General features: G+C 43.9%; 1 protein-coding gene across 5 annotated transcripts; it reads left to right on the forward strand.

Moving 5' to 3' along the window:
• Nucleotides 1–28112: 28112 nt before the first annotated feature.
• VGLL2 (vestigial like family member 2) lies at nucleotides 28113–45319 on the forward strand. Of its 5 annotated transcripts, none has more exons than XR_004426222.1 (5): nucleotides 28113–28302; nucleotides 33404–33713; nucleotides 42096–42602; nucleotides 43457–43550; nucleotides 44144–45319. XR_004426222.1 is itself a non-coding variant. In XM_033143670.1 (5 exons), the coding sequence occupies exons 1-4, from the start codon at nucleotides 28222–28224 to the stop codon at nucleotides 43489–43491; spliced, it is 933 nt and encodes a 310-aa protein (XP_032999561.1). In that variant the 5' UTR covers nucleotides 28113–28221; the 3' UTR covers nucleotides 43492–43493; nucleotides 44144–45319. The 5 variants fall into 5 exon arrangements, 4 of the variants coding, with proteins under 4 accessions (XP_032999561.1, XP_032999562.1, XP_032999558.1 ...); XM_033143670.1 differs by having other exon boundaries at nucleotides 43457–43493; XM_033143671.1 differs by having other exon boundaries at nucleotides 43457–43493; nucleotides 44303–45319.
• Nucleotides 45320–60948: the final 15629 nt, after the last annotated feature.

The raw sequence follows: 60948 nt of genomic DNA on the forward strand, positions 1-60948 counted from the left end.
TTCCTTCCTTGCAGGTTTTTAAGCAGAGGTTGGATGGCCACCTGTCATGTATGATCTGGTTGAGATTTCTGTGTTGCAAGGGGTTGGACTAGATGATCGTAGGGGTCCCTTCCAGCTCTACAACTTTATTTCTCTAGGCATGCATTTGTGGTCCAGGATCCACCTTTCCAATTCTTCTGTTATGGATTAGTTTCTGCAGATAGTTTTGTATAGCTGTTGAATGTGTTGATTGAATAATTTAAAAAAAAAAATTACATATTTTTTTTCCCAAAAACATAAAGTGGGGTCTGGTTGGGTCTGATTTACTGTTCCAAAGAAGAATCAGTACTACAAATCTCTGTTCAGACATTCTCTACATAGTAAAGTGAAGCACTTTAAATGGAAATGGCAAAGCAGACGTATTTATCCTTACTGAACAGGAGATATTGTTATGTCCATTTAAAGACACAGTCCAATGCATGCTGACCTCAGGCTGTGAGTACTTCCATTGAACTCAGTGGAGCTGATACATGAGTAAACAAGTTTAGAATTCTGCAAGTCCAAAATGCTGCGGCAATGTATCTGTTTTACACATTTTTCTTTGAGAAACTATTTCCAGCTACTGGACCAGCTCCTTTTCACCCATCTGGGTGGCCAAGAAAACAATAAATTTGATCCTTGCCGAGTGGCGGCTTTGGAATCTCATTACTGGGAGTAAAACACAGAATCAAATTGACTAAATCCTTTAGGAATTCAACAAGGCAGCAATTTTCCTTAATCGCTGCTCCATAACATTTTCAGTCCTTTGTTGTTACATTAATGTATAATACTCACCCCACCTCAAAATGTTTTCATATCGCTTCACATGGACAAGGAATATATTTCCCACTCATCACTGAATTAAATTTCTTCTAGGGGAAATAAGATATGAAGAACATGTATTTTAGCTATGTTACAACATAATTCGGTAGGGATTCTAGTCTGCCTCCCCACATGCTTACACACCAGGAAGCTTGAGTGAGAGAAAGAAATTAACATCAGTCTTGATCAAATCCTGAAATATAAATATTACAAAATAATATAGTTGATGGAAAGCCACACAGAAACAAAAACGGTGATGATTGCGAGTCAAGCAGTCCTGCACTCAGTATTAAGAGTCTTCAATAAGGATATAATGGGGCTTGGGTTCCTATAAAAATTGTGAGTCCGTGCTGGATTTTGGGCATAAAACTCAATAGTCTTCACTGTAAAACTTGATTGTACCTTGAAACCCATAAGGAGGGTACAAAGTTTAAGCTAGATATCATATTTTACGAAAAAATTTGAATTTCAACATGCATAGTCTATGGTTTGCTTTTATGTGGCGGGGGGGTTGTTGTTTTTTGCATATTTGTATTTAGATTTGGAAAGATTATTGTTATTACATTAAAGGTAAAGGTATCCCTGACCATTAGGTCCAGTCGCGGACGATTCTGGGGTTGCGGCGCTCATCTCACTCTATAGGCCGAGGGAGCCAGCATTTGTCTGCAGACAGCTTCTCGGTCATGTGGCCAGCATGACAAAGACGCTTCTGGTGAACCAGAGCAGCGCACGGAAACGCCGTTTACCTTCCCGCCAGAGTGGTACCTATTTATCTTCTTGCACTTGACGTGCTTTTGAACTGCTAGGTGGGCAGGAGCTGGGACCGAACAACAGGAGCTCACCCTGTCGTGGGGATTCCCACCAACCTTCCGGTTGGCAAACCCTAGGTTCTGTAGTTTAGACCCATTTAAATGACAAGTAACTCATAGCTGGTGCTTTCTATAGGTCAGCCTGGTGTGGATTCAGTTCCTGGAATAGCCAGGCGAGGTAGTGACCCTCTAAGTATGGGCCATTGAGATAACAAAGCAAGGGCCCTGTGCCAGGTGGCAAATGGGTGGGTCCCCCTCCCTGAACTCTCTGGTAGTTAGAGAGAAATGCCAGAGCTGAAAGTGGATCAAACTTGACTTTCAACTGAGATGCTTGGAAAGTAAAGTGTGAGAGAACCGAATAGAACTGATACCTCTCTGTGGAGACCTTTGTAAGGGTCGTATTTCAGATCCCTGTCTGCCCCCCATTAGATCCAGTTGCTAGAATTACACTGCACTGTCTCTCGACCTTCCAGATACACAGCTCCCACCTGTATGCAGCCATGCTCCCATTTGAACAAGGTGTGAGTCAGTGATCTACATGCATCCGAGGAAAATCCTATATATTACTGCAGATTTATTGGTTGGATCATTAGGTAGCCAAAACAGCACTATCTGTCCACATGAAGAAAGTAACTACATGTCTGGGGGATGATCAAAGCTGGCAGAAGTGTGAAAAATCTGTAGTGGGAGCTTAAGGGAGAGGGAAACCCCAGAACAGCGCAGTAAGGACTGAGTATGCTCAGTGGCCATGGAATGCTGACTCGCGGCTGGAGGTGGGGTTGGGAATGCAAAACCAGGGTGAGATAAAATGCAATGAAAAGGGAATGGCTGGCTGGAACTCTGAGCAGCAGCATTCCATTCTGCAATATTTTGTTGCAAATCCCACTTTTATTTATTAATTCTTAAGGCTCTAATTATGGTTTCAGCTGGCTTGACAAAATTAGTGACTCGTAAAAACAAAACGCACACACAAAATTCATAGAGTTTCCCAAAATTCACCCATCAATTCCTAAGACAAATGTGATTTAACATATTGGTTAGATGATGGTGATTTTTTTTTTTTTAAGAACAAATGTTATGTTCCAATGAACATAGCATGCAGTTAATAAAAATGATCTAGTTCTCCATTGCTTTTGAAATACAGAGTAGAATATAATGGCCCTCCGTTCTCCCTCTGATCTTTGACATCTAATGATCACTGACAGGGGATTGTGAGAATTTAAGCACCTCATTGATTCACATAGCTGTGAGTCCTTTTACCATACTTGAGCACAAGGACTCCTGATTAGTAGCAGCTAGCATTTAATTCACCTAATAAAAAAGTTATGTGAAGCTGTGAGTGAAATTTATAATGTTTGGCAGGGAACAAGCAGTTCGGGAGACTGGTAATTGAATACAAAACCTTTTGCCTATGTCACTGGCTGAAATGAGCCCCAGGTCAGCAGTTGCCAAAAGCCACTGCCCTTGAAGGCTGTTCCCTAGCTGAGATTAAATAGCTTGGTGGTCTCGTTTTAGGCATAGAAATAAGGAGAAGTTTCCATAATGCAATGGCAGTCATAGCAGTGATTCCAAAATTTAAGTAGGCACAAAGGATCCAAGCCCTGGCCATGCAGTTACTCACATGTAGGCAAGGAGAATAAAATCAATTCAATAAGTGCACCTACTGTACCTAATTCACACTTTCTGAAACAACACAACAACCAAAACAAAGGCATAATAGAATCATAAAATAGCAGAATTGGAAGGGACCACACAGGAATCTGGTTCAACCCCCTGCAATGCCAGGTTCTTTTGCCTAAGTTGGCACTCAAAACCACAACCCTGAGATTAAGAGTCTCATGCTCTACTCACTAAACTATCCCAGCTTCAAAACTCATACAGAAAGAGGAATTGTGCATACGCATTTACCATATGTGAAGAGATTCACACCAGGACAACAAGGGACAAAAGTGCCATAAAATGAAACTCTGGTCAGCATGTTGCTGGATCCACAAAAGAGAATCTAATGGATCTGAAGGTTTGTTAAAGAAGGAGAATAGTACAATGCACTTTCCTCCCAAAAGATGTGGGGAGGGGAGTCTGGATGGGAAAGGGTGTTGGAGTTTGAGACTGATTCTATGGTGTCAAGATCCATATCCATCAAGGAATGGCTGCCTGCCTGTTTCGAATGCCAAGATTCATGTTGCCAAATCATCTTGTACACATTTGCAGCCCCCAGTAATTGGGTACATGCAAACATTCTGCTTTTTCCTTAAAATGGCAGATGTTAGTATTGGAAGAAATAATTAATCCTCCCCTCCTCACTCCACACCCCCCCAACCCAGCCTCCAACTGGCCCATTTTCCTGGCTCAAAGGCATGGTGAGCTAAATTCCCAAGATTCCCCACAACATAACAGCAATGCTTTAGAGAGTTTCTGCAGCTTGTTATGAGGGATGCCGTGCGTGGTTAGCGGAGGGTATATTTTCATTTAGTCTGGTGGCTTGGCACACTTGTTTGATAAACGGAAGCCTAAATACAAAAGAGTGGTGGTTTGTTGTTGTTTTTTTATCATGCTCAGAATGATGAAAACCACCAATCAATTAATATCACTGATGCCCACCCTCTTGTTAAAAAGGAGGATCCCAAGAAGCAATGCCAAACTCTGGCCCATCCCACCCTAAGCGCTTGGAATTGTTTGCTGGTAAAACATGACAAGTATGCAAATCATGAGGTTTCGCCTTTTATGTTTACATTTGTGCATTTTTTCCCTCCCCCTCTGGCTATTTCTGATGAGAGGCAGATTAGTGGAGCTGTCTATAATTTGATCTCATTGACAGAAGCGCTTTTCAGCCCTAGTCCCAAGATCCAATCGACACAGCAGGCCCTGTAGTATATACCTATATGGTATTTTAAGTGCTGGTAAATATTTTCAAGAGGAAAATTGCTGCTAAAAATAAGCATGAGGGCATTACAGTGATCACAGTAATAATGCCCGAATGAAAGGGTTAGCTTCTAACATGTGACATGTTCAATTACTTATTTGGATCCCATAAGCAGTTCAGTTAGGCTATTCTAAACAGCTACAGATTCCATTACATAACTTTAAAACAATGTCCCTCCATTTGTGTATGACTTGTGTTGAGCTCAAGTTTTCTGACTCTCTTTTCCGACTACTTGTTTAGCTCTCTCCCATTCTTTTCTTTTAAAAAAAACAACTCATTTTCTCATGTTTCCTTTACAGTGGTTTCCAGTCTGAATTTTGATCCATGCGAGCAAATTCTTCCACCTGTGCGGAGCCGATCTTTCCAGACAGTGGATCAAAAGTTAAAATGGTCTCACTGAGTTGCTAAAGGGCTGGTGCTTAAGAAGACAGGGGTCTGTGACCTGTAGCTTGCAAGGCGAAAGGGGAGGGGGCTTAGAATTACATGATTCTAAGAATGCAAGGCGAAACTCTTATAAAGAAAGCTTATGAATCCTTCTCTTGAAAACTGCTTGAAGTTCTGAACCTGCATTGGTCGACTATTAGACAGAAGCAGGCTTTCACATGAAATACTTGAATGCCATTTCCCACACCTTGGTCTGCATGATGACGACACACAGAAGTACACTATATGTTCATAAGCTAATGTTTACATGCTCTTGGTAATGCCACATTAACTCTTGTGGAAAGGGCTATAGGAGACCCTGTAGGTAAAATCTCTAGTGAGAAAGCCTAGGTGACTTCCTCTCTATAGCTAAAAGGTAAATGTGGTTGACAATGCTATCTCCAGTACCATGTGCATGCTCTAAAACAGTGGAATTTGTGGCCTTCAGGTCATTGCAATTGAATAAATAGATGCCTAGAAAAAGCACACCCTTATTTTTAAGTCCATGTAGTAGAACTTCATAAATGATAATTTCAGATTATCCCTTTCATAAAAATGTAAGAAGAGTCCAATCTGTTCTCACAACTCCAAAACCAGGTGATTGGTGCTGTCAGAGCTGACAACACCAATCATCTATTATTTGGTATTTTAAATGTGGTCCTAATCCAATAAAAGGAGCCACTGGCACTGCCCCAGGTGCTAAATTCAGAAGAGCAGCAAGGAAAAGCTTGTAAAATCCCAGTACAGAAATTACTTTCCACACTAGTTGGGTGTAGCTGGGTTCTGTACTAGATTGGGAAACTGTGGCCATCAGCATAATTTCATGTGAGTGGGGAGGAGAGGAGAGATTGTGGAAATGGGATTGGAGAGAGAGGGAGAGAAAGAGAAAGAAAGAGAGATGGGATTGCCAGATTTGGTTCTGGCTGAAGGTCATCACTAGCTTCAGCCTAGCCCATGGCCAGCATTTGGTCCTCAGCACATTCCATGGGGTAATGTAGTTCCCCATCTCTGTACTGGAATCTGGTGGAACTTTTTCCAGGCTTCCTTTGGTACACTGCTCCCTATGAACTTCATCCCTGGAGCATTAGAAGAGAAATCAAACCATCTCTCCTGGACTTGAGCCTACTAAAATTCAATCCCAGTTGACCCTCTTCCAGTTTAGAGATTAATGGAGAAATTTGGTTAGGTTTACATGAAGTATTATCACTTCCAAAAATAATGCATGTGAATTCAAACACCACCACCTTTCAAAATTCGCACTTCTTTTTGATGCAGTTCCTCAGCCAAGTGAAGTGTGCAAAAATGCATATACTGGGGTAATGTGTGCATAGAAATGCATATATTGATGAAAATAACATACAAAAATCCATTATATTAGGGGAAACTTCTTTGCAAAAATGAGTATATTAGGGGGAATGTACACTGAAATGCTGGTGAATTTTCATGAGGGCTTCTTAAAAATGTACACAAGCTAATGTGAAAAAATGAGAAACCAAAATGTACAATTCATTCATCCCCAGCTCCTGGCAAGATTACCTACACCCCAGCCATTTCAGAATTGTCATCGAATCTGTAGTACCTGCTACACTATTGCTTCAAAACTAATGAATAATAGCCCTAGTTATGTGCCAGTAAACATTGCATACTTTAGGTTTGAGGTTTTTGGTTTTTTTAATGTTCTAACAATTGTAAGATCTTAAGATTTTAGCCTTCTATAAAGGTATTTAAAATTCAGCTATATAGCTCTGCAATTTGCTTGCACTTTATCTCATTGATCAGCATACTGGATACACAATGGAAAGCCTTACATAGCACTCAAGAACTGAAAATGTATACCAAGGATGTTATTCCTATTTCAAACGATTCCGATAATTAAAGGAACAGGACAATTCAAAGAATGGCAGAAAATATTAACAAGATTTATCTGGCAAGGGAAGAAACCAAGGATAAAATTTAAATTATTGATTGATAAGAAAGAAAGAGGGGGCTTCTCCTTACCGGACTTGAAGCTGTACTACGAGGCGTCCTGTCTGTGTTGGCTAAAGGAATGGATAACATTGCAAAATACGGACTTGCTGGACTTAGAAGGATATGACAATAGATTTGGATGGCACTCCTATCTTTGGTATGATAAAGTAAAGGCACATAGAGGTTTTTTGAACCATGTGATAAGGAGGGCCATCTTTGAAGTATGGGAAAGAAACAAGAGACTTCTAGAGAGCAAAACCCCGTGGTGGATCTCACCGATTGATGTACTTACACTAAAGAAAGTTAATATGGAAGGTAAAAGATCCACATATGGGGATTTGCTGATGAGAACAGAAAGAGGTTGGAAGATAAAACCATATCACCAGATTGAAGATGCTTTTACAGGATGGTTACAGTATCATCAGAAGGTAGAAGCAAACTGTTGACAAAAATGTATGATTTTTTACTAGAATGGTATACAAAAGATGAGTTAACGAAAGAAGTGATGATAAAATGGGCAATGGATTTTGGGCATAATATTGAGTATGATGCATGGACAAAATTGTGGAATGAGAGTTTGAATTTTACTGCATGTGTAACTCTGAAAGAAAATGTATACAAGATGATGTATAGATGGTATTTGACTCCAGTTAAATTGTCAAAAATGTATAGAATGCATGATAAATTGTGTTGGAACTGTAGACAAGAGGAAGGTGACTTTTATCACATGTGGTGGACATGCGATAAGGTTAAGGCGTTTTGGGAGTTAATATATAGAACTAAAGAAGATGTATAAATACACTTTACCCAAAAAGCCTGAGGCCTTTTTGCTGGGTTTGATGGGAGAAGAGATAGCTAAGAAGGATCAAAGACTGTTCATGTATGCAACAACTGCTGCAAGAATACTTCTCGCCCAAAAGTGGAAATTACAAGAATTACCAACGATTGATGAGTGGCAGCCGAAGATGGTGGAATATGCTGAACTTGCAAAACTGACCGGCAGGGTCAGAAACCAGGACGACTCAAGGTTTCAAAGAGATTAGAGTAAATTTGTGGATTATTTAAGATTGAATCGAGGAAGTTTGAAAACACTAGTAGGATTGGAATAAACCTTTGACATAGTTCAATAGATGGAAGTGGTAAAAACTGCGTGATGAGAATGGACTAGAAAACCTGCTGACGAGAGGGAGGCGAGTCGTAGCTCGGCAGAGCACAGATTTATGTAGTTTGTGTGTAGATGTTTAATTGGCTGTAATTTGATTTAATTGAAAAATAAAAAAATTATTTTAAAAAAAAGAACTGAAAATGTAAAGAGCAGGAGATGAAAGCAGCACAAGTTTTTATTCTTTACATAACACAACAATGTACTTATACCCCACCTTTCCTCTAAGGAGCTTCAGGTGGAGTGCATGTTTCTCTCCTTTCTCATTTTAGCCTTACAACAACCCTAAGGTAGGTTAGGTTGACAGACAGTGGCTGGCCCAAGGACACCCAGTGAGCTTCTTGGCTGAGCAGAGTTTTGAACCCTGGTCTCCCAGGTGTCCTAGTCTGACAGTCTAATCACTGTACCACACTTTTTTCAAAAAGACAACTCACAGGCCAATGCCAAGCCAATTTAAATGTTTAATCCCATCAACACCTATGAGACCGCAATGGCAGTCTAATTTTGCAGTCTAACTGACTGGGTGAATGTAAAAAATTGCATCCATGCTAGTTCAGTGACTCCTATGCACTGAGTCATAGGAAAGGCACACTCATGTTTAGAAGTCCCTAGATTTTTGCAAAACCTTTGGCACTTCCCTAGTATTGGTGTCCTGTCCTGGAAAGCTCTGCTTTGGCTCTTCAGTAATCATTTTGCTATGGAGAGGAACTGGTCATGGGAGAAGCAAGAATGGGGCAAAATATAACAGTACTACAAAAATGTAGCAGGAGAAAGTGGAGAGCAAAGGAACTACGCTAGAGTACGGGGAGCCTTTGGCAAGCTAGCACCCTTCTGATGAGTTCACACTTGGGGGAGTCATCACTTGATGACTGCAATGGCACCACAGATTAAATTGCATGAAAGAGATTTTTAATATCACTTGATACACAATGAGTTTCAAAAGAGGGACTTCACACAATCACGCAATTGTGAGTCACTGAATTATGTCCATGAGGAATAAAATTATGTCCATCAAGACTGACCCACCTGTTCCAGTCGCTGCATGGAAACCACAGGGCAGCTGTTATGATGGGGCAACCCCTTTGTGTAAAGGCAACTCACCAAATAGATTGGACATTTTTCTCCATCATTGTTTTTTGAATGCTTATAAGAGCAGGGTAAAATACACTGCTTTAATACCAATGGTTTGCTCCATAATAACTACTAACATAACAATCCAGCCTTTACCAACCTGGTGCCCTTCTGGCATTCTGGACGACAAGCGCTGACAGGGACTGATGCAAGTTGCAGTTCCCCACATCTAGAGGGCAGCAGGTTGGCAAAGGCTGGATCAATGGATCAAATTTGTATTCCCACCCTTCCTCCACTGAGCACCTAGAAGTGGATATTGGTTGTACAATAGTCCTCATAAGAAGCATGCTCACCAAGCCTGTAATGTGTGTGTGTGTCCCCCACCCACCCATAGTCCTAACTGAGTGATATGATAAATCTACCCAGGGAAGTGTCCAAGAAAGCTGGATGAAGATCCATTTTCAATTATATCAGTAGGCTTGTAAGGATGATTCCTGATTTGAAAAGGGGTAGTTAGACAGAAGTGTGACCACTTGGAAGACATTGTTTGATGGTCTGATCTTCAGTGTACATCCCGTCAGACCAATTTAAAAAATAATTTTATTTATACTAGACATGCTTCATTGACCTAAGGTAAGAGCTTGTGCATTGAAGTGTGATTCTGATCCCCTAGTCTGAATTTAAAGTTACTAAGATGTCATATGCCCTTAAGGCATCTGTGGAATGTCTACAAGCTACTGCCAACCACCATGCCTTTTCCAAGAGCACTAGCATGTGATCAAATTGTCATAAATTGTCCAGTAGTTGTTTCTCCCATTGGTTTTTTTGCCATAAAAATGAAGTATATTCTGTTGGTGTGTTTGCCTGCCTCCCTGCCTGATATTGCAGGGAGTGGGAGAGAAATCATAGTCCATATACCAATTCAGCATAAACTTATCACCCCTATGTAGATTACCAACGTGACTATGTGGAGGGAATGCCAGGATCATGTCAACTGTCCCTACCACAGGTATCCATCACCAGATAGTTTGTGCAATCATCTGATCTTCTGAACAGAGGCTGCACAAGCACATACACAGAGATACTCATTCCATTTGATCTGTACCTTACCTCAGCCTACTCCAATGAAATGGTCCCCCTACTCAAATTTCACTGTAAATTTTTAGGGCATGACCAAGCTTAAATTAAGCATTCTTAGGTTCTATTGATTTCAAAAGGAGCACATGCTCAGATACTCCCGTTGAAATGAATTGGATTTCCAAGTGCTTAACATTGAGTGGATCTTGCTTATTGTTGTATTTTATATATATTTTACATAAACTGCATAGAAATAGCTTTAAATGTGGTTATTTGTTTTTTCCAAGCAGAGTGGCTGCTAAGCAACAGATCAATAGAATACGTTTTATGAAGTGGATGTAAGAAAACAAGAAAAGTCCTGCTGAAACAAACCAAAGCTTCATCTGCCACAACACTGGACTGAGTGTTGCCAGCATCTGGCACTCAGAGTTTTTAAAGAAAACATGGTCCTCTGGATGTTGCTGGTTCTATGGCTCCCATAATCTCTCGCCATTCCCTGTTCTTGCTGAGACTGATGGGAGCTGAAGTCCAACACACCTGGGAGACCACATGTTTCTCACCCCTCATTTAATAGCCATCACCTAGTGGCCATTTCCACACACTGTGGTAGCATGTTCCCTAAGGAAAGGATCCCCTAATGAAGCATGTTTCCTGTAGACATCTTGGACAGGGATACAGAATCATAGAACTGTAGAGTTCGACGGGACCCTGAGGACCATCTAGTTCAACCCCCTGCAATGCAGGATTATGCAGCTGTCTCATGCAGGGATCAAACCTGCAACCTTGGGGTTATCAGCACCACACTCTAACCAACTGAGCTATCCAGATACTTCATGCATTTATTTGTGTGTTCGTGGATGCATATGTTTAATGTGTAGTTCCTAGTATGCTTTGGGGGGACTTTGGGTGCATGTAGAATGGATGTGTCCCAAGCTCACATTTGTCAAATTGCAACCTTCCTTGTCAATGGCAGCCCACTCACCTCTCCTCCTTTTCCAACAGCTGTTGCTCCAGATGCATTGGCTTGTTTTTGGCTCGTGGCACGCATGCAAAAAGTATTCCTGAATACCAAAAGGAATCCTTAATGCTGGAATCAGCACTTTGGGAGGGTCCCACTGCCACCTCCTCCTAGCACTAATGGTTCCCCCAGTGCCAGCTTCACTATCTTTCTTCCTTTCTGCAAAAGACTTCAAGGTCCATTGATTAATCTTGCTTGCCTCCCTGCCATACACCTTGTTTCCAAGTATGGTCACTATGAGGGAGCTGTCACTTGGAGACTTTGTAGGAAATTGATGGCAGACAGGGAAGGGCAAAAAGACGGGACAGATGGCTCTGTCACCACCACCGGCTCGACGCTATGAAAGAAGTCCTGTGTCTCTGCAAATGCCACTCTGTTCCATATACTCACTCTCTCCTCAGTCCAATTGCCTCACCGACAGCTGCCTATTTTTAAAGAAGGCTCCTTTTATTGTGTTCTTTTTTTAAAGGCAAAGTTAAGAGATCAATTTTTAAGCTGGCAATTAATCCCTTCTCTAGACTCAGCCCATACAAGTAGGGCGTTAACACAACCAGGCTAAAGAAAGCAATTCCCAGTAGACTCCAAAGGCTCTCTACCCTTGACCTCCCCAAACACCCGCCTCAGATCTTTGAAACATGTTTCTCCCAGCTGAACTGTGGTGCAATATCCCTCCTCTGCAAGCTGATCTATGAGCTGCTTCGTAAACATCTGAAGGTGCCTCCTTTTTGCCAGTCAGGCCAGGGAGGCAGGCCCAGAAGTAAGTTGTGTTCTCATCAGCTCCAAAATCCAGTGTTTTGACATTCCATTTAATTGGTGGAGTTATGCCAGGGGAGAATTGACATAAGGCTGCAAGCTTTGGTCAATCAATTGTTTAGATCCATCAGTTAAGGATGACTAAAAATGGGTCACCAATTGACTGAGTAATCATTATAGTCTGAACATTGGTTGGTTGGTTGATTGGTTGGTTGGATGGATGGTTGGATGGATGGATGGTTGGTTATCTGATTGTCCTGCATTTATATTCTGCCTTTCTTCCATCATGAAACCCAAGGAGGCCTACATATGGTTCCCAAGCAGGGTCTCACCTCCAAGTGCTGACCAGAGACTGATCTACTTAAAACCTATCAGGTAGCAAGGTACCATATGGTAGGACTCTAGAACAGGGTTTGCCAACCTTTCTGGACCAGTGAGCACATTTTGAATTTTGATAGAGTGTGGACACAAAATGACTGCCATGGCAGTATGACATAACATAATGGGGTGCTGTGGGGGGCATGGAATAACATAAAAATAGAGAGTCCCATCATTCTTGCTTCTCCCCCACCCATCCTTGGACAACTTCATGTTTGCCATCAGTTTCCTACAAAGTCTCCAAGTGACAGTTCCTTCATAGTGACCATACTTCTATAGGAAGGAGGATAGCTGGTGCTTCTGGGAGTTGCAGTCCCCAAACATCTGGAGGACCCCAAACTGGCAAGACTGCTCTACGTCAATTTTAGAAGTAGGTTGTGTTCTTTTTCCCATACATTTTCAGTGAGGAATCATGTGAAGAGGGATTATACATCAGCATCTGTGAATTAGCATATTTCCAGAAGTGGATGTCACCATAATTCTTACCCATGCTACTCTAATGGGAACCACAAGAGAAATGCAGATATTGAAAACTGTTTCCTGTGCTTAACAGTGATATGGATCTACTCAGAAGTAAACCTCACTGAGTTTGATGGGAGTTACTGCTTGGTAAGAGTGCATAGGACTGCAGCCTGGATTTTGATTTCACCCACACTTAATTATCAATAGCAATGTAATTCTGCCAGAGAAAAGCCATGCTGAATTAAGATCCTGTGCTCCTTGATTATTTTCTGGTCTTCATCCAGATCAAAACAGCTGAAGTCTAAAGAGGCACCAGTAGCAGCACTTCAATGAGACAAATGGTGCACAGTGACAGCATCTCACTTTATTCTTTTAGTAGCGTCACATCTGCTTTCGCTTTCCCAGTGAAAAGCCGAGTGCTAAGTACTGGTTGTAAGCAGAAGCGATTTAGCTTATCGCTCGAATTAAGCTGTGTGAAATTACATGTGTTCCATTTATGCTCAAAAAGCAGGTGGAAAGAGGTCGTTAAAGAGCCACCCTTTAACTTTACGACAAGATGAAACCTAAAGCAGTGAGCAAAACATGTTGAGGTGATATACAATGGGGACAGTTAACAGTGAGCTCACATAGCTACTGTGCGCAAGGCACTGCCTAATTTTGTTTGTTTATGTGGCCTGGTCTGAACAATGCCAATTTCTTACCTGACACCTGAAGCGTTCCTCGTCAGCATATCTGGCAGTCTAGCAGGCCATGGCAGACATTTTCTCACAATGAGCACTGCACTGAAATGTATGTCTCAGACGACCAGAGGGTGTAACCAGGTACGTTTGTGTCAGCAAAAACAATGGCAAGACTCATGGACTAGAATGGACTCCAGTCTGTGAACAATCATGCCGTTAAAAAAATGTTATAAGCTGGGCTTCTTTTCAGCCAGAACTCACCAGAAATCAGTTCCGGCACCTCTCAGATGGACACAATTTCCATTATAAGGGAATCAAATTCATGGTGAGTTCTGGCACCTCTTTTTCTATAAAAAGATTCTTTGTTGTTTCAGACAATGAATTATCCATGAGCACCAGTGGTAGCTGGTCCTTTAAGATGGAGGGGGCACTGCCCACAAAGCCCAGCTAGCCCGCAGCCAGCTCTCATCTGGCTGCCTCCTTCCTTACCGCAACCAGGGGGTGGCTTGGACTGTCGGCCTCCACCTCCTTTGTAGGACTCATCAGCAGGGAGGAGGGTGGAGACAAGACCACATGCATTCTGGGAAAATAAATTGGCAGCTATTACGAGATGCCGAAGAAATCTACATTATCATTCCTGCCACTGCTGAGGTGGTACAGTTGGATAGAAACATAGGAAGCTGCCTTATACCGAGTCAGACCATTGGCCCATCTAGTCAGCACTGACAGGCAGAAGCTCTTTGACATTTCAGGAGGGAATATTTCCAAGCAGTAACTGGAGGTGCTTGGGGTTGAACCTGGGGCATTCTGCATAGAAAGCAAATACTCTGTCACAGTGCTATAGTCCTCACCTTATATCCAGTAGGTTTGACTGGATTTCTACTCATTCGATCTTCTCAAAATCACTGCATTCCTACACTTTCCCCTCCCTCAGTCTGGATTTTTTCATTCCCTCTCCTTTTCAGAGCACCCTGGTATGACACAATCTGAACTGAAGGAAGGGAAAGTGTTGGGGGGCAGCAATTTGGAAGAGAACCTCAAATGGACAGAGAGGAGAAATGATGGAGATGCTGGAAGCTTATTACCCATGTTATATGACAGTATGGCTGAACCCAGTGTCTCTTGTTGCATGCAATAGGGTTAGTGCAGCTACATTTTGGGGACAGCCATTTGGGGTTTTTTTATAGGTAGCACATCTTTTAGACATTGATGTTTACACGAGACAGACAGAAAAAAAATAAGGCAAATTTATTTATGGCAACAAGAGGAAAAACTGAAACATACTTTCCTAGAAATCCTTTAAACGGCTGGTGAAAGTGAGGCAGGAGAAAATGTGGACCGAATCCAAAGTCATTTTAGAATGCTTTCTCTCTTCTTAGTTTCTACAGTTCTTATTATGAAGTTGCTGGAAGATGATAGCTATGACCATTAATTATTTGCCTTGCATTTTTGAACATTGCTGTGGAATGTACATGAAGAGAAGGGTGGATGGATAGATGGTACTTTATAATGAACTCCGGACACAGCTCTAACTCCCCAAAACAAGCTCCTGCATTCTTCTTCCCTATTCTGATTCTATCCCCATCATAAGTGCACTTTCCCCCTGATTCTCTACAATGGCAGCTTCCACAAAGGTGTAAAAATCCCTTCACGTGTCAGAAAGAAAGATTGTCCTCAGCATGCAAGTTCAAGGCCAAGTTCAATATCCCCAAGAGACCTATTTAACAATCCCAGCTAATAGAAAGTAAATGCGTGAGACTACAAACAAGAGCAAAGGAATGACAGGTGAGGGAGAGATGTTCACCCATCCACCACAGGCTATGATTCCTCTCAAAATCACCTTCCTGTGAGGAGTGTTTTTAAAGGACAGACATTCATCAGGGAAAGTATGGTGCTTTAACATATGCCAGGGGATGCTGTTGGTCAGTCTTTGCTGCTCTTTTGAGCTCCTGCTGCAGTGAGTCATAGGTGGAGTTTGGTATGTTTTGAGATGTATGACAGAGGTGTATATAATTATTCAAGGTGCCCAACGTACTGCTTTGCTTTCCCTTGGAAAACATTGTCTGGGTAGCCCAGGACCTCCATGCATACTGCCCAGGCTTGTGCCCCAGGGAAGTCACTTCGGTGCTGCTAATGCAGCAAAAACAACACAAGGGGAAGCATTGATGAGTTGCCGGTCCCTGCAGCCACAGCAAAATCTGTGATTCTCCAGCAGTCTGATTTCACCCCTGGAGGCACACTACATTGTCTTTCAATATATTTGGATGTCAACAGTGCCTCGGGAGAAGGTGGACAGAGAGAAGCTTGTCTCCCTCATAATACTAGAACTCTGAGTCATCCACTGAAATGGGAATTTGGAAGATTTGGGGCAGAGAAAAGGATGTGCTTCTTCACAGAGTGCATCAATGATTGAATTTGCTACAAGATGTAGCAAAGGCCACAAACTCAGGTAGCTATGAAAGGGCTTTAAAGAAACGCATGGAAGAAAAGGCTATTGATGACTAGAGATGTGAAGGCCTGGGAAAAAACCTGGAAAATTTCAAAAACAAACAAACCGTTTCCCCCCCGTTTTTTTCCTGAAGCCGCCCCCCCCCCCCCGAAACATTGAAGAGAATGTTTCAATCCGAGCAAACATTCAGTTTTTAGAAGTCCATAATAACTGTGATAATGACAGGCACAACAGAGTAGATGCAGAAGCAGAGACTGAAACTGATACTGATCATGACAACTCAGAAAATGATTCTGATTAAATTTCATGCCCATTCATTGAAATTTAGTCCCACTTCCTCCTTCAGTTCTTTTTATGAGAATTTTTTTTTAATACTGTGGAGAGGAAATATGAATAATTGTTCTGGATTTTTAAAAATTGTTTTGTGGAGTTTGTTTGTTCCACATAAACTAGTAAACAGTTCAGGAGATTGTTGCTCCATTTGTTACAAATACAAATAAATATTATTTTAAAAGTAAATTCTGTTTGTAATAATTGTTTGGATACACTATATTTTTAATATACTAGTTGTGATAATTTTGTGCCCATTAAAATTGCCCATAGTTATATTTTATGTTTCTAAAGTAACAGAATGACTTTCAATCTGGAAAAGAAAAAAGAAGTGCTAATGTAGCATTTTTTCCAATTTTTCCAAAAATTTCCTTTTTTTTTTTAAAGAACCGGGTTTTTTTCTGAGCTTCAAAATTTCTGGAAATTTTACATCTCTATTGACGACTACTAGCTCTGGTGACTGTGCACTGCATCCAGTACCCCAGGCGATATGCCCCAGAATAACACTTGTTTGGGAAGCACAAGTGGCAAAATGTTATTGCACCCTTGTCATGCTTCCGGCCTTTCATGGGCATCTGGCCCTGTGAGTTCGGGATGCTGGACCAGATGAGCCTTTGCTCTCATACAGCATGACTCTTTGTATGAATATGAAACCTCAGTAGAACCATCAACCAAAAACAAATGCTTGCTAGATCTGGGATGCCTTCTTAGGTTTTCTGCTCTGGCAACCATCCATCCAACTACAGCAGACATCAAGTTCCAGAGCAAAGAACAGTTAGCTGTGCTCTATACCCACAATTGCAGAGGGACCAGGCTCAGTCCCAGCATAGTCTTGAACTAGGGAGATAAAAAAGACTCTCTTTTTTCTTCTGATAATATAACATGGTCAGAGTTAAAATACATTGACTACAAAGGAAGACACTATGCTCTTTTCTTGCCAGTCCTGCAGGGATTTCACACCACTGCAGATTTCTTCTATAAACACAACCATAGTCTTTCCTTCTTTATATGTCTGACTTAAAGGTAAAGGTAAAGGGGCCCCTGACCATCAGGTCCAGTCGTGTCCGACTCTTGGGTTGCGGCGCTCATCTCGCTCTATAGGCCGAGGGAGCCGGCGTTTGTCCGCAGACAGCTTCCGGGTCATGTGGCCAGCATGACAAAGCCACTTCTGGCGAACCAGAGCAGCGCACGGAAAAGCCGTTTACCTTCCCGCTGGAGCGGTCCCTATTTATCTACTTGCACTTTGACGTGCTTTCGAATTGCTAGGTGGGCAGGAGCTGGGACCGAGCAACGGGAGCTCACCCCGTCGCAGGGATTCGAACCGCCGACCTTCTGATCAGCAAGCCCTAGGCTCTGTGGTTTAACCCACAGCGCCACCTGGGTCCCTGGGTCTGACTTAATTGGATGCTAAATAGGATATGGAACTGACTCTGATCCTCTTTTACAGAATTTAAATTTATCTTGTGACTTGTGCACCTTTTGAATAGAGTAATGAAATATGCTAGGATGTATGGGCAGAAAAGGGGAATCGAGTGTCATTTTGTAGTACCTGGTGTACTCCATTGCACTTGAGTAAAGGTGAAGGTAAAGGGACCCCTGACCGTTAGGTCCAGTCGTGGACGACTCTGGGGTTGTGGTGCTCATCTCTCTTTACTGGCCGAGGGAGCTGGCGTACAGCTTCCAGGTCATGTGGCCAGCATGACTAAGCCACTTCTGGTGAACCAGAGCAGTGCACGGAAATGCCGTTTACCTTCCTGCTGCAGTGGTACCTATCTATCTACTTGCACTTTGACGTGCTTTCAAACTGCTAGGTTGGCAGGAGCAGGGACTGAGCAACGGGAGCTCACCCTGTCGTGGGGATTCAAACTGCGACCTTCTGATCGCCAAGCCCTAGGCTCAGTGGTTTAGACCACAGCTCCACCTGGTGTGCTCCATTGCACTTGAGTAGCATGTGTTAAATAATTCTCATGAAGTAAGGGGAAATAATGTCACACACAACCTTCCCAGGATCACTGGGTGTCATGCTTGCTCTCTGTTACACTCTGGAGGTACTTACATGTCTGTAAATTTCATCTGCATAGGTCAAAGCTACAGAATTATAGCCATTTTTAGATTCTCCATTAGAATGAATGGGAAACATTCATTTTATACAGAGTGAATTGGGATCCAGAGCACACATCCAATCAAGGAGAACTCAGGGCAACTCAGAAACATATACGGTAAGAAGGAGGAGGAGGAGCAGGAGCAGGAGCAGGAGCAGGAGGAGATACAGATAAATGCTCATCCCAAGATTGATTTGCCAGCTTCACTGCCCCTTCGCATCAACAGAGCTTCAATTTTACCTTCACCTGCTGTTCCATGGCAATGGGAATACATTGGAAAGGAAAATGTCTCTCTGATCTCTTGCTGCAGCAAAGGTTCTGTACTCCACAAAGCCTGCAGCTGCCTAGTGGTAAAGCCAGCTCTGGCTGCAGTCCTCTGTGATTTGTTTTCAGAGCCATAGCAGTAGCTATTAGCCAACACTCAGGACCAGTTATAAGAAACATCAATAATGTCAGCCAAAAGAGATACGTGAGTAGCTGCTGTATATAGATGACATTTGTGTCTCTAACATACAGTCAAAGGTGCACGGTCATGTCAAACTGAATGAGCTCATTTGGTTTTGACAAGGATTCCACGCAGGGGAGATTTATGTGATAATGGGCAAATCATCACTAAAATGTATGTTTTTATTAATTGCTGCACAGATTTCCATAATGGCTTAATAATAAGAATTTCACCTGGAAAATAATCAAAGCTGTAAACACCAACATGCATATAAAGTGTGATTGTGCATAGATCTCTGCTAGTTGAAAAAAAAATATAGGTGGCTCAAGTGCAGCCTTATGGATTTGAATGATTGGAAGCCACTGTTAGTATTTTCTGAATTTTCTGTTAGCCAATGCAGACTGGCTCTTTCCCAACTTGAATTCTCCCATCAGTCCAAGCCATCATGACCAATGGTCTGGACTGATGGTGTAGACAACCCTGAGCTAAACTAGACTGGCTAAATGACTTTGTGTAAGGCAGCTTCTGCTGTACCTGTCATCACCCCTGGAAGTTAGTCACCCTTGTCACAGTCTTCATTGCCTTGGGCTCCTTTGGGAAGCACGGCAGGATATAAATTGAATAGTGAGTTTTTAAAAACTAGACATCGAAACAAAAGGGAGGCCAGGTAGTTTTTCTTACGCTGCTGAGCAAACAGAAAAACTGCACACAGGGCTGACATTCAATCTCAAAGCCCCTTGTCCTTTTTCTGGGTTTTCCAAATGGGCCTTCCCTTTGTTGGAGAGAAGTGTGTGGTGTTGCAGTTTGGGCTGCCTAATTTTAACCTCCAACATGGCTCGCTCAGCCACCAAGTTCTAAATCCAGGCCAGAAATAGGAGGCAAAGCAATGGTCATGTGCTTGACAAGGAGCTGGGCTGCATGCCAAAACACATTTGAGATGGATGGAATTTCTTGCCCCTGTGAAAATGCAGTGCTAAATCTTCCTCCGTCTCTCCTCCTCTTTATACACAAGTGGATCTCTCTAGTGCACTGAACTGTCATCCGAAACTAACAAGGAGGATGTGTCTCCCCCCAGCAATCTGAGCTTCGGTCGAAAGTTCATGACTTATCCAGCCCTATGACAACTTGGACCAAGATTGCTGGAATGGTTAGAAAAATATCTCAGTGTAATTCACCTTGCTGTGTTATTTCACTAATAATGTCTGAAAATGCAAGGAATGCATCCTTAACATTCCCTTACATCCTCAGTGTATGAAGATGATACTTTTTCACAGTATGGATAGTCTGTTAAGCCTAATGGTTCATGGATTTTCCTTTTTTTAATGTATGTTTGTGCCTCCAGATTTATCAATTACCAACTCTTATTTGACTACTCCTTTGTGAAACTAGAACCTTCCTCTTTCTCCTAAATATTTCCTTTTGGATTTTTGTGTCAGAAAGCTATTTCTAGACCTCAACCAGAAGTCAAATGCTTCACATTTTGACTCTCCACTTTATGCTGTCATTAGTCTATCAGTATTTTATTTGCCACAGTGGTTTTTTTTTAGTCTGGCACCAAATCCAGAGCCCTGAAGCACACATGGAGCACCAGAGTAAATGGGCTTCCACAGTTTCTTCAATGAAGAAAAATGGTGAGCATCATGTGTACATTGGAGCCTCTCATACACACAGTAAACCACTGTTATCAGGGCACTGCTATTGCTGCTATTGCTGCTGTTACACTTCATTGTTGCTGAAGCACTTCTGCCATGTTAGGCAACACTGTCTTTTCAGCAAACTTTGAAAGATTCTGTGGCATCTCTGTCCTACCAGACTCCTCCATATATTGTGTCCTGGAATATTATTGAGGTGTGTCTATTTTCCAGTCTGCAAGAGTGACTGACACCCATCTGAACACTGATGCCCACCTATCATTATGGCTCCATATGTATCCCTAACTGCTGTGGAGCATGTGGGAATGTCATGCTAAGTCTGCTTGTATGGGGGCCATTTCCACTGCAGTCCATTCCAGTCCAAGTGAAGCACCCGTTAAGTTATGTGCTGATGTTTTAGGTGGGTGGGAGCAGGGGAGTAGCGGGGGGGGGGGGAAGACATCAAGTAAAACAATAGAAATACTTAACTAACTGACCAATCACTTCAGTTCTGCCCCTCCCAACAAAAGGCCTGCCCCCCACAAACAAAAATCCTGGCTACGCCCATGGGTGGGAGTGTTCAGCTGGTGCCTGACTTGCATCCCACCCACACTGACTGCAGCACAGAGTGAACACAAAAGATAGCACCCAGCTGTAAGCAGAGCACAGAACTTTCTGAATTTGCTTATTTCTAAGAATGTCATAGAACAGAAACAAAAGTAGCACCGAATGTAGGAAATGTGGGTGGGGAAGAAGAAACCTTTTAATGTGGAATCTACTGTATGCTGTTGGACATCGTTCCCAGTGATGTTGGAGCACCATTATAATGTGTTTACGGGACATGTTTTTCTTCTCCTATACAAAGAGGGAAATCAGAGTTTTCAGCTGTGACATCAGACTCGCTTCCTGCAACAGTAATCTATGCTTCTTGTTGAAAGAAACGCGAAAGCTTGCTACTGGCCCGCAGGAATGTGTGGACCGTGTGGTGTTTGCAAGGAGCGGGAATGCGAGAGGCTGGAGAGGCTGGAGTATGGCTTGGCAAGAGCATCCTGGAAACAGGCTGGGGAAATACTGAAAGACATGCATGTGTCTCTGTGTATGGGGGAGCCAGAGATTCACAAAGAGCAGTGGGAAGAGGAAGGAACAGGAAAATGCTTCCACAGCTAGCAACCTTCTCTAGAACAGACTGCACAACCTGAAACCAACACCTGTTGTGCTGTTCCACCACCATGCCTCCCCTCGAGAAGGCTCCCTATGACAGAACCTGCCCTTTGGGCTTAAAAGACTTCCCCCCATCCCTGACTTAAAGTTAGGGAATCCTTATGATTCAGATATCTCTGTCTGTTTATGAAGCACCAAACAAATTAAAGAGATCCTTTTCTCACTAATAAACTAGAGAGGGAGCACAAAGTCTTTGTCATTAAAGACACAAGTTTGACTATATGTGAATGTGGCACAGGATGGGAGCGGGGAGAGAACCCTGCTGTAAACTGGCCGTGGAATAGTTTATCATAGTTTTAAAATATATTTCCTAATGGCAGTCCTCACTTTCTCCTCCAAGGCCACCTCATTTGCGGCAATCAACAGAAATGGGACTGGTGATACCTACATCTCACTTATAGGGAGAACTCATCTCGGGACTGGATGAGAAAAGTGACTGACGTGGAGCAGATGCCATATTTCAGTCTCTCAGCCAACACACACACCCCATAAATAAGAGCCGCAGCAGACTTTCAAGCAGTTTTATACTGAAGTACAGAACAGATGTATTGTAGCATATGTGCTTGTAATAAATATTATCTGTGTGCATTAATATGAACCAGTTAACTATTCAATGCATAGTTCCTATTAAAAGCACATAATCACTTGGTGCAAAGAGCAAATTTAATTTCACACCTTTTTTCTCCCATTGACAAACTGAATAAATTAATTATCTAGAATACTGCAGGGATATTAAAGCCCTCAACATTCTTCTCCATGGCACCTTAAATGCGTATTCAATTTCAAGCCATGTAGTGGTCTCAGTTAATAATAGGGAATAGTCATAAGCCCTGTTCATTCAACCACCCAGCTGCCAGTTCCCTTCCTTTGTGATGGAGGATTGAGATTCACCTCTCTTTCTTCTCCCTAGCAACTCAAGGAACAAGGAATGTGAGGGCTTCACTCTTACATCCCTGAAAGCCTGGTCTGCATATTCTCTTTCTCTTTTCAAAGAAGGAACCTGAATCAGGATGTCTGCATGTAGTTCTCATGTCATGCATGGTACTACATGCTAGAAGGCAGACCATGTGACTGTGTCTCCACACCTGGAAGTGAGTCAGTAGCCAAGCAATTGGTATTATTGGTATTATTGGTTGGTTGGTTGGTTGGTTGGTTGGTTGGTTGGTTGGTTGGTTGTCCCACTTCTCCCTCAAGGAGTTCCAGGTTCTCTTCCACCCTTTGTTTTATTCTTATAACCCTGTGAGATTGGTAAGGTGAAGGGATAGTGACTGGTCTAAGGTCACCCAGTGAGTGTTGCTAGCTCACTGGGGATTTGAACCTAGATCTCAGTGCTGACTCCAGGTTTTGGGAGGGAGACTTTGGAAAGATGCTCTCAGTGACTCTCCTCCCTGCATGCGTTTACTTCCTCTTCCTTTATTTCCTTCCTTCCTTCCCATTCATTGGACCTGTGGGTCAGACCTGTGCAACCACAGGAAAGTGAGAGGCAAACAAAGAAAGCTACTTTGCTTCCTCACTCTTGCCGTTTCTTGCATGCCCAGGTGACATGAAATCTCCATCTGTGGTGTTAGGTATGTCTGTGGTGGCTCAGTTACACAGTCACGGCTTGGAGTTGCACTCAGTTCTATGAATCTTAGGAATCAAAGCCTTCAACTGCTATTGTTTTGCTTTGATTGAAGGTGGGAGCATTCAAACATTCAACCTAGGAAAGCTTTACTATCGGTACTTGATGCTGGTGATAACATAGGCCTGGTCTTCCTTATTCTCATCTAAACGGGACTTACTTCTGAGTAGATATAAAGCATTGTGCTGTACAAGTCTGCAGTATCTATCTTGCATTTTTTCAACCAATTCCATTGGTTACTTACCTTTCCCATTGTATTCTCCATGCAAGATGTTATTTTATTTCCCTTGTGCGCATCCATTCTCTGGTTAAGATTATATTTCTTTCTGCTTCACATGTTCATGCTGTTTCTCTTATTTCTCCTTAGTCAAAACAAAATAAAAAATAAAAAAATCCTTCCAGTAGCATCTTAGAGACCAACTAAGTTTGTTGTTGGTATGAGCTTTCGTGTGCATGCACACTTCTTCAGATATTTTTTTTCAGAAGGATTTTTTTTATTTTGTTTTGACTATGGCAGACCAACACGGCTACCTACCTGCAACTTATTTCTCCTTAGTTATGGAATTCATTGCCAGCTGATTCAGTTAATTGATTCTCTTTCCTTGGTTAAAAATGTTTCAAATGATTACCCAGCGGTGGGTCAGGATGTTTTGCCACTCTATCTCAATGAATAGTTTGCTTCAAAATCTTACCCATTAAGCTGCAGTCCTTTGCACATTTACTTGGGAGTAAACCCATTGAACTCAGTAGGAATTCCATTATTGTAAATAAAAATGTGTTGGGCTGAGCTGTGACAACACTGATGCACACATTCTGTTGCTTATGGCTACTAACAAGTGCATTTCAATTACTCAAAATTTCTGTGAGCAAATGTGTTTCTCTTACAGGTGCTTGAGGCTATTTTAATGCTTCTGCAGTCTTAGCCCAAGAAAGTCACAAGCAGAAGTTAAATAGCTGCCCCTTCTGAGGCTGCTTTGTCTTTGCCTCATTTGTCAGCTAACCGAGGAGGATTCCCCTAGCATGGAGGAAATCCTGGGTGTTTTAGAAATGGCATACTCAGTTTACATTGCATTCTGTCAACATAGCTGGTGTGGCTGCAGGACAGAGGAACATGGCTGGGGTAATATTGCATTCTGGCAATCTGTGTCTGTGAGAAATGCAATCTCTGTGTCACCCAGTAAGCCTTCTCTGTTTTGTGCAAAGATCCAAATGGCTCCTATTTATTTATTTATTTATTTATTTAAAGACTCCGTGGTCAAAACTGACACCTTTAATTGTGCCCAAGAAAGCAAAAGGAATCCAGTGCAGTATTGGTGCAGTGTGCTCTTGAAAATCCCAACCATTAGGAGTCAGATCAACACATTGTGCACTTTCTGAAGCTTCTAGCTGGTCATCAAGGGCATGCCCACATACACCACATTACAGTAGTCTAGCCTTAAGGTTGCCCAAAGTGTTGAGTGGTGCGCCAGCTTCTGCTCACAGAAAAGTCCACAGTTTTCTCACAATGAGCAGCTTGTGAAAGAGGAAATCTTTTTCTTCAGATCCCCACATGCACACATGTGAGTGGTATATTTGTTGGAAATGTACATTCATTTATGGGCTATAAACAACTTATGTATAAGTAGCTTAACATTCTGGAAGAAGAAAAATGCATGCCTATTTTTCATGTGATTATTAAGCAGTACAAAGGGCAGGATAAAAATTTAATATATAATAACAATAAGATGCATAAATACAAGTCTTGGCTTAAATGCTAAAATGACTTGTAAGTAAATTCTGATAATCAATTTCAGTTAAGGCTGGGCAGAAATAAATTCATGCGTAAATGAGTTGGAAGAGTTGGATGCTGTTTTGAGGTAGTATTTATTCTTCATTTTTTAACTTTTGCACTACAGCCAACCACCAAACTCTAGAGTAGTATTTATTTTAAAGGATCAAGTGAAGACTATAACTAATTTATTTTGTGAAGCCACTTTGACACTTTTGTACAAAGCAACTAACCAATCTATTTTATGTATTTTTTACAAAATTTGAATAAAAACATTTTCTCTAGATTGCCAGAATGAGGGATTTAGTTGTGTGGGAATGAAATACCACATGCATTTGAAAGCCCATTAATTCACACTTAGGAATCTTTCCCTGCTTCACTAATGTCCACAAGTCATGTTAAGCCATTTTGAATGTCATCATCACACTGCCCATTGTGTTTTGGAGAAGCAGGCCACAGGGGTTGGCTGCAGTGTCAGTCGGGGGTATCCTTGGCAAAATGCAGTCCAGTGGGTTTGTAGGTGAATAGCTGTTCCTTTTCCTCCCCCTCCTCCTAGTTAGATAGCAGGTGGTGGCAGCTGCTGCCATCACCAGTCATGGCCATGCAAGTGAGTGGCAATGCCTGTTAAGAGTACCAGCTGCTGCTGCCCGCACAGCTGCCTACAGAGACAGGGCAATCAGTGGTCATGGCTGCTATTCTTTGCCAGCCACTACAAGGGTCACTGGTTGCAAGGAGTAGGGATGGAAGAATTTTGTCAATTTTGGTTCTTTCCATTTCTCATTTTTCCAGTTCCATTCTCCACATTTTGCAGAAATTTGTGAATTTGTTTCTTTTAATCCTTGTGAAAATTCATCAGCATTTTAGTGTGAACTTCTCTTATTGAACACATGTTCATATGCAGTTTTAACCCATGTACACATTTTTGCAAGCAATTTTCACTTATCCAATGCAATTTTGTACGTTATTTTCCCTAATATATTCATTTTAAGCACACTTACAACAAACATATAATTTTTTGTAAACATATACATTTTTGATTGGAGAACTGCATTGCAAAATTTGGATAAGTTCAAATTTTGCAGGATAGCTGTGCTTTGGTGGGGATTTTTTAGATTGTAGGTCTGTGGGTAGGGGCTGTCTTGTTTCCATAGCGTGTAAGCCACTTTGGGAGCCTTTTTGGCTGAACTGTTGTTGTTCAGTCGTTCAGTCGTGTCCGACTCTTCGTGACCCCATGGACCAGGGCACGCCAGGCACGCCTATCTTTCACTGCCTCCCACAGTTTGGCCAAACAGCAGGGTGCAAATGCTCTAAATAAAGAAATACTGTTTCAGAAAGTGTGAATCTGATAGATTTGGCTTTAAATGCATACCGTATTGAATTTCTCCTCCATCCCTAACAAGGAGCATCCATCCCTGATGCTACCTGTACACCTCTCTCACACACAGTGTCTGCTGCTACTCCTAGCAGCAAGTTGCTGCTCGCTCACCAACCTGTGGAAGTTGGCAAGCAGAAGTAGCAGCTATTCACTGCCCTCTACATAATGAATGGGTCTCTGCCACACAGGGGCATAGCAAGGGGGGACGGGGGGCGGTCCGCCCTGGGTTCCATAATGGAGGGGGTGACAAACAATCAAGGAACAATTTTGGGGGGGGGGATTTATTTATTTTTTTGAAAACACCTGCTCCAAAGGTCTTATCTTACTATACCACGGATTATATAGCTATATATGAAATTTCATGCATATCGGTTAATATCTTGACCCTCCTCCAACAAAATAGCTGTTCACTTGGCTGTTATCCTATGTCATAAAGGCTGAAATGTCAGTTCAGAGAACACTTTACTGTTCCCAACCCTAACCCTGTGTAAAGCCATCTAATTAGACTTTAATTTGATTTTGAGATGTTTTTAGGAGGTAATTTAATTATTGTTTGATTTTATACCAATGTTATGTATCTGATGTTAGCCACCCTGAGCCGACTTCGGCTGGGGAGGGTGGGATATAAATAAAAGTTTATTATTATTACTTGTTATTATTATTATAACATAAAACCATTTTTGCGAGGGGGGAATCAATGGGGGGTTGACACAATAAATTTTTCGCATCGGGTAACACCTGACCTTCCCATGCCAGGGGGGGGGACAAAAAATTTTTTTGCCCCCGGGTACCAATTTACCTTGCTACGCCCCTGCTTGCCACAGCAGAGATGTGGTGTGGAAGGGAGCAATATTCCCCAGGAGGCAACTCCTGCCGCTGAACAGAATCCTCCAGATATTCAGCTTGTGTTCGTTGCTTTCTCTCAAATACTCTGCTCTAGTACATGCAGCTTAAAGAACCATAGAATTGCAAAGTTCTATTAATCGATTCTCGCGTCCTGGCTGCATTCCCTCCTCATACTCTGCTTTTATATACAGTATATGCGTTGATTTTTATTTATTTATTTATTTAGTTTGCAAGTTAGGGACTGGCTGCTTTGGCTGCACGTGATGCGCTCTGTGGACCTTCCGGTCTGAAGAGCACGGTAGAAACAAACAACACCTGGACTAGTTTTTCCTTCGCGGCATCAATCGCCCTTCTTCCTGCTTGCCTGCAGCCTCCCCTGGGTTCCCCCTCACCACACACACAATGCAAAGCACGTGCACGGAAGGGCGGAATCTACCGTCGCTCTGGCGATGGGCTCCGAACACACCAGGAGGTGGTGGGTGGGGAGACACAGGCACCGGCGGCGGCGCGAGGGAGGACTGTCACAGAGCACCTGGGCAGAGTGGCGCGCGTGCGCGCTGGGCGTTTTTCCATTGGTCCGCGGCCACCCCGCCCCCGCCTGACGCCAAGCGTGCGGTTTAAATGCTTCCCGGCTGGCGCCCGCCGCGCCTGTTTCTCGTGGGCGCGTGGACTGGCGCTGCGCTCGCTGACAGCGGCGGGGCAGGGCCAGGTTCCCTTCCTCCGGCGCGCGCGCGCTTCCTTCCTTCCCCGCCCCTTCCTTGCTCGAGGGGCGGGCGGCCCGCGGCGCCCTCCCTCGATCGGAAAACCCCCTATGCAGCCGCCGGGCCAGAATTGACGCTCCGCTGCCGGAGTCGCGGCTGCCTTTCGCCATGAGCTGCCTGGATGTGATGTACCAAGTCTATGGTCCTCCCCAGCCGTACTTCGCAGCCGCCTATAGCCCTTACCACCAGGTAAGTCGCCGGGGGCGGAGGGTGGGTGGGGGAGGTGGGGAAGCCCCGGGCACTGTCGAGGAGGGTGGGGTGGCTGCACCGCCTCTTTCCTGCTGCCACTGGCCTGGCATATACCCTGGCATGGTTCAGTTGGTAGAGCATGAGACTCTTAATCTCAGGCTAGTGAGTTCGAGCCCCACGTTGGCCGAAAGATTCCTGCATTGCAGGGGGTGGACTAGATGATCCTCGGGATCCCCTCCAGTTCTATGATTCTAGAATTCTACCTCGAGCTTGGCACAATAATGCGTCGGGGGTGACTTGTGAGCACAGCCGGAGGAATCTTGCTGGGCGGGGGGGAGAAGGTGAAGGGAATCCTGGGGCTCAACTTCTTGTATCGCTCCATTTCCCGCCCCACTTGGCTTTCCCTGAATGAATAATAGAATTATAGAGTTGAGAGTCTCAAGGGTCAACTAGTCCAACCCCTTGCATTGCAGGAATCTCAATTTAGGTCATACATGACAGGTGGCCATCCAACTTCTGCTTAAAACCTTTCCAATGAAGGAGAATCCACCACTTCTCGTGGTAGCCCGTTCCACTGTCGAACAGCTCTTACCGTCAGAAAGTTCTTTCTGATAGCTCACTTGGGCTGAAATGCAAATGGATCGGGGTCCCCTCGACTTCTGGGGGAATTGAACTAGCACATGGTTCCGTTTTAGTCAGACTTGTGCTGATTTTATTTTGGTTTTCTTTGCAAACGTGTTCTCGTTCGGAATAGGAAGTGCTCTCGGGGTGGTTGGTGGGGATGTTTCGCAGCGAGCTCAGCCTGCGCGCCAGTCGGACTTAAAAATATGTATATTACCCCTGGACACCAATGGGATTTAAACTTGTTTTCAGGAATGGGAGAACGACTGTAATGGTTAGAAGTGTTAATGAGATTGTAACAGGAGTTGGAACTATAGTTCAGCCACTAATTCCAGGGGTGGCTTTCGAAATGCCATTTCTACCTCGTTCTTCGCAGCCTTAAGTGCAGTAACGCTGGCCTTCCTTGCGTGGATGTCTTGAGCTAACGGCGTGGATTGCTTTGGACTCGGAATACGCTGTATAAAAGCAAACTATCCCAAATGATTGTTTTATTTTTAGAAACCTGTCTAGAATCGCTTCCTGCAATTTCGTTCTCTCTGGCCATTGCAATTTTCGGTGAGCTTTAATCTTTTTTTCCGGTTAATTTCCTAAGCTAAGCAGACGGGACGCGTTCCGCAGCTTTTTGTAAGAAAGTTCAGAACTCTGGACTCGGAAGTGGCAAAATGTTTCAGCCCTGTTCGTTTGCATGCAAAATTCGCGGCGATAAATCCGAGACAGGCGCCTTCACTTGCCTCTCGGTTCGTTGTTTCAAATAAGAGAAGCAATTCGTTTTAATTTCCGTCGCTAGAGCAACCTTTTTTGAATCAAGGCGATCTGAATTGTATTGTGTCGGAAGCTAACGTGCCTCTTTAACGAATGTGAGTGGGGTTGTTGTTTTTAGCTAGAAATAAATTCTGGTTCTTGAAGAGTTCAGATAAAAATAATAGTACCTATATTATCATTAAGGGGGGGGATCTGTCAAAATGCGGAAATATTGCCATATAAAGCCCGTCTTGCACAGCAAAAGAAATTCAAAATTGTTTCATTGTGCGGGCGGAATAGAAATTCGGTTTGCAAGGAAAACTGAAACGCAGCATTAAAGGAACAGATAGCAGGCGACATTCAGTCCGACACTCTTTCTGTATTTCATGACCGTCTTAAACGGAACAAGCCCAACAATCCTAGGCGTTTGCTTCCAAAGAAATGTGGTTGATAACGCGAAGTTAGGCTCTGCAGGACGCAGCCGGCGGCTAAACCAATTTAGTTCATTTTGAAATCCTTAGGAACGTCTGCCCCGTCGATTCAGGTTCCTCCATAAAACGAATGAATGTCAGATAATAGTCCCACGAGTTGCTTCCTTCCGCCATAACGTCCCAAGCGTAGCCCTCGCTATTCTTTCCTCTTCCCACCGATGTACGGAGAATAATGCTTGTAATTCGTAATTTGTCAGGAGGCTCTTTCTCAGATAGTTCTGCAAGGCTGGTCACAATAGGGTCCCTTGAGAAAGGACCCAGTTCCCTATGCCGACTCCTTGCTGTGGTGGCGCCTGGCTTCTGAACCACCTTGATGATTATTAGTAGGATTTGGAGATCGCGGTACCTCATTTTCCTTCCCCAAGACTGTATTAAAAATGGGACATTTCTGGTGACCCGTCTGGGGACACGGACAGGAGTGGCATGTCCAAGCCGATGCGCCTGATGCTTTGTCACAGTAACGAAGCAAAAAGAAGGAAAGCTTCCTGCCCCGAGGACCTTACAATTGTGCATTCCACGCGAGGAGGTGCAGCTCGAGGAAATGGGAAAGTCACACAGCAGGGGAAGGATAAGAGTCCCGTTTGGTTTGTCAGTCTTTCAGATTAGTGACGAGCCGAAAGATGCCGCTCTCAGGGCCCTCCGTGGTGATGAAAATGGAGCGAATGAAAAATAATTTGCTGGCCTCTCTGGGTGCCGGTCGCTCCCTCCAGTATCTGCTGCTTGGAGTGGGAGGCCGGTCAGCGCAGGAACTGAGGCAGGCGTGGGTCAGAATACGCTCCCAAATCGCTCCAGCATAAGGAGAGTCCTGCTGGATCAGGCCCACCGTCCTATGTCGCACCGTGCCCAACCAAATCTTCTGGGAAGGCCCCAAGCAGGCCACGAAGGCAGGAGTCCTTCCCTCCTCCTGCTGTTCCCCCCACCCCCGCGACTCGTATTATTCGCAGGCACAACAGACCTCTGGCCGTGCAAGTAGCCCTTGTGGCCAGTAGCCACTGACTGACGGTTCCGCGAATGCGTCTCTAACCTGCTTTTAAAGCTGCTCTGCTCCTGAGATGGCCACATCATAGCATAATTAAATCGCAGAAATCTAAAGAGCGACGAGCCTGGCTGCTTCGCCTCCCGCCCCATCCAACGTCTTCTTACTCTCCCTCCAGGACTTTTGCGTTGTGTCCGAAGCCAATTATTCATTTTGCATTTTGATGGCCCTTGACGGAGGCGGCGGCAACAGCAGCAGCAGCAGCAGCTGCAGACACGCTAACCGCGGCAAAGCAAACGTGGAAAACATTTAGCAGGCCTTCGAGATCTCTCTCAAAGAACCCAGTGAAAAATAATCTGGTCCCGTCGGAAGTACATCTCTCTCTCTCCCCCCCCCCCCCGCCCTCCCTCACCCCCCCCCCCCGGTGCCAAGCGGCGCTGTTCTTCCCAAACGAGTTCAAGTCCTGCCAGTTGCGTGGCTTTCCCGCCGGCTCTTGCTCCTACTAGAACTAAGCTCAGAAAATAGTCTTCCGGACCACATGTTTGAAACAACATCCTCCTCGCGCCCACTACGTGGGACTCTCTGTTTCTCCTTCACTTGCTTTTGAAAAGGTTTTGAAAAGGTTTGAGCTCCAGCTAGGGGCCCTTCACCAAGAGTAATTTCACGCGAATAACCAGATTAAGGGCGATCTCTGGCCTGCCATTCCGGTCTCTTAGAATCAACAGGGCTTTTTGCTGTTGGCATACTTTTATTTCGTTTAAGAAACCAAAGTACACGAACACCTTCCGGATCTTCTGGATTTCGATCCTCATTGTGTCCCATTCGGACATTGTTAAAGCGCAGCGCTTTCATGCGCAAGGTGGTTTGTTTGTTTAATTTGGACACTTGGTGTCACCTCTTATCTTTAAGAAGAAATGGGATCCTCCGCCTGCTCCATCTGTCTCGGGCTAGCTTGGAAGAGGGATGCCGCGGACGTGGGCCGTTGCCTGGTCCATTTCCACCCCGGTTTTGCTTTTGTTTCCCCGCTCCTCTTGCAAAATACGGATCGGAGAGAGCAGGAGCGGTGCCTTCGCTTCTGTCCGGCCTGCGCGGCTGCTTTCCGAGGGCCCTTCTCAGCGGCGCGTCGGCCTCGACTAGCCAGGCACTGCGCCAAATTTTCCGCCGGCGCTGCGTGCGAAGCGCGCTAGCCAAACAGAGAAACCTGGAGCCCGTAGCTTCTTACTGCTCTCCGCTGGCCGCAGCCCTCCAAGCCCAGGGAATTGGGTCGGTTTGCTTGGATTCAAAGTGTACGCTTTGAGTAGGAAAAGAGAGCCTTTTCCCTCCAGAGAAAGGGACGGGGCAGCTTGCTGCGATCCAGCAGCTCCTTCAGCCAGAACCGTTGGAGCAAAGCCCTTCCAAGTTCTCTTGTCTGAAAGGTTTGTGATTCAGGAGATTGTAAAACCTGACCGAGGCGCAAACCACAGTGTGCTAAATCTGCCCACTGATGAAAGGCAAAGCTTGCCTTCGTAGGAATCCGTGCAATTTGAGTGTTGCGTTCACATGTCCCTTCTACCCACCCCTGCTTCACCAAGTCTCCACCTGAGCTAACATAGGTCAGACGCCTGCAGACAGTTCAGACGTGTGGACTGTTGGTCTCCCGTCCCATCCCCAGCTTTTTTATTGTTAAAAAAATAAAGCTATTGCAATGTGAGTTTTTGTAGCCAAAGAAACTTTCAGTCTGGGATAACAATAATACCACCAGTCATTGATCAGAGTGCTTAATTGTATTTGTTTGTTTGTTAGGGCGTGCATGGTTCTCTTTTTCTCAATATTCTTCTCACAAGAACCCTGTGAGGTAGCTTAGCAGCTAACAGACTGTGACTGGCTCAGGGAGCTTCATGGCTGAGTGGAGATTTGAGCCCTCATCTCTCAAGTCCTAGTCCAACCCTCTAAGCACTACACCACACTGGTTCTGAATTTCATTACACACACTTTTAAAAGTTATGTATGTCTATCAGTCCACCAGCCCAATGTATGCATGCTTTCCTCCTCCAGACCTCATTCCCTTCTGATGCACAGAGAGAGGCTCCTACATGGGTGGGTTTGTAGAAGAGACTGGGGATTGTTGGATTTCATTTATTTATATACACAAAAACTGGGGTTGAGAGGCAGAGCTTTCCTGCTGCCTCATTGCCCTCGAAATGCAAATGTGTGGCAGGGGAGCCATTGGCACATATCCGATGGGGCAGGCATGTGTGCACGGACCTTGATTGCCTTTTGCTCTCTTCCACAGAAACTAGCCTTTTACTCGAAGATGCAGGAAGCCGCGGAGAGCGCCAGCACAAGTGGCAGCAGTGCCAGCAGCTCCTTCTCCAGCCACACAGCCCCTGCCAGCATCAAAGAGGAAGAGTGCAGCCCGGAGAAAGAGCGCCCCCCGGAGGCCGAAGTCATCAGTTCCAGATGCGTCTTGTTCACCTATTTCCAAGGGGACATCAGTGCTGTGGTGGACGAGCACTTCAGCCGAGCCCTCAGCCAGCCCAGCAGCTACTCACCCAGCAGTTCCAGCACGAAGGCTGCCATGAGGAGCTCCAGCTCTTGGAGGGGTGAGCTGATAAGCCTCTTTGCCCTGCGGGACCCTCACTGCCTGGTCTGTCTGCGCCTGCACTAGGAAACTCTTTGAATCTGGCTTAACTACTGATGCCTTTCCAGCAGGGAACTGTAGTCCACGCATGGGGCTAGGGAGAATTAGCACGCAATGTTGTGCCACTATAGCCGTAAGGTGTGATAGCTGTTGTTGAAAGCCAGGCAGCTCAGGGACCAGCAGTGACCTGGATACAGACTTTGAATGGGATCTAACGCTTTGAAGCAAGGGGCATTTGTTACAACCTGGGTGTGCTGCTCACCTGTGAATAGATGTGTTCGGCATAACCCACAGAGTTCTATGTCTGCAGTGGGGAAAGTGTGGAGTGGCTGGGGCAGAATTATATCGCATGTGTGCAAACATAATGGCTGACACATTTTATAATCACCTATAAAAGATCATCCCCTTTGGAATTAGGAAGGGAGCTAAGACAATAAAGATTGTGTACACTGTACCAGCTTAAAACACAGCTAGGTCCTTCTGTTTCCCAATCTGGATCAAAGCTGGGGCTTTTTAAGGGGGGGGGGAGAGATGCATCAAAACAATGTATTTCATAAGCAATTGCAGGATATATATGGCTAACATCGTTCCAAACTAGCATTGGTAACACGCTGGATGCATAGTAAACAGAAGTGTGTACACAGCCTAAGACTATACAGTATTATTGATTTGGCCTTATGTGACTTAGTCCCAGGATAAGGGTACATAGGATCACAGCTTTAATGGTCTGTAGTAGCTGCTCCGATAAATGAATCCAGGAATAATCACATTCACCAAGGCTTTAATCCTGTAGGCTCACTTGGGAGTTGGTGATGGGCCTTATTTATGAATAAATGGCAGCCTGCAAGAATCCACAAACAAACTTTAATTGGAAGCAATGAGGGGCATATATTTCATCTTTTGTGCCTTGCTTCCAAAACAGTGGGGGAAGGAAGCAATGAGCCACGAAAACATATTATTATCAGATTCCCAACACTAGATGCATTGAATGCTCTGAGTAAAGGATGTGGCCAGCTCAGATTGTTGTTGTTCAGTCGTTCAGTCGTGTCCGACTCTTCGTGACCCCATGGACCAGAGCACGCCAGGCACCCCTATCCTCCGCTGCCTCCCACAGTTTGGCCAAACTCATGCTAGTCGCTTCGAGAACACTGTCCAACCATCTCATCCTCTGTCGTCCCCTTCTCCTTGTGCCCTCCATCTTTCCCAACATCAGGGTCTTTTCTAGGGAGTCTTCTCTTCTCATGAGGTGGCCAGAGTACTGGAGCTTCAACTTCAGGATCTTCAGGCTCAGATTAGGCACTTCTAAATCCTATTGATCTTAATAGAACAGTTAAGTGTGTGAAAACTATATGAAGCCTCCATATTCAGACACAGTATATCACTGAAACTATTTGCGGTGGAGTGGGGGGACTCTTTGCCTTCTTGCTCTGCTTGTGGCCTTCTGATAGCAAGCATCTGGTCAGCCACTGTGTGAAGAGAGATGCTGAACTAGAAGGCTGCGTCTGATCCTGCAGGGCACTTCTGTATTTGGTAAAAATACAAAGTGGCAAAACCAGCTGCTTCCCTGGCCATGGGGGTGAATGGGAGTTGGAGGACCAGGTACCTATAGCTACATCTGCTGGAGTACCTTCATCTATACACCTCCATGCTCTGTGCTGTTTGGCAGTGCAACCCTACTCAGAAGGAAGCCCCACTGAGTTCAGTGAGGTGTACTTCCGGGATTACAGCCTAAATCTTTTCCACTGCAAAAGGTGGGTTGTGTATGATGTGTTTTGAATTGTCCTGTAGGTCCATGAACTTCTATGCATATGAATGGAAGGGAATTCTATTATAGAATTCTATTCTATATTGAATAGAATATAGGAGAGTTAGAACTTTTAAAGAAAAACAGGCTAGGGGTGCGTCCACACTGGAATTTGTTTTGGGATGGGTTCTCTACCTGCATGCATTTTTTTCTGAAGTTGCCGTGTCACCTTTGACATGCCAGTCCATGCTTTATTCAATTGAATCTAGATCTAACCTTTCCATTTGCCTTAAAGTATTTTTTCTTTTCTTTTAAAAAAGCGCCAGTTGCCAGCATCCCATTTATCTCAATAACCTGCTTGCAAACTAAACCCTGTCTGGCAGTGCAATGGTAGCTAGTAGAGCACCTGTTTTACCTGCAGAACGTCAAATCTCCAGCTAGGGCTGCGAATGTCCCTTGTCTGAATTGAGAGTTTCTGCCAATCATTGTGGACGGTTCTGGTCTAGCTGGACCAAAAGTTCGGCTCAATCCAAGGTAGCTTGCCTGTGAAAGGTGATGTTTCTCTTACTAAATTCTCCAAGCTGATACATTTCTGCTCACACATATTGGATCAAAAAGTGTGTAGTTTTGAAAACACAAGTTTAATCCAGTTTAAAAATTTAACCTTACCTCTTTGTACATTTCCAAAGTTTGCATTATTATTATTAAAGTTCCACTTTCTGGACTTTACAGGGCTAAACTTTTCACAGGGGGGAGAGAAATGAATTTACCCCCTTTCCTGCCAAACTCCAAAAATCCCCGACGAGGGCAACTCAGCTGCCGGAATTTCAGAAAGACAAAACAAATGGCCCAGCAAGGTCTCCCTGGAGCAGCTGCCGGCCGAGAAGGGCAGAGGGCTGCCCTGCCCTTTGTGGCCCGCAAGTGGCCGTTGTCAAAATCTCGGCAGCCCCTCGGGGAGCGCAACTGGGGGAAGGGAGAAACAAGCTGGGGCGTCTGCGCCCGGGCGAGCGAGACCAGCATGCCGGAGGCTTGGGCCGCGCCAGCGCCGTGAGCCGCCGCTTGAGCTGCAGCAATTAGCAGCGGATTCCGTTTCTCTTTCGGCGGCGAAAAGCGGCGCTTGTTAATTCCTGCATATCAAGCAGCTGTTAAAGGAACAGGGGCGGGAGGAGGATGGTGATTTTGTGGTTATTGGGCTTTTTTTAACAACCTGGACACGAGAAAACAAGACTTATTGCAGGAGGACACGCGGCTGGGTTGCTCTCTAACAATTTACATTATAACAATACAATTAGTTAGTTAGTTAGTTAGTTAGTTTATACCCCGGATTTTCCCCTGACCAGGGACTCAAGGCGGTTTACAGATAAAAATAAGAACAGTTCAAAACATGGGGAGGGGACACCAAGCATTAAAAAAACAACAACCAATTAAACATTGATATGAGAGAGAGAGAGAGAGAGAGAGAGAGAACGCGCTTGCAAAACCATCCATTTTCACCCTGGAAGCAGCTCGTCTGAACTCCATGGGGGTTTACTTCCAGAAAGAGAGATTACAGGATCGTAGTATCAACTTTTCCTTTTTTAAAATGGATTCTTCCATGGGACTGATTAATTTCGGGACTAATATTCTTCACTCTAAAGACTCTTTAGAGTGAAGAATATTAATCCCGAAATTAATCAGTCCCATGAAAGAGCGATCGGGAGGCGAAAGGTCGCAGCAAGAGACAGTTCCCTTTGACCAACAGACACCCCGCCCCCGTGATGGCCGCCGATATGGGGCAGGGGACATAGGGCGCGGGGAAACGCATGGATGCAGATAGGGAGGAGCGTTTTGATTCCATGGGGGGGAGAAACGAATCCGGCAACGCAGAAGGCGAGGGAGAGGCCGGATGGGGAGAGAGGCCGGGGTTTTCCAGGTGTGCAAAATTGCAAATCGCACATTTAAGAATGGGGTTTTCTTTCCAGGGCTCTAAGAAAGGACAAATCCAATCTGCCCGATGAAGGCAAAGGAAAAGCCCCCAAACAACACTTTTGAGAGGAAACTCAGTGGGATGCAATACCATTTACTTCTGAATAAAAAGACGTGGGATGCAAAACATAGCTGCCTCATCGCCAAACCTGTTAGGCTACTTGGAGGGGGGGACTTTGTCCCCCAAATATTACTTAATGCTTTTTAGGTCCTGGTTCCTGGCGTTGTAGAAATAAGGCGACCCTGAAGCAAAAATACAGAAAGTAAGTGATTTTAAATAGTTGTAGGAATGCTTTTGCAGCAGCGGGTGTTCCTGTCTGGAATCCTCTGGAATTATAGCACATAGCTTACCGGAGGAGAAACCCCATCGAATTCACCGACTCTGGAGTAAATGCAAGTGTAGAATTGCACGGGCTAACGGCACAATTATGTGTACATTCACTCTGAAGGAATTGTTCAGCAATGAAAGGTACCCCCATAATATGTGCGCTTAGGACAACCCCCTTAAATTCAGTTACTTAACAAGAGTCACAGACTGGGTGTCTCATTCCTTCCCTCTCCATTCGATTCCAAGGTGTTTTGTTTAATACGGATAATGGGACCTCCCCTCGCCTTTTTCCATCTTTTTGGCTAAGCCAGATGATGCTAAGCAACGACTTCTGGGAGAGAGAAAAAGTTGGGTTTAAGAACACGCATTCACTCTCGATTCGTGGATCTTGCTGGGTTTTTAATCATTTTTATAAGCGGACAGTGTAATGAACAGTAATAACTAATTGCTATCTAAGTTATTAGGCTACTAATTAGTGTGATAACTAATTGCTTTCTTTTTAGAAAGAGGCAAATCTTTAAAATTGGCAATTCTCAACTACCATCACCTTTTTTCTTTTTCTTTTAAAAGCTGCCTGTATTTTGAAATACTGCACCGCAGTATATGGCATTTTCTAGTGAAGAAAGAGGTGGCTGGGGTATTTCTGGATACACTGGGTGATGCTCTCTAAAAATCAGTACGGAGTATGACACCATGGGCGTATCCATGGGGGGGGGCAGCTTCCCCTCCCCAATCAATACAAACCTGAAGTTCTGCCCCGCCCCCCGTAACAAAAGCCTGCCCCCCTAACAAAAATCCTGGCTACGTCCATGTATGACACACTTGGATATCAAAGCACAGTCACAGCAGCCAGGAAACAAGCTACTGAAAAGGAGAAATCTCGAAATTCAGCAATATTTGTCTAAACGCGGGCATCACCATTCTAGACGCAGAAGTCCCAAAGTCAGGCCGCAGCCCCATACCTGGGAGCGACCCTCACTGTTACTTCCGAGTAGCCATTATTTGCGGGCATCACTCTCTCGAAGTAAACGTGCTTCCACTGGGGACCGTCCAACTTCTGTTTCCCTGGCTATTTAGAATAATAAAAAGCTGTAGAGTTTGGAGGTACCACAAGGGTCATCTAGTCCACCCCTGCAATGTATGAATCTTTTGCCCAACGTGGGGCTCGAACCCATGATCACGAGAGTCTCATGCTCCCACCATACTTTGTTCGATGTAGCCCCGGGGTTTTCCAGATCGGAAGTGCAGATTTGCTTCTTTAGTGCGCTTCTGCGTCGCCCTTCAGCAATGCGCAAAAACTGGGGCAGAAATCACCCTTGGAAAACTTGCAAAATCTCGAACCTTAGCCGTATGGGGAGCAGCGGTGCGGTCAAGGGCAAGACTTCGGGGCAGAGATCCAGCAAGGGGTCCCGGTCAGCGGGATGAGCAAGCGGGTCCGCGGACGCAGCAAGTCTGCTTTCCCCACTTTGGGAAGTAAGTTTAGCGAAGTGATAGACAGGTTACCCTCTGGAAGAGCTCCACCACCATTAAGTCCAGCTTGTGTCCCCTGCTGTTGCTGGACTACAACTCCCATCATCCCTAGTTAGAAGGACCGGTGGCCGAGGCCCGAGGGATAATGGGAGTTGTAGTCCAGCACCACCTGGGAACCCAATCCCAGGGGCAGCTTAATCCTTTCTGCTCGGCCCCGATCTCCACTCAAATGCCTCCTGGCGACAGAGAGAAAGGAGTCCATGGCAGACTCTGTGACTCTAGAGGGGGCTTCCGTGGGACCGCAGCAGCCCTCCAAAATTAGGGGCTTACAGGAAGCAGCGTGTCACGTCGGCCCCAGTCCAGACACTCGTAATTCTGCTTGAAGCCAGCGGCTAAGGGACCCGATCCGATGTACGTTTGTTCTTAAACAAGTTCCGCTACTTTCCCGCGTACTCGAATATTTTGCAGGGCAGCCCTGGTAGGAAAGCACTTGCTCCGATCAGCGATTGCTTTGGTCGCGATTTGAACTCCCGAGGAGCCACTAAGGGTTGTTTTGGATACACACAGGATGCGGTTGTCTCGAGCTGCAGCCTGATCTTAGCCATGCTTCCTCAGAAACATTTCCACGGGGCTTGCTTCCGAGGAAGAGCGCGCAGGATCGCAGCCGCAAAGCGTCTTCCCTGCCTGTTTTTTAAAAAAAATAAAAAGGTGATAACCATGTCTATAATGAAGCATTGTTAAGATTTCTGAGAGAAATCTGCAAGCTCCCTCATTACTTTACTGTGAATGCAGATCTTCCATATTGAGACTTGGTCATGAGAAATCTAAACCCCCGCGTAGTCATGAAGCTCTCAAGGTGTCATTGGTTAAGGCAAGTGATTATTCTGCAACCTGATGGGATCCTTGTGGTGGCTGCATGAGACCCCCCCCCCCAATGGTATCCTAAGAACAATAAAAAAAGTGTGTGTAGAGTGTAATTTAGATTTTATCTCTATGGGATTCTGTGAGAATAATCCCAAGGATAATCTCTTGAGATCAGATGTTGTTAGGGTTCAGTTATCTGCCTCAAGGTTCATTGACAGCTGAGATTGTCTGTTGCTCTGTGGGAATCAAATTGCTTATGAGCTCTTGAGAATCATGGGTTGCCCACTGTGTGGATCTCTTCTGGAATCAAGGGTTCAGTGTTCATCTGGCTCATTCAGTGCACTCTCTCTTTAAAAAGATTCACCAGGGTGGAGTTAAGTTTCTGGAGGACTAGAGACATTTTTATTTTTCTTGAAAGATGCCTATAATATACTTTTTAGTTAGGAAAGTGCAGAATATGTTTCCTTTTGACACAAGACACCAAACAACTAATCTGTGCTCATGTTATATTATTCAACCAATCTTCTTAATGCCGGACAGAATACAAAAGCAAACTCATGTAACAATTAAGCCAATTTCAATAAAGATATATATATGGATGTAAAGGATGGAGTTAAGTGCCAATGGAACATAAAAAGCAAGCTATGATCATTCCATTTCAGTTGTGAATGAATTGCCACAGAAAATGGGATGTATCCATCCTCAGTCCTAATCACTGTAGACCCATTGTGATCAATGGACATGATGACTAACTTAAATCAATAGATTGTCAGCTTGCAACTTGCATTTCACTGCAATTAAACTTTACCAAACAATGCCAAACTTTACTCTCCCCGTCCCTTTACTCCTATGTGTATCTGCCAAATAGAACTGCACTTCATGTACCTGATGACATGGACTATGATCCACACAAACTTTTGCCATAATAAATTAGTTAGTTTTTAACGTGCTTCTAGGGTCTTGGTTGGACATACTAGCCAATGTGGATTTTAATGCTTATTTTGTATTTTGACAGAGGCTTTACTTGATGCAAAGGTAAAAATTGACATTAGGGTTCCATCTAAACTTAAGACTTTCAATCGCATACCAGCAAATTCAAGTTGTGCAATTAAAGCTGATTCTGAGCTTTTGTGAAACAAACCCACTTCCCCACAATATCTGACTTTTGACAATAAGGAAATGGGCAGGGGAATGCACTCTGTGGGATAACAGTGGCTTGATGCAATCCAATCTCACCACAGAGAAGTCAGGGTGAATGCTCATCAAGCAGCTGATGTGGCTTAATCTATCCATAAACAAATCAGGTTGAATGCTGGTTAATCAGGTCATCTGGAAGCTCATCCACACTTCCTTTTGTGCCACGTTTCTAGACACAGGTCCATGCTTTAAAGCTTCTTGCTTGTCCTAGTGCTCCCCCCCCCAGCACTTTCCCCACAAAAACGTGTTCTTTACCGCTGAATTGGACCAAACAGCAATCCACAGAAAACCTGAATTGCTGTTTGTCCCAATTCAGCAATGAAGAGCAGGTTTCCCCGATGTAAGTAGTGGGAGAAGGGAGTGCTTGAACACAGAGCTTTAAAATGAGTACATTTCCTAGAAAGTGTGGAGCAGAAGGATGAGTGTGGCTGAGCCCTTAGTCATAGTTACAGCTGACCAATTGAAATTGCCTATAAAAAGCATTGCTGGTAAAAATGGCGTTAGCCTTTATAATTCAAGGGACTCTTTTTCTGGAGGGCACCCTTCTATTCTTGATGTGAATCAGAAAAAGAGGTTGATGGCCAAGGTGAAAGCCCAGGAGAGGGGCTAATCTGAGGACCCTTTTGGTGAAACAATTTGCCTTGGAAACAGGGTACAGGAAGGATGCTTATCTAGAAAGCACATGCATTATCAGTAGGTGTCCTTGTGGTTAATGGAATGGACATCACACCTTTCTGATGCAGCTCTGACATCCTTCTCCACCTTCCTTTGTTCAGATGGATCATTCCCCATGAGCCAACGCAGCTTCCCACCTTCCTTCTGGAACAGCACGTACCAGCCCTCTTCAGTGCCTGCGTCCCTGGGCAGCCCACTGTCAGCCACTGCCCACAGTGAACTGCCCTTTGCCACAGCGGACCCTTACTCTCCAGGCTCACTGCACAGCCACCTCCACCAGGGCCCCCCGGAGCCCTGGCACCCTGCCCATCACCACCACCATCACCACCACCACCCTTACATTGGAACACAGAGCTCAGCCTACCCTCGGCCCACCACTGTGCATGAGGTCTACGGCCCTCACTTTGACCCTCGCTACGGCTCCCTGCTGGTGCCCGCCGCTTCTGTGCGCCCCCACCGCCTCACACCCGCCTCAGTGCCCACGCCTGTCAGCCCTCCGTGCGAGCTGGGCAAGAGTGAGCCTGCCACTTCAGCGTGGACAACGCCAGCACCTTTCGCCAGTCCTGCAGGGGAAATGGCACAGAGTTTAGGTCTCAATGTGGACACAGGTAAGGCCTGGCAGGTGTAGCTTTCTGTTTCTGTCCATCCACCCTTTTATCACATCCCGAATAGTGTGTGTTTGTCTGTGTGTGTTCGTCATCAGTATCTACCCCAAATAAATGCAAATAACAGAATGAACAGTAATAGAATACAATTCCTGCCCGCAGTCCTTCTCAGAGGTCCAGAGAGGCAGGGGCCATTTCCAGCTTTTGAGGTCCTTAGCCATAATTTAAAAAAATTAAATGATGACACATGAAAACAAAGTAAGGCACCAAACAGAAACAGAGTGAGACATAAAATTGAGTTATTTATTTTTAAACTTAACAGGTGCTTTTCTTGCCTCTTTCTGCAAAAAATACTGTAATTATCAAGAGGAAAAATCTAGCTTTCATGTTATTAAGTGTGGCGTATCCATGCAAACATTCTCGCCCCACAGCTGAATGGTGATAGTTGTGTAGCTGCTTCAAAACATCACAGGTGGGCTCACCTGAAGCCACCGATGCAGGCAAACTGAGAAAAATAGGTAATATTATTGTGATATTAGGAAACACACCAGAGAGCCCAAGTTCAAGTATTCCTTGATGCAACTTTTTATTCAGCCCTCGGTGTCCAAAAGCTGTCCACAACTATCGTAGGGAGCATGTTCACAAAATGAACATAACCTTTCCTCAAGAAACTTTCAGTTTTTATCAAATTCTTGATAGAGAATGTGTTTTCTTGTTAGAGAAGATGTCTCCTATATGTTTTCCATATAATACAGATGTTACTATTTTTATTTTTAGTTTAGTGGGTGTGCAAACTTAGGTAACATCTCTCTCTCTCTTTCTCTGTGTTTGTCTCTCTCTTTCTTTCCCTCTCTAAGGAAAGAATTCTGGATTCTACAATTCAAAAGACTAAGGGTGAAACCAATTATCCCTGTAGGGGCCTAGTTGTAAATAAAACTGGTCACATCTCTTGTGAGTCTCTATTGCATTTATTCCCCAAGCAGGGATGACTCCAAGGGGTAGCAACAATGGGTCCAGGTGCTTCCCCTCCAAATGTTTCCCATTTGCTCCCCTAATATGTATTTTTATGGAGTTGCTCCTGTCCTTGAGCTCTATAGTATAATTTTCTAAATTGTCACCATCCTCTTAATAAGCATGTAGGGTGAGCTCTTTGTGTTTGTGAGGGCTCATAATGGCAACCCATTGTTAATGCCTGGTTTATAGTCAAGTCACCTCTCTATTTAGAAAATGTTTGACTCAGTTCTAAGTGCCCATTTTTACAGATGTGGAACTAAAGGTGAGGGGCAGTGCCAAAACCAGATTTCCACCAGGATTCCCTAAATTCTCTTGTGAAGCTATCTATTTGAACTTGGGTTTTCCTCTTGTATTTTGAGAGCTTGTTGCTATGCTTTTACACAGGTTACCTACCCTTTCAAGAAAATGGTGGTGGTTGTCTTTCCCCACCCCTGCCCATCCTTATACATTTATGCTCCTCCCCCTTTTCTGTTTTATTTTATTTCCATTTTCTCTTTCTCTCTCCCTCTCTCTCTTTTCTCTGTTCTCAGGTTTACAGCCTCAGGATAAAAGCAAGGACCTCTATTGGTTTTAGACCTGCCCTTCCACCTTTTCTTCTTCCCCTCTAGTCAGATCTCTGCCTAAGTAGGACTGGTGGTGACAGAGCTGAATCGAGTCGATTTGTAACAGCTTCTGATCTTGGTTTACAGCTCGCCGTTATTCCTTCTGTGGTGGATCCCTCCTGAGCTGAACTGCTGATTCTAAAGCGTTCCCAACCACCCCACAACTCCATCTTCTTTGTCCCCCTCCATCTTTCAGTATCTCGTGTCACATTTCAAGGACAAGAATTCAGTGGGAGCTAAAAGCTGCTTAGACTTCAACTTTCAACCAACAGGACCTAAGATGATGATGGGGTGATGATGGGGTTGGGCACACCCTCTCTTCTCTTGAAAGGGAAGCGTGGCTCCACATCCATGAAGAGTGGCCAGGCCATTCTAAAGAATCAAGATGGACAAAGAAGGACTTTGAAATTGCTGGCTTTAGGAAGCAAAATGTGTTTGCTGCTGGCACGATGGCATGGACTTGTCTTTTTGACTGACATTTTTTAAAAAACACAAAAACCCACCTCCACAGTCCTTTTTCAAAGCAGCATGAGAAGATATTCAGACGTTGCAAATGGGATTGTTGTCCTTCCCACTGTAGAAACAAAGAAAGGAATTCTAAACTCCTAGGCACGTTTGGGTTTTTTTTTTTTAATGGAGAGACCTTTCAGTCTTCAGCATGGTGATGAGTGGCAAGTGACTAGCACAGGCCACCTGCCCTCCCGGCTTACACAAATGCAGCTGTTCAAGAGACAACTGTTCGAATTCTAGAAACTTGACAACTAAGGTGGCACTTCTCCGAGTTTGGCACAACAATTGCATTGGATAATGCATCCATCCATATGTGTATATATAAGGTTTTTATACAAGGAACGTTTTATGATGAAAGAAGAGACCCTTCAAAAAAGAAAAGAAAAGAAAAGGCTCCAAAAGCAACAACTGGAGAAAATTGGGGTGGGGAAGTAATTGGATAGACAAAGGACCCCATTTAATATGAAGACTCATTGTATGTATCTTTCTAGTGGTCAGTGACTGGGTCTCTCTTCTCTTCTCTTCTTTTTTGAAAGGACATATATGAGATGTTTATTTGTAGGAAAGTTGAATTAAAGATTTCTCCTTTCACCATCTGATTGTATGAGTTTTGCAAGCAAAACAGACTGAAGATTTGGTGTGCCAAGAACCTGAATGTGTTCAACAGTCAACATTCTCCATGTTCAACTGAGAAGGAACATCCCCGAGGTTAATGTTTTACAAGGGTTTTGTTAGTGTCGGTAATGTTAGGAATACAAGAGCCCTGCTGGATCAGATCAAAGGCTTATCTAGTCCAGCCAGCATCCTGTTTTTGCATAGTGGGCAAGCATAGAAAATCCAAAAGCAGGGCATGAGGGCAGCAGTGTTCTCCTGCTGTGGTCCAGAAACATCACTCTGCTGTCGTGCAGGTATGCTGTCTCCAATTCTAGATGTTGCCTATAGCTGCTATGGTCAGTAGCCAGTGATATCCTTAACCTCCATGTTTTATCTAAATCCATCTAAAGTGGAGGTGCTTGACACACCCTGTGACAGCAAATTCCACAATTTAGCTATACAGTGTGTAAAAGAAGTATTTGAAGTGTCTGCTCTGAATTTTCAACTGATCAGTTTCATTGGATGACCCCAGATACCTGGAGAGGAGAAAAGCATCACTCTCTCCACATCATGTGCAGTTTTGCAAACCTCTATCATGTCCTCTCTCACTCATCTTTCCCACTCTCAGTTCAAATGTCCCAAAGATGGGAAACTGCCTTATAACACTTCAGGCCACTGGTCCATCTTGCTCAATATTGTCTGCACACTGACTAGCAGGGTTTTAGGGTTTCCTGGGTTTCAGACAGAAATCTTTCCCAACCTTACTTGGAAAAGGAGTTACGATATTGGCAGTTTTGATTCCTTTTCAAATGATCCTTAGCATGGAATTCACCCTTTTCACAGCTGTCACACACAGGGTCAACATTTCATTTGGCTGTCTCCCACAACACCAAGATCTCTTTCCTGGTCGGTCATCACCAGCTGAGCCCCCAGCAGTGTGTATGTGAAATTAGGATTTGGGAGGCCCCCAATATCCATCACTTAAGCTGCAATCCTATACACACTTACCTGGGACTAGGTTTCATTGTACAGCAGTGGGACTTAACTTCAAGCAAATATGCCTAGAATTGCACAGCCAATATGTTTTGCTGGAGTGGATCAAAATATACACCCCAGGCAAGCGGTTAAACAAATAAATTCTGGGGCAGCTCGCTATGGTAGATGACAATGAAAAGTTGTAACGTCTGTTCTGGCCATCTAATTTTCCAGCTGTTGTCTGTGCTTTCCAAGCCCTACCCATATTTAGAAAGAAATGAGATTGGGCTGCAAACTAAACAAATTTACTAAAGAGTAAAAGGTAAAAGGTAAAGGACCCCTGGACAGTTAAGTCCAGTCAAAGGTGACTATGGGCTTGCGATGCTCATCTCACTTTCAGGCCGAGGGAGCCAGCGTTTGTCCACAGACAGCTTTCTGAGTCATGTGGCTAACATCACTACACCGCTTCTGGTGCAATGGAACACTGTGACAGAAACCAGAGCGCATGGAAACACCGTTTACCTTCCTCCCACAGCAGTACCTATTTATCTACTTGCACTGGCGTGCTTTTGAACTGCTAAGTTGCCAAGAGCTGGGACAGAGCAATGGGAGCTCACTCCGCTGCGGGGATTCAAACCGCCAACCTTCCAATCAGCAAGCCCAAGAGGCTCAGTGGTTTAGACCACAGTGCCACTCGTGTCCCCACTGAAAACATGTGCTGGACTGCACTGTCAGTGGGCAAGATTCTGCCTAACCTGCTTTCCCTCTGCATCATGTGTGGCTATCCTAGAGAGGCAGGGGTGCTGAGCTCTATTCTGGCTGGCTATTTACTTTTGCATATTGTGTGTTACTCTTAGGATAAAAGGGGGTAGTGAACTTGGCAGGATGAGGCTTCCTTTTCTCCCCATGTTTGCATTCTCTTGTGAGGATGGAGGATGGATTGACCTCTTAGCCTGCCAGTCACCCCCAGAGAATGGCCTTCCCACTCTGCTCTCCCATCGCCTGTCTTCTCTTGCAAGGAGCAACAGCTGAGGGGAGGGTTGTTCTCCAGTTTGCTTCAGATCTTTCTACATCTAATTGTAAATGCTGCAGCTGTTCCAAGGTCAGTGTTTATAGCGGCACATCTATATGGTGGCTTCTCATTAGAACAGAGGGCACTGCCAGCAATACGGAAAGGTCAGGAAAAGTTTTCCCCCCCAGGCCACTAAAGTTTGGATCTTATTGTTAGCTTTCCCTTAGGGCTATAATTCAGCCAGATTTATGGACATGGAACAAGTCCTATCAAAATTGGGGGCAGCCCTGGTTGCTAATGTTTCAGGCAGACTTGGCAGGGGATTCTGCTTATCTAGAGTGGACGGCCATTTAGAGCTTTGCAATGATATATGGGAAATGATATATGGCCTAATCATTTTATCTAGATAAGCGTGTGATGCTCCTTCTTAGCTAACAACAGTTAAGAGTCACTTTAAATGTCACAAATATTCCTCCAGGTCACACTTCAGTGTAGCGGGAAAGTGTGCCAACTTGAGTGTAGAGCATGACATCTCAACCAGTGCATGAAGATTTTGCTACGTGCTCATGCGGTATATGCACAATGAGAGGTACGCCGCAAAATGTTCCGAATCTGTTGTTAAAATGCCTCAGGCTCACGTTTCCCTTGACAAAATTTCTCCATCCAACCTTTTTATTTAAATAAAAAAACAAATATAGTGCATTTCAAGTGCTCAAAACAAATCAGTAATGGTTACAGTAGTCCTGGGGAAAAAAGGAAGGCTAGCATTATTCTTTAGAAAGTTTTATATACTTTGAAATTAAAAACCCATTTCTAACCAGTTTAAAAATATTAATTTAAAAATAGCAATAAAAGCATAATTTAAAAACAGTAGACATAATAAAATTATCAAAATACAGATAAATCCAAACATACATGATAAAATTGCATGTCTGGGTTGACACATCTAAACAAAAGAGTTTTTAGAAGTTGCCGAAAACAGTACAATGAAGGTGCCTGACTAACATCAACTTTCCCATATTGCAGAAGGGAGGAGAGAGGCTGGGAGGGAGAAGGCTTGGTTCAAGCCATTAGCTGAGCTGCGGTTTGAATCATGGGCTCCTTAGTTCCCAGCCACTGTGCGATACATCACTGTATTCACTATAAATATGCGTTGTTGAAACAAAACAAAATAGCCACCACCTTTGGAAGATCCAGTGTTCTCTCTCGGGAAAATACGTTGGGATAGACAGAAGGAAATCTCCATTTGAGGCAGAGAAGCAGCTCCTGTTTTATTTTTGGAGGTGGAATTTTAACAAGGGTCTGCTTCCCAAGAATCTTTCTTAGCACTGATGCAGCTGAAAGAATATAACAGATGACAACTTCAGTTTGCATTTGGGTCCCCCTGCTGCTAGAACTGTCTAAACTACCTCTTTTGGAACCGGATTCTCGTTTCTTTTTGCCACAGGGTTGTTCAGATGAGCTTTTGCTGCAAGGTGAAGCCGTTCCCTAGCAATCCTTGTGCACACAAACATCACCACCCAGGAGTGAGAGTTGCCTGTCCTTTGGGAACCTTGTCTGCACTGCCATCATCTTACATTGCAGAGGAGTTGCCTTGCCATGGATGTAGCCAGGAGGGGCAGGAAGCGGCAGCTGCCTCCCCCCAAATAAATAAATATAAATAAATAAATAAATAAAAACACATAGCAAACTGAGTTTCTGCCCCCCCCCAACAAAAATCCTGGCTATGCCCATGTGCCTTGCCCTCTTGCTTTCCCCTTGCAATTCTCTTTGGATCTGTGCTAATATCTGGTGAGGGTTTAAAGCAGGCATGCACAGCATATGGCCTGCTACGCTGAATGCAGCTCACCAGAAAGTGGCCTACTAGGCTCCTTGACCAGCACCTCTTGCTTCTGAAGACCCAAGCAATCACCAAACCTGGGAGCTTTCTAATGGCAATGATGAACACTTCCAAATGCTCGCAGTCCTTTACATGCTTTAACCTGAATAGCACATCACAGAGAGCCTCGTGTGAATGTCTGACCCCTCCTCCCACCTGCCATGCTGAGAGACTGTGATCAGACACATCAACTCCTTGACTTCACCATCAGCTAACCTTTCTTCCTTTCGCACCCCTTGTTATTTGGACCATTTAACCTGATGAAAAGTTATGGCTCCATGTGTGACCTTTTGGTTGGCCTAATAAAGTTACAGTGGTACCTCTGGTTATGTACTTAATTCGTTCCGGAGGTCCGTTCTTAACCTGAAACTGTTCTTAACCTGAAGCACCACTTTAGCTAATGGGACCTCCCGCTGCCGCTGCGCCGCCAGAGCACAATTTCTGTTCTTATCCTGAAGCAAAGTTCTTAACCTGAAGCGTTATTTCTGAGTTAGCGGAGTATGTAACCTGAAACGCATGTAACCTGAGGTACCACTGTATTGTCCTACTATGGATTTCAGAATGCATACACTTGCAATTGTTACCAGCCCCAACCCCTGAAAGGTAAACCATTGCTCTTATTCCTATTTTGATGACAGAGGACGGTTTGAAACTGAGGATGGTCTGAAAGAGAGCGACAGGGACTTGATATTCTAGGGTGTTTGGGGTTGATATGAGATTCAAAGCTTCCTGATTTGGAGTTGAGTTAGTTGGCCACTATACTATTGGTGAGGGACCACAGAGCACATGCTTTCCATGCAAACAGTCCCAAGTTCAATCCTGACAATCTCTATTTTAAAAGGATGCAGATGATGTAAAAGATCCCTGCCCAACTACAGACCAACAAAGGTTATGCCAGAATAAATTTGTTAGTTCTTAAATTGCACAAGGCTGTTTGTTGAGATTAACATGCCTAGCCCTCTGCAGAGCTGCTCCTAGTTGGAAGAGAAATAAAGATTAGCAAATATTATAACCAGGTTTCTATGTCCTACATTAGCTCTTATGTTGATGCTTTAGCTTTATCGTAAATCTGGTGGGCTGTGTTCACCTAGGTAATCTAATTTGAAGACATCTTTAAGCATATTTGGAAAGGAAATATAATCAGAATGCAATAGGTCTTTATGGATGCATTAGGTGGTGTGGAGAAACTTTGGCTCCCTGGATGTTGCTGAACTACAACTCCCATCTTCCCTGGCCACTGTCCATGTTTGCTAGGGATGGTGGGAGTTGTAGTTCAGCAATAGCTGGAGGGTCAAAGGTTCCCAGCTCCTTATATGGGTTCTACATCTGAGATGGGGAATCCGTGACCCTCTAGACTTTGTTTGACTCCAAATCCCATTAGCCCAAACCAGCAAAGCCAGTGTTCAGAGACAAATGGGGGTTGTAGTCAAGCAACATCTAATGGCTCATTTTACCTACTCTGGTGCTACGTGGCTTGCAATTGCAGAGCTCAACACAGCAGGGCATCTAGCCAGAATGGCCTTAAGTGCAAATTCCTCCTGATTGGATGTGTCCACAACTCACCAGTGCAAATGCTTAGGGTGAATCCATATATGCCTACTCATCTTCTAATGATCTGCATAGGTGTGGCAATCATCACTGGTGAACCACCTTGCATTACATCAAGCACACTATTTTGATGGAGGCCGATCACACATTAAGCCGCATTCCATTGAGTGGTGAAATATATCCACTGATGTGCATGCACACATGAGCCAGCCCTTCATCATCATTTATCTGGACCCCATCTGATAAGGACAACACAAGCAATCAGAGGCTACGTATATCTCTCTTACACAGTTTTTATTATCCCCTTTTCAGAGTCTGGGCTCCATGTTCTACTGCACATGCTACCCTCAACTTTTTCACATGCAGCTTATTTTTATGTTTGCTTTCCTTTTCAGCAGTCAGGGGCAATGGAATGGCACTAGTGGTGACTGCTGTCGTTCTCACAGTTGCTGTTTGCGTGCAACTGAAGCGGCGATATTTATGCAAGCGGCAGCCGTTAGACAAACAAAAGCCTCCCTTGGCCGAGTCAACAGGTTCAACCTCTCCCCTGCAAACGTAGACCCCAAAATATGATCTGAACCTTAATTTGATCTCCGCCTCCCCTCCCTTTCCCCCTGTTGCTGCGATGCTGCTGGTCTGACAGCAAAGATGCAAATGATTATTCTCTCCTGACAGAGCCGCAGAGCGCTCTCTGTATTTAACTGCAGCCCCCACAAGTTGGATCAAGCAGGGGACACTTGATAGCTGCTGTTTCCGTGGTTGAAATATTTGTGAAGTTAACGCATAATCTGAAAGCAGAAGCTAATAAATTATAGGGTGCTAATTGGGGCCGGAGTGGAGCCGTCAATCACATTATCCTAAACTCACGGAGACCCTCATAGCCTAAAAAGGCAAGAGAGCCTCCAAGAACAGCTCCCAGTTGTCACCAGCCATGACATCCATCTCAACAAGAGCATCGGCTGTCAAGGCAGACAGTGCTTAAAGATTTTAAGCTGCAATCCTATACATACTTTCTTGGGGCTAAGCCCCATTGAACTCAGCGGTGCTTCTTTCAGAATACCATAGGCGTAAGAAGGCATAATTAAGATCAGGCTTGCTTTAAAGCTGAAAAGATATTGCAGGTATTTCTGTATCAGCCAGTGGGGATAACTTTTTTTATTGAAAAATCTTATATATGTAGCAGCAACAGCAACAGCAGCAACAACAACAAATTGCTTTGAAACTCCTGTTATCTCCCAAGTTCCCACAGTTTTGTAGAAAATGGAAGGTCACTTTTATAGCAAGGCATTTTGATTACTGTTATTCCTTTTCTGGCACTTTTGAAACAATTACATAGCTAGGTAAAGGTAAAGGACCCGTGGACGGTTAAGTCCAGTCAGAGGCGATTATGGGGTTGCGGCGCTCATTTCGCTTTTCAAGCCAAGGGAGCTGGCATTTGTCCACAGAAAGCTTTCTGGGTCATGTGGCCAGCATGACTAAACCACTTCTGGTGCAACAGAACACCGTAATGGAAGCCAAAGCACACAGAAATGCCATTTAGCTTCCCGCTGCAGCAGTACCTATTTATCTACTTGCACTGGTGTGCTTTCAAACTGGGACAGAGCAATGGGAGCTCACCCCGTCGCACGGATTCAAACCACCGACCTTCTGATCAGCAAGCCCAAGAGGCTCAGTGGTTTAGACCACAGTGCCACTCACACAAGACTCTCCATTTATGCACATGTGTCTATTACAGACAGCTGCTTACAGCAGAAGCCAAATGGTGTTCATTTGCCATACAGGACAATTAATAAAGATGCCCCTTGTTATCATCCAGATATACTAGGCAACATGGCACCACTGCTTAAATCTGCATTAGCAACTATGATCTGCTTATTTTCCCACCACCAATGTATTTCACAGGCAAAACATTTAAATGGCAGTACCACAGTGGAAAGAGTATGAGCTAGCTTGGTGTCCCCAGTTCAAATATCAGCTTGCCCATGAAATCACTAGATGGCCTACATAATATGGAGTAAGCAATACCTGCCTGCTTTACAAAGGGTTCTAAGGATCACTGAGATGATATATGCAAATAGTTTGACCACTCTGAAAAATACTATATAAATATGAAGGCTGACATCTTCAGCACATTTATTAAAGAGTAAGCTTCAACTAACATAGCGAGACTTGCTCTGGTATACACTTATTGTTATAATGTGGAAATGACTCCAGGTTTGTGGAATGGTCTTTATTGCCCACTAATGATGGCTCTAGACTGAGTCAAGCAAGAAAAGAGCAGGCGAAACCCTAAGTTACAGGGGGAATGGAGAGGATTTGGTCTCTTACCTTTTGTCTTCTTTAGCTGTTGTTAGAAGGCTATGGGGCAGGAAGTGGGGCTTGCAGGTTTCTTTAAGAATCTGAGCAGAGGGAGAACCTGGAGAAATCTTCATGCAACACATCAAAGTGTTTTAGTGGAGTGGCAAATCATTTCTTTTTTGAGAAGAATGCAGCTTTACATAATGGGGAATTGCTGAATTCAAACCTGTTGCAGGAAATAGAAAGTGACTGGCACCCTAAAACATCATTTGATAAGAATGATCAAGAGTTCACCAATGCACTTGCCCAAATAAGAAGGGGTGGCGCCACAGAGAATGGCAAATATCAACACCTGACCTTCGTGCTCAACTGCAAAAGATGCATGTGATTTCAGACCAGCTACCATTTTTAGCCCCCCTCGCTAACGCACAAGGTGAAACCTGTGGGTTGCATGAGAGAGGCAAGTTCTCAGTTTACATCACATGAAATTCTGCAGATTTTGTGTGAGGGATTTGTCAGAAGCAATGGAGACACCACTGACACATACTGAGACGCATATGAGTTGCATACTATGAGGTAGTTTCTGGCTTGGTTAAAAAGTAAACTGTGGTTTTACACAAATGAGCAATGTGCTGGCGCACACACCTGCATAGTGCTTGCTTCTCTCCACCCCCTGTCTGGCGGCCATCCATTTAAATCTGAACCCATGGCTCTGACCGACACACTGATTGGGACAACGGTGGGCAGCCTGCAGCCTTCAGCCTAATTTTATGCGGATGGCAAGGAAATGGAGGATGTTATTGAACGAGAAAAAGAAAGAGCACTTTGGGGTCTGGCCCCACCTACCAGCAGCAAGCAGTCCCTGATAGATTAACCCTGAGGAAAGGTTCACAGCCCTGATATGATAGCTGTCAGTGTCACAAAGATACTACATTCCCACTCTGCTACTCAGGCTGCGTACACAACATACATTTCAAGCACATGACTTCCCCCCAAAGTATCCTGGGAACTGGAGCTTGTTAAAGGTGCTAGGAATTATACCTCTGTGAGGGGTAAACTACAGTTCCCAGGATTCTTTGCAGGAGGCCATATGCTTTTATTGTATGGTGTGATCCCCTTAGGCATCTTTAGGGGTGATGGGCGGCTCCCAAGCCCTGCACCTTTAAGTTTTACAGCCTGGATGCAGGATAAAGGCCACATTTGAGCAGAACCTGCCTCATCCACTCAGAGTTTTAGGCACCAGGGGAAGTGATGCAGAAAGGCAGCTCTGTTCACCTTTGGTGAGGCTGTAGGTGTGGGGAGATGGAATTGCCTTCCCCTACCCAGGCAAGCTTTTGCTTAAAATTTTGTTATTTAGCTCCCACACCAACAACTTCCCCTTGCAGGTTGTGCTTGTGTTCAATTTTAATAAAGTAGCCCATCATTCAACCCACACATTGGTGTCAGGTTTTATTTCAGTGGCCACCAAACCAGAGCTTGGAAAGTAAAAAGTAACTTGTTCTAGCCTCAGGTCTGAAAAGGAACTGGCTCCAATTCACTCTCGTCTCTTTACAGACTGGACTGAACTGGTTTGGTTTACAATTCAATGCAAGTTCATCCAAATGATTGTTGGTACTTTTTTCAGCTTTGAGAATGTTACAAGCTGAAGTATAAATTATACATAAGGAGACATCAAAATACACACACAGTAGAATGTATATTATTTGGTCCATTTCCCCCTAACAATTATAATCTTTAAGCAGGCAAAAGTGCCTAAAGAATAATAATTTTAAAAAGAGAATGAAGCTGAAGATTAACTACAGTAGGAATCGTTCAAAGTGCTGGGGAATAGCATATCTGGGCTGTTGCTATTTTCAAGTGCATTTCAGACACATATCAGCAAATTCAGGTTGTGCAACCTCCCCACATGCAAATAAGAATGAATGCTTAAAAAATATATATATAGCCAAGAGAGTCACACATCCTGCAAATGAACCAGGATGAATGTTCACTACACAGATCATCAGAAAGTGAACAAAAGGTGAGGAGGGATGAGGGATTCACTGAGTCCTGTAATCATGACCTCCCCCACAAATACAGAGCAGATCTGCACATATGGGCACTTTCTTGAAAAGAACCCTTGCACGACATTTGCCATTTTCCCAGATTTGAAAAGGCCACCAAGTGATTGGATTTTTAATTTGATTCAAAATGGCTAAAGAGCATCTACTGGTAAAGTGATTTTATTTGTTTGCATGGAGCTCTGCATAAATACATACAAACACAAATGTGCTAATTATTAATGCTCAGTATTAAAATTTGTTATTAAAATTCGATTTAAGAAGAAAATATTTGAGATTCAACATCCAACAGGAACATGCTCTAGATCTGCAAATATTAGTAGCATGGTACTGGCAGAAATGTTCCTTGTCTATAAATTCTAGCTGAAAGGGGACCAGCTTCAACGTGCCATCTTAAATTGGCATTTAGCACAGTGAAACTGGAGTTGATCTTCCCTGACTGTAGAAACAAAATGCTAGCAGGTTCATATTTATAATGCAGATATACTGCATTAGAATACATCACTACACATGACAAAATTTATCCTTAAACATTGGCTGTTAGAAAACTGCTTTTTGGATTATGCAGGAACAGCTGCATACATTTGTGTCTTCAAAATATATAGTATTGATGAAAGGTAGTTCCTACACCTCCATAAGTCCCTCAAAAATAGCCTTTTGAATTCTCATGAAGACACACTAAAGGATTATCAAGGAAATAGGCAGAAAAATAGGGGAGGTAGGGGAGAGAGAGAGAGAGAGATGACATTGCAAGGATGCACAGAAATAAATTTTTATTGGCCCAATGTATTTTGAAATACACTTATTTTGGGGATACTATAGATAACAGCAATGAATGTTTCATATAATATAGCACTAACAATTATGCAATATTACACAGGGTGTAATACCGGATGTTTTTATAAGAAAGAAGCCCACCAAATGGTGATGTACAAAGACAGGGACTATAAAGGTGGTTTGCCTTGGCTTTTAATTCTTCCCTCTCTGTGTCTTTTTGGGGTTCTTGGTCCTTATTGCAGGCTTCTGTCTTCTTTTCCTCTTCCCCTTAAGTCCTATTCTGTCAGTGCTTAGAATGAGCTAGTTCAGTTGGTTTAAAGAAGTTCACTGATGTAGTTAAAAATCTCTGAACTGAGCTGTAAATAGTTCCCATCATTGCCAGGTGAACTGAACGTGAGTGTTGTTAGCAGACCCCTGTTGCACACATAGGGCTATAATAACCAGAGCAGACTAACAATCAGTCCCTCTTCCCAGGGAACTTTGGAAATTGTAGCTCTGTGAGGGGAGAAGCAGGTATCCCAATAACTCCCAGAGCCTTTAACAAACTACACTTCTCATGATGCTTTGAGGGAAACCATAACTGTTTAAAGTGGTATAAGTTACAGGTAGGTAGCCGTGTTGGTCTGCCATAGTCGAAACAAAAGAAAAAAGAAAAAAAATTCCTTCCAGTAGCATCTTAGGGACCAACTAAGTTTGTTCTTGGTATGAGCTTTTGTGTGCTTTCTTCGGAAGAAGTGTGCATGCACACGAAATCTCATACCAAGAACAAACTTAGTTGGTCTTTAAGGTGCTACTGGAAGGATATTTTTTTATTTTTTAAAGTGGTATAATACTTCCTTAAAGATCTAGTGCAGATGGGGTCTAAAGCACTCATTCCATTAACACATTGATTTAGCCTTCCACAACAGCCTTGCACAATATTATGGGGTTTTCCCCAACCTCCAGACAAGATTTGGGGGAGGCATGGGGCACATGAAGGGGAGAAGAGGGGTGGGTGTTTCATTCCACAAGCATAAATCCTTGCACTAATGGAATGAGGACATTGGGTGCTCCCCTAAATATAATCTTAAAAATAATTTTTTTTATTAAAAAAAAGTACAGGTCCATTGCAACCCCCTCTTGCACATGCAGCTGTGCCCATTAGAGGACGGTTCTTGCCCCATTTTCATTTTCTGTTCTTTTTCGATTCTCCCAAAATTACGATTGCCAACCAAACATTGCTTTCCTTAGTCCTGACTTGTGTCAACATATGCAGCCTTATTTGTGCATCTGAACACAGGCACAAAAATAAACAGCTAAATGGGTTTGAGTTATTATTGTTGCTATTCTCTGTACATATTCTTAGTAACCCATTCCCATTTTTATCACAGCCTCTGCTTAGTTTTCTTCGCTACTAGAAAAGGAAGCACGTGACTGACATCCATGCTCGCTGTCGCTTAGGAGGCATAAGCAATCCCTGTGTTAATTTCACATGACCAGATAATCTTGAAAAGATCTCAAGTTAAAAGTAAAAGTTCGAAAGATAAATTTAGGCACCAAGCTTGGCGTGGGGTGGGGGTGGAAGCAGGTTTGGAGACAAAAACACATTCCCCAGCCATGATGACAAACAGCTTAGAAAAATCACTTGATACTCACTGTTAGTTCAGGAGTATTAAAGCAATATTTAGCCTTTCAATCCTCACTTACTTTTCATGAAACACGTTGCGCCGTCTTGGTATTCAGATTCCTTGATTAACAAAGCATTTCATGGAGACTTAAAGGGCAAACTATCTTAGATCCACTGTGCTGGCAAAACACTCTGGATATTTTTGCAGTACAGAAGGAAATGTTAAAATGATGACTTCTAAGTCAAACTGAGTATTTACAGAGCAGACACATGATGGTTGACCTGGCTAAGTATAGACCACTGGAGAAGCATTCACATTACTTTTCTTTATAATTATCTAGAGCCGATGAGGTGATCTCCATACAAATGGAGATATGAGGTCATTGCAATATTTTTTTAAGCCAGATATATAGATAGCTTGCTGATTGTTTCCTTAAATGAACAAAACGATCCCACAATTAAAGAAATATGTTGTTATTCCCTTTAAACCAATGTGCCACTATCAGAGAGGAGGGGCCATATATATTGCAAGTGACTTATTTTATTCTACTAAACTCTACACTTCAGATATAAAATTCAAAGAAGAATGGTGTTGCATGTGTTTACTAAAGCAGAGAAGCATTTTTTTAAATACAAAAATACGCCTGTTGCTATTGCATGATCTTAAACATTTAAAGGTTTGCACTGTTTAAAATGAATTCCCATGTTCTCCTGACCAGGATGCACATTAACAGAAGAATCCTATGTATGTATACTCAGAAGTATTCTCCCCATTGAGGATAATAAGTCTTACTGCCAGATAAGTGTATACAGTAATCTGTGGCGCTCCAGTAGGGATGGGAAAATCTATCCATTTCAATTTTTCTCTGTTTTTCAATAATCAAAGCTCTTTAAAAAAAAATACCCTACATTGTTTGGCATCACAATATGGTATTCATCAGGATCCAGGCCTAGAAAGTTATGTCAGTAGCAGACTAAAGGTCAGTTCACACAATCAAATTGACATGATGGGAATGTGGATCAGCAGGGGAAGTCCAATACATTTTTCTGCCCAATGTTGCTCACCAAATGATCCCACCTCCCAGACAAGGTGTGTAAGCACCCGAGGTTGGCCACATTATTTTGTCAGTTGAGGCAGAGCATCCTGCAAGCATCTCTCACTGGCAAGAAAAATACAACCATACATTAAATAGGAATTTGTTGCCTTTTCACGATGCCCCAAACCAGCTGTCTGAGGCAGCTGCCTCACTCCGCCTAGTGATAGGGCAGGCCCTTTCAGACTGGATGGAATCAGAACCTGGCAAGGAGCAGGCTGTTCACCAAGCAAAATGACACTTCTATTATTTCTACCTGATTTGACCAATCAGAAGGCACCTTTTTGTTGTTGTTGTTCAGTCGTTCAGTCGTGTCCGACTCTTCGTGACCCCATGGACCAGAGCATGTAAGTAAGATATACGACCAGGAGTGGGATACAATGTGATTCTTAATGTGGAGAGTGGAACTTTAAAAAAGAAGTACAGATGTAGGTGGCAGGGCCAACCCTGCCCTTAGGCAGCTGCCTTAGGTGGCAGATGCTGGGAAGCAGGCAGTGTTCAAAAACAGAGTGGTGTGTACCACACAACCTGCCCTGGACCTCTAACCTAGCCTGCTGCCCCCAAGTGCCGTGGAGGGCACTATCCATTCACCCCAGTTGAGGGATGGGGGAGAAATGCAATTCAGTTTGCATTTAAGGAAGAACTGACCTTATTCACACGTTCTGAAACAATATGAGAACCCAAATGCAGCCATCCTTTGAAATCCACACTTTTCTGAATTTTGCATTTCATTTCTCCACCCAAGTTATGTGTGTGAAAAATGCATGGAGTAATGGAAAACAACAACAACAAAATGCCTCCTATTAGGGATGAAATGCTTTCCAGAAATGTGCTCAATGGGCAAAATTCAGTCGGTAGAGCATGAGACTCCTAATCTCAGGGTCATAGGTTCAAGCCCCACTTTGGGAGGAAAGATTCGTGCATTGCAGGGGATTGGGCTAGATCACCCTCATAATCTCTTCCTATTCTACGATTCTATGAGTGTGGATAGGAGAAATCTGTATTAAAATATTGGATAATTTTCATGAAACCTTTTTTTTTCAAATTGCAAACTGATGTGGAGAACTACCGGTAATCTTAAGACTAGGGAAATGAGAAACAGAGAGAAACTGAAATGGGTACGTTTTCCAGTCCCTACCAATGTTGGAGCAAGATTCAACTGCTGTTTCAACTGGCTTTTCTGCAGGGCATGGAGTGGGGCATCTTGTCCTTCACCTCCAACATTAAAATATCTTGTGCTAGCCCTGCTGGCACCATTCTGAGGAATGCTGTGCATGGGCTCCAGGGAAAACTTTTATTCCTTTCAGCTGACAACAGCTTCTGACATGCCCAATATGCCAAGTTTTTTTAGCCCCACAACTTCGCAACATTAAAGAACCCAAATAGGTATTGAGTGAAGCAGAGAAGTTGCCAGTTGCCCTGATCTCATAGTGACCATTTGGAGGCCAAAGAAAGAACGAGTGCTCAAGGCAGCATCACCACTACTCTGGTGTAGAAGGGCCATGGGCTTGTTTTTTTTTTACTCAGTTCCAGCTTTGCTAAAATTAGGCAACTGATTTATGCCTATCCAGGCCTGAGGTCTTCATGTGTTGATGCATCTCTAAACACAGTGTTCTCATCCCCTCAGGTTTCACAAGCAAAGCAGGATTCAGCTAATAAAATGGTCCCATGGAGAGCTTCCAAGTGACCTCTTCTTAGTGCTGTGCTCACTGATGGCTGGTCACCATGGAGCACACATGGAAGCAGAGAGGTGAAAGGTACTAAAGGAGCATTTGGCACAGACCATCACCACCCCCTGCCGCAGCCATGAGAAAATACTATAAATCGGTTCTAACTACCCTTGCAAGATAGTCACAACATGCAGCCCATATCCCAAGTTGCCACAAAGTACCGGTATGAGTTTCCTTGCCTACTATGCAAATAATAACACTAAGCTTGTATTTATATGGCAAAGGCCTCATGCAAAGATTCCAGCTGGGCATCCACTGGTCTGGAAAGCATTTAGCATAAATGGGAGAATCTGGCTCACTTATCTGTTGTTTCCTATGGTCCCTCCAAACAGCTTTGTGCAAGTGCTTCATGGACAGAACTGGAAACCATCGCCCAAAAGTTAGCTGTGCATCTGAACTGACAGCACCAATGGTTCTAACTCATCCTAAAGACAGATAAATTCAATTTCTTTGAGCTGCCTGTGGTGGCATCAACCAGAACTGACTCACACTATGCTTGTCAGTGGTGATGGTCTGACAGATTGCTCCTCAAATATCTGCAGTGTGGACTGCGAGAACTTCACCACCAGCTAGGATGTTAGGATCATTTCCAGAACTAAAATAATATCAGGTATCAAAAGACTCTTGTGAAATTTGAATATTATCATTAA

This window comes from Lacerta agilis, chromosome 3, assembly GCF_009819535.1.
Source record: "Lacerta agilis isolate rLacAgi1 chromosome 3, rLacAgi1.pri, whole genome shotgun sequence".
NCBI classification, from domain to species: Eukaryota; Metazoa; Chordata; class Lepidosauria; order Squamata; family Lacertidae; genus Lacerta; species Lacerta agilis.

What these genes read in the sequence shown, in the direction of transcription:
- VGLL2 (XM_033143667.1), top strand. Translation starts at nt 28,222, where the DNA reads ATGAGCTGCCTGGATGTGATGTACCAAGTCTATGGTCCTCCCCAGCCG. An exon ending in CCTATAGCCCTTACCACCAG is followed by an intron (nt 28,303 to 33,403) that starts GTAAGTCGCCGG and finishes TCTCTTCCACAG; the next exon opens with AAACTAGCCTTTTACTCGAA. An exon ending in GAGCTCCAGCTCTTGGAGGG is followed by an intron (nt 33,714 to 42,095) that starts GTGAGCTGATAA and finishes TCCTTTGTTCAG; the next exon opens with ATGGATCATTCCCCATGAGC.